General features: G+C 38.8%; 1 protein-coding gene, 1 non-coding gene and 1 pseudogene across 2 annotated transcripts; all 3 read left to right on the forward strand.

Moving 5' to 3' along the window:
• Positions 1-28,514: 28,514 nt before the first annotated feature.
• TRNAG-GCC (transfer RNA glycine (anticodon GCC)) lies at positions 28,515-28,587 on the forward strand. The gene has a single exon. It is a non-coding gene; the product is annotated as a tRNA-Gly (tRNA).
• Positions 28,588-43,366: 14,779 nt separating this feature from the next.
• On the forward strand, positions 43,367-46,002 carry LOC130857155 (serrate RNA effector molecule homolog). Its single transcript, XM_057742537.1, is given in 2 exon segments — positions 43,367-44,015; positions 44,017-46,002. Coding segments are annotated over 2 exon segments (2,628 nt in total). The 5' UTR covers positions 43,367-43,373.
• A 20,423-nt stretch (positions 46,003-66,425) lies between these two features.
• Positions 66,426-66,549, forward strand: LOC130857955 (U4 spliceosomal RNA; annotated as a pseudogene).
• The last annotated feature ends 5,540 nt before the right edge of the window (positions 66,550-72,089 follow it).

Genomic DNA, 72,089 nt, shown 5'->3' on the forward strand with positions numbered 1-72,089 from the left:
TTGGGTTTCACAGCTAGTGCTCAGCAAAGATAGAATTAGAACCCAGATCTGACAAATCTCCAATATCCATGTCCCCAGCACCTGCTACACGTCTCCTTGATTGAGTCTCCTTAAAGAGAGAATTAAACACACATTTCCAGAATTGTATGGTAAGCAAGGAACTTTTAATGAACCAATCATCAGTCTTCCAATTAACAAGTATGTGCTTAAAGCTTCATAAGTGCTGAGCTTCAGGCTAGTCACTACAGGAGAGACACAGAAGCAGGTGATGGGCTCTCTGACCTCCAGTAGATTACAGCCTAGGAGAGGAGAAAAGGATCTTGCATCCGGAAAACGGATAAATGCTCATATGTGTAGTACAGCTCAGAGATAGGACAGGCCAGTGTGGGTGAATAAGGAATGGATCAGTCAGGGTTCTACTTGCAAGAAACTAGATTTAAGCAAAAGAATGTAGTTAACAGCTAATAGGCAAAACCACAGTGAGATATTTTATACTCACTGGAATGGCTATGATCAAAAAGACATAATAACAAAGATTATTTGGCAAAGATGTGGAGAAATTGGAACTTTCACACATTGCAAAATGGGGCATCCACTCTAGAAAACAGTTTAGCAATTCCTCGAAAGGTTAATCATAGTTACCATAGTTACCATACCAGCAATTCCATTCCTAGGAGCATACCCAAGAGAAATGAAGATATAACATCTACACAAAAACTTTCACATGAATGTTCATAAAAGCATTATTCATAATAGCCAAAAAGTAGAAACAATTCAAACATCCATCAACAGATCAGTGAATAAATAAAATGTGGGATATCCATACAACGGAATCTTATTCAACAACAAAAAGGAACGAGTTACCTATACCTGGATTCATCCATTATTACAACATGGATGAATCTTGAAAATGTAATACCAAGTGAAAAAAACCAACCCTCAAAATCACATGTTAGCTACATGTAAAAGAATGAAATTAGAACACTCCCTAATACCATATACAAAAATAAACTCAAAATGGATTAAAGACCTAAATGTAAGGCCAGACACTGTAAACCTCTTAGAGGAAAACATAGGAAGAACACTCTTCGACATAAATCATAGCAAGATCTTTTTGATCCACCTCCTAGAGTAATGGAAATAAAAATAAACAAATGGGACCTAATGAAACTTAAAAGCTTTTGCACAGCAAAGGAAACTATAAGCAAGACGAAAAGACAACCCTCAGAATGGGAGAAAATATTTGCAAATGAATCAACAAAGGATTAATCTCCAAAATATATAAGCAGTTCATGCACCTCAATATCAAAAAAACCAAACAACCCAATCAAAAAATGGGCAGAAGACCTAAATAGGCATTTCTCCAAAGACATACAGATGGCCAAGAAGCACATGAAAAGCTGCTCAACATCACTAATTATTAGAGAAATGCAAATCAAAACTACAATGAGGTATCCCCTCACACTGGTTAGACTGGGCATCATCAGAAAATCTACAAACAGTAAATGCTGGAGAGGGTGTGGAGAAAAGGGAACACTCTTGCACTGTTGGTGGGAATGTAAATTGATACAGCCACTATGGAGAACAGTATGGAGGTTCCTTGAAAAACAAAAAATAGAATTACCATATGACCCAGCAATCCCACTACTGGGCATATCCCCAGAGAACACCATAATTCAAAAAGACACATGCACTCCAGTGTTCACTGCAGCACTATTTACAATAGCCAGGACATGGAAGCAATCTAAATGTCCATCAACAGATGAATGGATAAAGAAGATGTAGTACATATATACAATGGAATATTACTCAGCTGTAAAAAGGAACAAAATGGGGACATTTGTAGAGACATGGATGGACCTACAGACTGTCATACAGAGTGAAGTGAGTCAGAAAGAGAAAAACAAATATCGTATATTAACACATTTATGCAGAATATAGAAAAATGATACAAATCAGCCGGTTTGCAAGGCAGAAACAGAGACACAAATGTAGAGAACCAACATATGAGCACCAAGTGGGGAAAACAGGGTGGCGGCGGGGGGGCGGGGGGGGGGCGGGGATGAACTGGGAGACTGGGATTGCAATATATACATTACTAATAAGAAAAAAAAATCAAATTGTACACTTTAAATATATGCAGCTTATTGTATGTCAATTGTATCTCAATAAAAGTTCTTAAAGAAAAAAAAAATCATGTTGTATGATTCCATTTATATGAAATGCCCAGAATAGGGAAATCTATAAACATATAAATACATTAGTAGTTGCTTACATCTCAAAGTAGGGAGCGGAATGGAAAGTGACTGATAATGGGTATGAGGTTTATTTTGGGGGGACAAAAATGTTCTAAAATTAGATTGTGGTGATCATTGCAGAGTCCTGCAAATTTACTTTAAAACATTTAATTGTACACTTTAAATGGGTGAATTGTATGGTATGTGAATTATATCTCAATGAAACTGTTAAAAAAAAAAAAAAGAAACTAGTGGGGGGAGTTCCCTAGTGGCCTAGTGGTTAGGATTCTGGGCTTTCATTGCTGTGGCCCAGGTTCAACCCATGATTGGGGAACTGAGATGCTGCAAGCTGTGCAACTCAGCAAAAACAAACAAATAAACAAAAAACAGCAACAAAAAAACCTAGTGGGTAGCTTACAGAATCTCTGGGAGACTGTAGGAATAGGTTTAGAGGCTGTGGAGGCAGAAAAAAAAATGCTTCAAATTATTCACGTAACTGTAACGGCAAATGCATCATGGCCATTGCTGCTGGGCACAGACTGTGTTGTTTGCCCAGGGGACAAGACCAGCTTCAGCTACAGGGAGCACAGCCATTACTGCCTCTGGAAGCCAGATTATCTGCCACTGATGCAGCCCCCAGTGGCCACCAGAATGTATTCTACATGGTCCCTGCTTCTTCTCATCGCTAGTTTGTGGTGGGGACATTTCACTGGGACAGCCTAGGTCACATGGCCACACCTCAGTTACAAAGGAGGCTGGGAAAGTGAGCACCCAGCATTGTCAGGGTTGTAGTGGACAGTGAACAGTGCCTTATAAGGGTGATTCTCCAAACATATGTAGAAGGTGGCCACAAAGAATGTCTAATGCTGCTACAGAAAGTTTCTCAAATTGGAAATAGCTCTAGCTGGTCTTTGAGGGATGGACAGGATTTGGACCCAGAAAAATAAGAAAAACATTGCAGCTGAGGAAATTGCATTAGGTAGGTAGGAATGAAAACCTAGGTTTTTCAGGAATTCACAAGGTCTTCCAACTTGATGGAAAGGTAAGACATGCAGGCATCTAAAAGATGATATAGCAGGCAGAGTGACATCAAGCTCTGGGCTGTGCAGTTGTAGGAACTTTAAAAGAAATGTCACTCAAAGGGGTTATTAGAGGAAACCCTCAAGGTGCAAATCACTGGTCAGAATTTCTTTGTAGTCTGGCCACCAGCGGTTTCAGTGACAACTTAAAAGTTAGAACCAACCAATCCCCTGAGTATCAGGGAGGAGGCACCCAAGTGGTTTCTTCACTTCCTTTGTTTTGTCCCCTTGCAAGCCTGGGCAGGAAGCTGAGCAGTGGAAACAAGGGCTGCTTTTGAGGTGTATTCAAATGGGGACCATGGTGGCAGTTTGGAGGTGGGACATGTTATTTCTGGTTTAAGCTGTTGAGACTTTTTTGCCAAATGATTTCTTTTTCTCCCTGTGTCTCCTGTGAACACAGGATAGATTGATTCCTTTCACAGACCATCCCACATCATTTCTTTCTATTCTTGAGTTCTGTTTAGAACTCTAAATCTTTGTTCCATCTGGGTAGCTGAGATGATGTAGAGCGGTCTGGAAGAGGGTCTGGCCCTTTCACCATAGTTCATTTTATTTTTATGCTCCCTTTCTATCTGGCTTTTCTTAATAGCTTTGAGATGAATTTCCTTTCAGCCTTGCTCTGGCCTTGTGAAAGCAAAGATTTGAGTTATTAGGCACAATAGGAGCATTTATTTATCTGGCTTTCATCAAGATAAATAACAAATTTATATACAATCTTAGCACATCAAAAAAAATCCCAATATATAAGAAATGTGTGGTTTACTTAATGGTTTTGCAAAACTTTGCTGTAAAATCTCAACATGGTAAATTAATTTGCTAAATAGTATCTTAACCTGAAGTCCCTTATAGCTTTATGGGGCAAATGGAAGAGGTGAATTTTAAGAAAGTCTCACCATGGAGCTTTAAAAAAAAAATCACCACATCAGCGATATCATGCATAAAAAGCAGGGATGATGGATTCACCATCAATAAATTTAATAGCAGCCAGAGCACCATTTGCTAGAAATTCACTTTGAGTCTGAATTATTTTAAATAAGGCATCACACACAACAGTAAGAAAGAAAAAATTCCCAGCTCAGTTTCCATTAATTTCCCAGCCAGTAACTTTGAAATACTGTAGAATTTACAGGTCAGCAGCACAAACTCACTCAACCAGGGAGAAAATGGACCATTTCTCTTTGGTATCCAACTGAAGACCCCACTCAGGAGCTATTTCCTGATTCTTGAAAAGTCTTTTAACTGTATCATTTTCTTGATTTCAACTGGCCTGAAGCAGCTCCCCATGATACAGGGAAATGTGAGTGAATTGAGTTTTCCCTGCGTTACAAGGGTATTATCCAGGCCTCCAAATGGCAGCCTGCCCAGATTAGTGTTAAAGACTGTCACGCCAGCTGAGATGAAGACACAAGACACAAATGCTGGCTTTTGTCATTGGCAAGTTAGAAGTGCTGAGCAATTGGAAGAGAGAAATGTGTCTGTCTTTTGCAGCCCATTAGAGGGGCTTGCCTGCCTATTCTGCCTATTCCTTAGAACAGGGCCTTTCACTGGAGCTGGGGCTTCAGGACAGCCATTTGGCTGCTTCTCACATTCATGAAGAGCTTTAACTACAGACATTTGATGTTCTCATCAAAGAAGGTCATCCATCCAGTCCCAGAGATGCGCAGTGACTAAAAGAGGAAGACATTCATCATAAAACTTTCATCTACCACATCTCCTGCCTGTGGTACACCATACATTAATGTTTCAAATAGTATTATAATGTGAATAACACAAACACACTTCAGTACATTTAACATAAACAGCATTTAAAACAATTTTGAAACTCAGTTTTGGAATTTTTAATTTATTTTATATACTAAGAGCCTCAAAAAATAAGTAAATAAATGAACAAAAGAGAGAGAAAGTGGTCTGGAGCCTCTCTCAGCTTCTGAGAGACCCTGCCTAGAAGGCTATGTTTATCCTGTTAATGACAATATGCTATACATTTGACTCAATTTTATTTCTTTCAATTGTTAGTCAATCTTTAAGAACTTAGGTTGTAGAGATTATAAAAACAGGTAAATAAAAATAATACTTACCATTCAGTGAGCACGGACTACATACCTACTGGCCACTGAACTGGACTTTTTCTGTTATTTTCTTTAATCCACAGCAGCGTTCAGGTAAAAATTATTATCTCCATTTTACCTGTACGTAGACCGAGGCTCAAAGAATTGGCATTTACCTAAAATCACCCAGATGATAAAAATAACTGTATTCAAACCCAGGTCTGTTTGCTTCCAAAGGCCATGTTCTTAGCCACTACTCAAAGATCATTTAAATGGCAGTTACTAGTTTTACAGGAAAACTAAAAGACCCAACAATACACTCCAGAGGATATCTTTTCCCTTAATCAGTACTAGATGAATACTGTCAAATTCTACTTTTTGGCCTCCCTTTTCTAGACCTCATACCAACAAGGTCCCATCTATCAGCTCAATCTTCCTTTGAACAATACAGCTAAGTAGGCTTCAACTTTAGATTTTTGTGTTCTTCTGAGGTTAGACCCTGACTGGGATTTGGATAGTTCAGAAACTTTTCAGCAACCATTCATAGATCACTGTTAGGGTGTAATCTTATTCCCAGAGGATAACCTTATATTTAAGCCTTGGACTACCTTGCTTTTTCTCCATGTACCCAATAATGTGCATTTAGGGAAAGAACAACCAGTGCTCAGATATTCACTAGCCTAGTTATAGGATGTCTCATATTTTTAATAAATAATTGTAGCATTTTAATATGTAAGATGTACATGGGAGAACGTTCGGAAAGGACAAAAGGATTTGTAATGAAGGTCTCCCCACCCACCTACCCCTACACACCCTAGTTCTTTACTTAGAAGCAACCACTATCTTTAAGAGATATTCCATGAAAACATAAGCATTGATTATATCCACTTAAATGTCAGTGTCCTCCCTGAACCTTACATTTTTAATGATGTGACTTTAAGATGGTTTCATATCTGCATAGAGCTGCTTTCTTGTTTTTTATGGTTGCATAGTATTTAACCATTCCCTTTTGATAGGCAGTTAGGTTGCTTCCAACATTTTGCTATTAGAAAAAAGTGCTACAGTGAATGCTTTTCTACTTGTAACAATTTACAAATGTAGGCATATATGTATGATTAATTTCTAGAAATGAAGTTGCTGTGTCTAATTTAATCGGCCCTTTCTAGAAGTTGTACCAATTTACACTTGCACCAACAATTTCCTGTTTCCTAATATCTTCACCTACACAATGTGTTTAAAAACTTTTGGACCTTTGCCAATCTGATTGTCAGTTTTAATTTGTGTTTCTCTTATTTTAAAGGTGATTGAACAACTTTTCATATGTTCACAAGTGACTCTTTTTCTATAAACTCTCTCTTAATTCCCTTTGCCTATTTTTCTATTAGGCTGTTGATCCTTTTTCTTATTAATGTGTAGGACCTCTTTTTATATTAAGGAAATAAACTCTATGGGATATGTGTTTTTTGTTTTGTTTTGTTTTGTTTTTAATAAATTTATTTATTTATTTTATTGGCTGTGTTGGGTCTTTTTTGCTGTGCACAGGCTTTCTTTTTAGTTGCGGTGAGTGGGGGCTACTATTCATTGTGGTGTGCGGGCTCCTCATTGCCGTGGCTTCTCTTGTTGCAGAGCACAGGCTCTGGGCACGTGGGCTTCAGTAGTTGCAGCACATAGTTGTGGCTCATGGGCTCTAAAGCACAGACTCAGTAGTTGTGGCACACGGGCTTAGTTGCTCTGCGGCATGTGGGATCTTCCTGGAGCAGGGATCAAACCCGTGTCCCCTGCATTGGCAGGCGGATTCTCAACCACTGCGCCACCTAGGAAGCCCGGATATGTGTTTTTTTAGAAACTCTCTCTCCTTTACTATTATTATTATTATTTTTATTATTATTTTGGCTGCATTGTCTTCGTTGCTGCGCACGGGCTTTCTCTATTTGCAGCAAGCAGGGGCTACTCTTCATTGCAGTGCATGGGCTTCTCATTGTGGTTGCTTCTCTTTTTTGCGAAGCACAGGCTCTCAGCATACAGCCTTCAGTAACTGCAGCATGTAGGCTCAGTAGTTGTGGCGCACAGGCTTAGTTGCCCCGTGGCACTAGGGGTCTTCCCAAACCAGGATCAAACCCGTGTCCCCTGCGTTGGCAGGTGGATTCTTAACCACTGAGCAACCAGGGAAGTCCTGGGATATGTGTTACAAACACTCCTTTTTTCTCAATTTGTCGCTTGTCTTTTGACTTTATTATTTCTTGGCAAGCAGAAATTGTTTTTCATTTTTATTTATTAAAATGTAGCAATTCTTTCTTCTATGGCCTCTGGGATTTGGATCAAACTTAAAAAGCCTTTTCCAACATTGATATTGTATAGGAATTCTCCTATGTATTTTATGACTTCATTTTTTATGTTTCAATCTTTACTCCATCTGGAATATATTGCATGTAAGGAGCAACGTAGTGATTCAGTTTGATTTCAGTGTTCCAAAGGGCTGCCAAGTGGCCCCAAACCATTTTGCATTTCATCTTTTCTAGATAATGCTTGGGAGCACACTAAGAAACCTGGAAATTGATGTTACCTTCAGCCTTAGATCCCTTGAAATACCCATCCTACATAGTACATGGACAGCACAGTCACTACTGCCCTTCAGAAATAAGCTGACATAAGCAGAATGTATCTGAATGAGAAGCAGGACAACTGAAATTAGTCCAATTCTGGGCAAATAAGTTTTGTGAGGCCTAAGCCATATAAATTTGTGGAGGGGCGGGGAAAGGGCATTCTTTAACTGTACATGTATATATAATTATAAATATAAAATTAGTTAACATCAATATTTATTTAGAATAAAAGGATAAATGTTTAAAAGTGAATATATTCTGCAAAAGTTAGAAAATACAGAAAAATAACTCAATAATATGTTTATTAACTGCCTGACAGTCCTCTATAATATTTTGGCTGCCTATTCTTTGATTGCCTCTTCATGTGACAATAATTTTATAATATTATTTTCCATAGAGAAAATAGAAAATTCAGTCCTTCCTCTAACATGGTTGATCAAAATTTGTTTTTATTAATGATAGTTAGAAAATTTCCTTCAGCATTAAATGCAATAGTGGTGTTATCGTGTAACTGTGTAGGATTGTTGTCAAATTTGGGGAAGTCTCTACAGAGATTTCAGGTCATTTCAATTTTTCTTGTTCAGTGACTAACCTTAAATTCTCTTTGAATTAATGATGATCATTAACCAGTTTGTCATCAATGCTCTCATTGTAAAGCTTACAAGAATTTATGTAATTATTTTTTTGTACAGTATTTTCTAAGTCACAAAGTAATATAAATCCTTTCTCAGTATGTTTGTATGATGTTATCATTTCATTAATTAGATTGTCAGGCAATCCAAAAGTTTATTCATCACTTCTTGTCAGAATTTATCTCTTCCTTTTAGTGAATTATTGCTTCAGATATGATCTGAAATTTGGGGCCTCAAATTCACTTATTGTTGTTTTTGCTTATCTCCATTGCTTTTATTTCATATTCCCTTAATTTTTATATGAAATTTTATTGATCAAAGAGGAAATTAAATCTGAAATTACAAATTACATAGAAAACAAAGAGATTACTTTATAAGAAAACCAATGGGTCACAGCTAAAACTGTACTCTGAGGAAAATATATAGCCTGAGTACCAAAAATAAATGAATTTACTTTTAAGAAAGTAGTAAAAGTCTAACAAGGAAACCAAAAGAAAATAATAAAAGATAATTAATAAATAAAAGGTTGAGATTATTGAAATTTAAAAAAAGTTATGAAATATAAATAAACCCTCAAAATTTACTATTTGAAAAGAACCAATAAAATGAGTAAATCTCTGTCAAACCTAATGTAGGGAAAAATATAGAAAAGAGAACCACAAGGTTGGGAATAAGAAAGGAGACATTATGAGAAAATATTGTGAGTGAATATTAAATTGAGCTGTATAGCTATAACTTGAGAATATAAGAAATGAATGTTTTCCTATTAAAATGTAACACTACATTAAAATTGAAGTTTTAACTCAAGCTGCAAGATGATCAGACTCTACATTCTGTATTCCAAAAGAAGGACTAAAGTATGTGCAGAATTTACAAAGCGAAAAGCAATAAATTATTAATAACTTTTTAAGCTTTCACCCACTTTGAGGGCACAAAATTTGGAAAACTAAAGAGAGAAATTTGTCAGGAGGCTTTTATTGGAAATAGCTGAACTGTCGTTTCTACTCTTCTTCTCCACCAAAGGAGAGAGGAATGTTACTTCCTAATCCCAAATCTAGTCCTAGAGATTTCAATCAGATGACCCAAAGAGCTCGACTTGTGTTTCCTGCTATTGCTGGGAGGGATTGGGAATGAGGCAGAAGAGCACAACTGTCTGGGGTCTTTGTCCATCTAAGAAATCTCATGGGCAAGAGATTAGCTGCACCAGTGGCATAACATAGGCAGTTGTATTGAGATTGATCTACCCTCCAGTGTTTGATGGGACAGAGGGTGAGAGTTTCTTCCCTTGCACGAGACGTAAGCCTTGAGGGAGAGAGAATCAGCTTTTTTTGATTATTGCCAAGAGCACAGTTTGAGAGGGTTAGAAGAAACCAACAGAGAGAGTGTAATGGAAAACTAGAGACCAAGGATACAGAAGCTGCATAGACTTCATTGTTCATATCACTAGAAGGACCCAGCTGGAAAATTCTTAAAAACTTACACAAGTGACCATGAGAGGAAAAACAAAGCTTAGGGAATGTGAAGCCAGCTAATAACAGTAACTGACAAAATTGAACTTTCAACTCATCTTTTCTCTCCTTCCTTTGGGCACACTCTAGCTCCAAAGGGATTGGAAACAGCAACAAATAATTGAGTGGAGGTGAACAAAAGAGAGATAAGATTTCTCCCATGTGGTGATAGTGGTTGCAGTGTAATTCTTTAATCTCTCTGAACACCAAGGTAAAAACAGACAGATCAATAGATAGCAAAATTAAAAACCCATGCATGGATGAAACATAGTATCAGTACAATGAAACTTGTTGACAAGTCCCAAAATACAAGCAGGTGAGGACAAACCATTAAGAAGCACATAACCTGCACAATATCATAGACCTTGCATAGGAGAAAGCAGAGAGAAGCAATGGAGCATCTGATCAATCTGAAAACAGATGACCTCAAAATGGCCTAGAGATGTTTACTGGAAAGCATGAAAGGACAATTAAAGAAGAGCAGGTGAAACTGAGAGGAGTTTTACCTAATCGAAAAGCAGGGGGAGTCAACTTCCCTGGTGGCGCAGTGGTTAAGAATCCTCCTGCCAACGCAGGGGACATGGGTTCAAGCCCTGGTCCAGGAAAATCCCACATACCACAGAGCAACTAAGCCCATGTTCCACAACTGCTGAGCCTGCACTCTAGAGCCCGTGAGCCACAACTATTGAGCCTGCATGCCACAATTACTGAAGCTCGAGCACCTAGAGCCCGTGCTCCACAACAAGAGAAGCCACTGCAATTAGAAGCCCATGCACTGCAACAAAGAGTAGCCCCTGCTTGCTGCAACTAAAGAAAGCCCATGCGCAGCAATGAAGACCCAACGCAGCCAATAAATAAATAAATTTATTTAAAAAAAAAAAGTAGGGGAATACCATGGGCTCATGGAGGGAACTTTAGAAGCTGGGGCAATCTGGCCCATGGGAACCTATTAGGTCTCTCTTCCAGGACAATCCGCACATTGAGGAAAAACTGCTGAAACTAAAATCAAAACTGAGCAAGATCAAGGAAGGGAGGGAATACGGGGATATGTGTATAAAAACAGATGATTGAACCTCGTGTACCCCCCCAAAAAAAAATAAAAATAAAAAAAAGCGTTTCTTAAAAAAAAAAAAAAACTGAGCAAGATAAGGTCAACAGAGGAGGAGGAAAAAGAAGGTCTAGAGCAAGTGCAGGTAAGGCTACAGAGCCAGAAAATCTCGGAAAACAGCTACCACATTTTTTAAAGCTACATGAAAACACAAGAGAGAGCTGTGAAGTTACCCTGAACCATTCCTCCTTCCAAAACTTCAGGAAAACTGATTTCATATTAAAAAATGAACAAAAGAAAAGGTTTGAGGTCAAAACCCACACAAAGTTATTATACAATAAAAGAGAATAAGACACAGAATAATATCTCCATGGTCCAGTGCTTCTCAAACATTTTTTCTCAGCATCCCTTTATACTCTTAAAAAATGGTGAGGACTCCCCAAAAGCTTTTGCTTATGTAGGTTATATCATTTGATATTTACCCTATTCAAAATTAAAACTAATAAGATGTACAAACTACTATGTATAAAACAGATAGGGAATATGAAATGAATATGAATACAGAATATGAAAATAGTCATTATTTTGTAATAAATTTAAATGGAGTATCATCTATAAAAGTATTGAATCACTATGCTGTGCCGCTGAAACTAATACAATGTTAGAAATCAACTATACCTCAATTAAAAAAAAAGTACTGAGAACAGGTATCCTGGTCTTGTTTCAGATCTAAGTGGAAAGAATCTTCTTCCACAAATGGAGTATTAATTGTAGGTTTTTTAAAGGTCTGTTTTATTAGGTTGAGGAAGTTTCATTCTTTTCCTAATTTGTTGAAAGTTTTTATCATACATGGGTGTTTGATTTTGTCAGCTTTTTTGCGTATGTGTGCCTATTAAGATGGTCACATGGACTTTGTCCTTTATTCCACTAATACAGTGTATTACATTCATTGATTTTTGGATGTTAAACCACTATGCATTCTGAGATAAGTCTGATTATGTCATGGTGTATAATTCTTTTCTTATATTGCAGGATTTGGTTTGCTAATATTTTGTTAAAAGTATTTAAATTCTAAAAAAAAAAATTAAAACTAAGCAATATTTAAAATATTTATTAATTCATTTAAAAATAATAATACACCCATTATATGTTAACATTAATAACATATTTTATGAAAAATCACAACATTTTTCCAAACCAAAAAAAGTAATTTAACGAGAAGAATAGCATTGTTTTACATGTATACAGATCTCTTTACTATTAGGCTTAATAGAAGACAGCTAAATTCTCATATCTGCTTCTGCATTCCATCTGTTGTGACGTGCTATTTTAATTGAAATATATGAGAAAAAAAAAACCAACCTGGTCTTAAACAGATATGTAGTTGGAAAAGAAAGAAGTATATTAATAACTTTTCAGATAATTGTGGATATTCTTCTTTGATATTACACCAAACCTTCACAAGTGATAATTGCTGGAAGGTTAGCTGCAACATGGAACATGAAACCCTGTCAATGAACTTTTCAAATTCTGTTCTAGTAAATCTAATAGTTTATCTTTGGTTTTGGTTTTTGTTTTTTAATTTTTTTTATTAGAGTTAATTTACTATATTATATTCAGAAAAATTGACTTTCAAGTATAAAGGGCACAGATATATGATTATCAATATGCCATAATTCAGGGAATATTGTACCCATGAGCCCTTCCTCGGGAATCTACTAGAGAATGAACTTCAAACAATCAAAAGGACTAGAGAGACGTTGACATAAGGACTATTAGTAAACATTAAATGTAGAATATATAATTTTAATAGATCTAAGATTAAATGAAGGTTAAAAGGAAGAGAGTCCAGTATATAATGCTTACATTCTTAGGCAATATGGATATAGCACAATAATAAAAATAGATGAGGGAGAATAGGGAGAGCATAATGCAAAAAAAAAAATGATAGTTATTTTCAGTACATAGTGTTGTTGAACTGTGGCTATGGTATGTGTGATATATATGATAAAACAAATGAGTGGTAAAGAGATGTTCTAATTCTATCATCCCCTGTTCCCTTGAGAACCAAGATTCATAGTATGGAAGAAAGGAGATACAATTGTAATAAAGAAGAAGCTAAGTGAAAACTTGTAGACCTGAATTTGAATTGGAAACATCACTGTAAACTCATGAGGTATTTTGCCTTAGAAAATACAAATATAGATTTGGACATATATACTACCTAGTTTTGTCCACTGAAAAGGCCTAGAAACAATAACAAACCCAATAGCAGTGACCTAATCTAGTACTCAAAAATGTGGTCTTGAAATACCATTTCTCACTGAAAGAAACCTGTATTTCTTAGAGAAATGGATGATTCCAGGTCTGCAACAAGAAAGGCCTAGGGGCTTCCCTGGTGGCGCAGCAGTTGAGAATCCGCCTGCTAATGCAGGGGACACTGGTTCAAGCCCTCCTTTGGGAAGACCCCACATGCCGCGGAACAACTAAGCCTGTGCATGCCACAACTACTGAGCCTATGCTCTAGAGCCCGTGAGCCACAACTATTGAGCCCACGTGCCATAACTACTGAAGCCCACGCACCTAGAGCCTGTGCCCTGCAACAAGAAAAGCTACCTCAATGAGAAGCCCGCGCACTGCATTGAAGAGTAGTCCCCAGTCTCCACAGCTAGAGAAAGCCCGCGTGCAGCAACAAAGACACAATGCAGCCAATAAATGAATGAATAAATAAATAAATAAATGTATTTAAAAAAGAAAAGAAAAACCTAGAGTATCCCGTAATGCTAAGGAAGGAATACAGTCATCCCTGGGTATCCTCAGGAGATTGGTTCCAGGACCCCCTTCAGATACCAAAATCCAAGAATGCTCAAGTCCTTTATATAAAATGGTGTGGTATTTGCATATAACTAATGCACATCCTCCCTCCTCTTGTAAACTTTAACTCATCTCTTGATTACTTATAATACCTAATACAATGTAAATTCTGTGTAAATAGTTGTAAATACAATGTAAATGGTATCTAAATAGTTGCCAGTGTGTGGCAAATTCAAGTTTTGCTTTTTGGAAACTTCTGGAATATTTTTTCCTGAATATTTTTGATCCAAGTTTGGTTGAATCCACAAATGTGGAACCTGTGGATACAGAGGTCTGACAGTAGTATGATTGTGTCAAAAGAACCCAGAAACTAACTTGAAGAGGCTCATACTGACCAAAGATAGGAAGATTTGAGCTTCAAAAAAATAATAATTATAATGATTGGAACCTATCAAATATGTTAAAATCCATGAATTCATAATTTTTTTAACTAATTGATCAAGCCATACACAAAAGGCCACACATTGTGTGATTTCACTTATGTGAAATAGCCAGAATAGGTAAATTCTTAGAGATAGCAGATTAGTAGCTGCCAGGGAATGGGGGATGGGAAAAAAGGTGAGTCATTGCTTAATGAATAGGCGGTTTCCTTTTGGGGTAAGGAAAGTGTTCTGGAACTAGATACTGATGATGGTTGCACAACACTGTAAATGTACTAATGTCACTAAGAGTAAATTTTATATTGTGTATATTTTGCCACAGCTTGAAAAAAAAGCTGTAATTGATCACCTTCAGAGAATTATAGGAAATTAATTCATTATCTTGAAAGCTAGTAAATAAAAGAGAAACAATCATGATTTTTAAATTAATTAATTAATTTATTTATTTATTGGCTGTGTTGGGTGTTCATTGCTGCATACAGGCTTTCTCTTGTTGCAGAAAGGAAGGGCTACTCTTCATCGCGGTGCACAGTCTTCTCAGTGTGGTGCCTTCTCTAGTGGAGCACAAGCTCTAGATGCTCGGGCTTCAGTAGTTGCGGCACGTGGGCTCAGTAGTTGTGGCTGGGGGTTCTAGAGCTGAGGCTCAGTTGTTGTGGCGAACAGGCTTAGTTGTTCCGCAGCATGTGGGATCTTCCCCCGCCAGGCTTGAACCCATGTCCCCTGCATTGGCAGGCAGATTCTTAACCACTGCACCACCAGGGAAGTCCAACAATCAAGATTTTATCCTTCCTTTCTTATATGAATTTACCCCTGAGTAACCCACAAGTAGATTAGGGGAAGGAAGGAAGGAAGGAAGGCAGTAAGGAAGGAAGGAAGGAGGAAAGAAGGAAAAAGAAAGGAAGGAAGTAAAAGAGCAATATTATCAGATCGCAAGTGATGTAATTGTGCTCCTAGAAAACTCGTGACAAAAAAAAAAACCCCTAGCATTAATAAAAGAATTTGATAAGGTGACTGAAATATACATATGTACATACGCGCGCGCGCGCACACACACACACACACACACACACAAACACACACCAAAAAATCAATAGGTTTTTCTCTATACTTTTAACAGTGGAAGAAAAGAATTCATTCACAACAATGACAAAACAAAATACTTGGGATAAATTTTACAACGTACAGAACCTATTTAAGGAAAACTATAAAATCTTAATGGAGAATACATGAAACGAGACCCAAACAAAAAGAGAAATTTATCGTGTTCCTAAACGGGAAGACAATTCATAAAAACATATACCTCCCAGAATTAATATATAAAGTTAATGTAATTTTAATTAGAATCCAAATAAAGAGGTCCTGATTTTTGTTTGGGAACTGACTAAAATTATTTTAAGAAGACTATAGAAGAATAATACCAAAAATAGCTAAGAAAGTTATTTTTAAAAAGAATAGTAAAGGGTTACAAGCTGTGGAGATGGGCAGTTTGGCCTAATGTTTAAGAACATAGGCTCTGGAGCTATACTTCCTGGGTTCAAACCCAGGCTCTGCTACTTACTGGAGATGAGACACAGCTTGTTTGAAATAAGGATGTTACTAGTACCTCCCTGACAGGGGTTTTGTGAGGATTAAATCTAAATTGCTTAGAACAGTATATAGTGAATACTACAACCGTGCTCTGCTATTATATTCTAATTACTATAAAGTCAGTGTATCAAAGAATGTGATAAATGTCTAGAAATATGCATGATGAAACAAATTAGAGTATCGGAAAGAGAGTCCAGCGTATGTGGGAACTTAATGTACCACAAAGGTAGAATTTCAGTTTAGTAAAGAAAAATAATTTATTTACAGAAGTGGCACAACAGGCTGGCCATCTGGAAGCAATGCATGTCATATACAAAAATACATTCCAGATGGATTCCAGATTTAAATATAACCGAAAAAATAAAACCTTTAGAAGAACTTAGGAGAATAATCAACGTTGGGATGAGAGAGACATTCTTAAATAGGTGAGAAAACTCAGACTCAGCAAATGAAAAGGCAGAAAATAATAAGCATAAATAAAATAAAAAGAAAAATTGTAGTCTAGGGAAATATTTACAACACATTCATTCATTTAACAAACATTTGTTTGAACACCTTTTATGCAGTAGGTGCTACTGGATGCCATGCTCAATAAAACATTTAGCAAATGCTACAAGCCAACATTTGATTTATTATTTGCTATTTGTCTATACAATATTCCTGTATTCATGAAGCTTACCTTCTAGTGTTAGATGATAGATATGACAGATAACATACAGAGTTCTTACAAGTAAGAAGCAGAGAGAGAGAAAACCCAATGGTAGGAATTGTAAGAAAATATAAAGAGACAATTCAAAGAATTCCAAATAACCATAACATATGAAATTATATCTATCATATTTACATGGTGAAAACGCTGCATATTTCTTCCCAACTCTGTGTTCAGTGATCTCATGCTAGTAGTTTGAACTCAGCCATGATGAGAATATTTACCTCATGGAAATCAGCAAATGCTACAAGTCAGAGTTTGATTTATTATTTTGTTACTTGTCTAAACTTAAGAAAGTAATAGAGAAAATGTAAAAAACGCAGATTAAACTAAAAGCGTGGTGTGTCTGTGGCCATCACATTATGAATAACACAGAACACTGAGGAAATATTCTTTCAGTATTTGAAAACTATTATCCAATTCAGCACAATAGTCACTCACCTCATTGACAGATGACGTGGTTCCAAAATATGCAGTGCTGAAATTGAAAGAAATTTCAGTTTAATGAGTATAGTTTATATGAGGATAAAAATAGTTTAATAGTAGATCACATTTCAGATTTAATGACAATAAGTTTATTAAGAAAAGAATGAATTGGAATGGAACTCCATTTGTCAAATCATGCTTGAGCAACAATCATAGATTGCACACAGATATGAGAGTTCAGCAACAATCAACCAAAGCACCCTGTAATATTCAACTGGCTATAAAGAACTTATGATACAGTACTGAATATTATTATTTGTAAGTTATGTGTCTTTAATATCATTAAAATTAATAATAAACATATGTGCTTATATGTAACACTTTGTGTGTGTGTGTGTGTGCGCGTGCGTGCACGTGCCCATGTGGGTGAGTGTAGAGCTACTTAAACACTTATTAGCACATTGCCAGCACCAACATCCCTTTAACCAGAATTTATCCACATGGCCAAGGAAGACTTGTTCTCTACACTACCTCATGACCAGCTAAAAATTCTATCGCTATGATAAAAGATAGACTGGGTTTGGGGAAAAAAACAGTCTCTGACACAGCACCATTATTTTCATTTTATAAGAGGAAATTGAGACTCAGAGAGCTTACATTAACTTGCCCAAGAGTCACTCATCTAACAGGAAGATGAGATTTGAACTCATGTTTGTCTAGTTTCAACGTTTTTTCCTCCACTCTATTCTCTACCTCCAGAAATATAACACACTGAGTTTGAGGTAATGGTGGAATTTGCAAGTAAAAGATGTTTGCAGATTCCCCCTAGGTATGTACTTTTAAGATGACTAATGTAGTGAAGGGTTTCGATCACAGAGAGAAGACAATGAATGGCTAAGGTTGGAACGTCGGTGGGAACAATGTGTTTCTCTGGAAAGCTCATTTGCCTTCAGGGAGATTAAATCCATGGGTTTATCCGGGCGGTTAGGGGGCTATGTACCTATCTCTGTTTTTTTTTTTCAGACACAGTCCACATGAATTTTTTTATTATTGCCTTGGAAATAAACATTGCCACAGACACATGAGAGATGGATGGTAACCAGGGAGGGGAGAGAGGACTTGGGCATGGGAATGAGGCAACTTGAAAATTGCCTTGTCCAGTTGGTCAGTAATACCCTCACTCTAATGTATTAAGCTCTGCGTACAAATCTTATCTACTAAGCTTTAACCCCCTTGAAGCAGGAACTGTATCTTGTTAAATGTCCTAATATAATTTCTTCATATAGCCAATGAGTAACAAATATCGGTTGAGTGAATTATCATATGAGTGGATACTCAGTACTTATTTAATATGTATCTTATTTCTCTTTATCTGAGTATCTCCTGAGAGGAGAAACCATGTATTCCACCAGGAACAAAGGTTATTCAGGTATTTATCCAACAACTCTCCATGAAACTCTTGCCATACATGAAGCGCCACAAAGTGAAAATACTGGCCATTCTTTAGACCAGGAACTCTGCAAGCGTGAGAACCACATTCCTTCTTTCCTCTGAAATTTCCCATAGAGGACAGTATATATTCAGAATGCAAGGTTCACTATAAAAATAGCTAACATTTATTGGATGCTTACTGTGTGTTGGCACCAAGTGCTTTATGTGTATTATCACATTTAACCCCCTATAACAACCCTATGAGGGGGACACTATTATCACCCCTGCCTTGTAGATGAGGAAGCTGAAGCTTAAGAAATGAAGTACTAAAAGACCACACAGCTATAAAGTGTCAGAATCCCTGGGTCCCAAATTTTTACCCACTGTGCTATCCTGCCTTCCCCTGGGTTACTGGCAGTGCCAATTCTCTGGGACAGCACTGAAAAAAGATGAACCATTAAAAAGCCTACCCCTGTAGCTTTGCCAAGGACACTGAGTCTTCCTTCAGTCCCTCCCCTTCTCAGCTAGGACTGACAGCTATGAAGTAGAAGTCAAGATTTTAGACTAGGTGCCTTGTAACAGAGTCAGTGATGAACACCATTTCTGACAGATTTTAGGGTTTGGTTTTTTGATTTAGGTAATAGACTACTCTCACCTGTCTCTGGCTAATTAGAAAACTAAGAGTTGCCTAGTTTGCTGAAACTGGCACCCATATGATGAAAATGCCTTCAAAGAAACAGTGGACTTTGAAGGAAACTTTTTTTTTTAATTTTATTTATTTATTTATTCTTTTTTGGGGGGTACACCAAGTTCAATCATCTGTTTTTATACACATATCCCCGTATTCCCTCCCTCCCTTGACTCCCCCCCCACCCTCCCCCGAGTCCCCCCCACCCTCCCCGTCCCAGTCCTCTAAGGCATCTTCCATCCTCAAGTCTTTATTGCTGCACACGGGCTTTCTCTAGGTGCGGAGAGCAGGGGCTACTCTTTGTTCGGTGCACAGGCCTCTCATTGCAGTGGCTTCTCTTGTCACAGAGCACGGGCTCTAGGTACGTGGGCTTCAGTAGTTGTAGCACACGGGCTCAATAGTTGTGGCTCGTGGGCTCTAGAGCGAAAGCTCAGTAGTTTTGGTGCACAGGCTTAGTTGCTCCACGGCATGTGGGATCTTCCCGGACCAAGGTTCAAACCCGTGTCGCCCGCATTGGCAGGCGGATTCTTAACCACTGCACCACCAGGGAAGCCCAAGAATATTATTTAAAGAGTCATAATATTAAGACATTGTCAAAAGGTTTCCAATTTTTAGAATGAGTCCACAGAGAAACCTTGGAAGATTGTATAGCTGCAGAATAGAATGTAAACCTGGACAAGGTAAAAGTAATACTGTAGCTGACAGAAGTTGGGAGGAGACAAGAGGAGGATGAAGTAGAAGTGCTAATATGTTCACAATAGAGAATCAAAAGATATTCTCTAAAGTTGTTTTGAAAAGAACTAGACATTGAAGTGTGTTATATAAAGTTGTAAAAGTAATTAATAGAGTGATAAAAATATAACTAACAAAACTTGGGAGTCAAAAGGAGGTGAAAGATCATATAAGTGAGCTAAGTTCTCCATTTTTCTTTCATAATAAGGAGTCAGTTGATAAGATTTAAACTTGGTAAATCAAGAAATAAATGATTAGCATGTAATTTTTTATAAATTTATTTATTTCTTGGGCTTCCTAGGTGGAACAGTGGTTGGGAATCCGCCTGCCAATGCAGGGGACATGGGTTTGATCCCTGCTCCAGGAAGATCCCACATGCTGCAGAGCAACTAAGCCTGTGCACCACAACTATTGAGCCTGCGCTTTAGAGCCCGTGAGCCACAACTTTTGAGCCCATGTGCTGCAACTACTGAAGTCCACACGCTTAGAGCCTGAGGTCTTCAACAAGAGAAGCCATGGCAATGAGGAGCCTGCGCACCACAACGAAGAGTAGCCCCCACTCACTGCAACTAAAGAAAGCCCGTGCACAGCAAAAAAGACCCAACACAGCCAATAAAGTAAAGTAAGAAAGAAAGAAAGAAAGAAAGAAAGAAAGAAAGAAATTTTTTTTTAAATTTATTTATTTATTTATTTACTTATTTGTTTATTTATTTGCTGCATTGGGTCTTCATTGCTGTGCCCGGACTTTCTCTAGTTGTGGGGAGCAGGGGCTACTCTTCGTTGCAGTGCGCAGGCTCCTCAGGGCAGTGGCTTCTTTTGTTGTGGAGCACCAGCTCTAGGTATGTGGGCTTCAGTAGTTATGGCACGTGGGCTCAATAGTTGTGGCTCACGGGCTCTAGAGCACAGGCTCAGTAGTTGTGGTGCACGGGCTCATTTGCTCCTCGGCATGTGGGATCTTCCCGGACCAGGGATCGAACTTGTGTCCCCTGCATTGGCAGGCAGATTCTTTTTTTTTTTTTTTCAGCAAGGTTATTTTTAATACAGCTGTGGTACAGAATGTTTAATTACAGCAGCGCAGAGATTCTAGTTAAATAAAATTTAAAACCTTTATTTTTCCCAAATATAAAATTACTAAATTAATGTCTGAAAAGACAATATAACATGGTGAAAGCTTTACATTACACCACTATTCACCACAGGATTTATGATTTACCAACGACATACTCCACCATTTTGGCAAAAGGATGAAATCTTTAAAACAGTCTATAAACCTAACATAGCAAAGACTGTATGCATCTCCATATTGCACTTTTTTTATGTACAAGAATAAAACAGTAAAGTCAAGTGTATTGCATATGCTAAGAACAGCACAATTCTGTCACAATTAAACTTTATGCAGAAGCTGATGTGAGTATTAAAAATGTAGAAATGTCATACGTGTATGTACACAATGCCAAGACTGTATTAACAAACTCTATGTACATAACAGTATACTGTACTATTTTAAATGTTTAGCATAGTTGTGTTTATTAATACAGGCCTTTGGTTCTAAACTGCTTGACTAGTTTTAAGCTCACATAGTTTCTTAAACTTTCATATTTTTTAAATGCAAGTAAATGAGTATAAAAGCACTAAACCTCCTGGTTCACTGGTACAAAAATTACACTGGTCAGTTCCCTTAGGTCATCAAAAACTAGTCACAAAAATAGTTCTTGTATTCAACCTGAATGTGCCACAGGAAAAAAAAAAATTTTTCAAGATTTTCCAGCTTAGCCTAGAGGCAAAAGATTACCCCAACCTCAATTTCAGTGCTATGTACATTCCAGAACACTTGTTTTCTCCAGGCCGTTTATTTTGAATACTACTCTGTAAGGAAGAATAAAATTTAATTCCAGCTTAAGAGTGTCCACCACATACCTCTGTTAAGACATAATGAACATGTTGAATATTGCCAGCAAGGTTTAAAAAAATACATGTACTCTCATATATGACTCTTCCAGAAAATCTGCCACGAAATAACACGGTTCTTTACTTCCCTTCTCGCCCATCCCCCTCAACTTCTCCTTGTTCTCAGTCTCCCCGTGTCTCACACGTGCCCAGTGATTAGCTTTGGAGATCATCCTGAGTTTGCAAGTGACAAAGCAAGTACCCACACGCGGCCCATGAGGGGCAGGCGGACTCTTAACCACTGTGCCACCAGGAAAGTCCCTAACATGTGATTTTGAATGATCATGGTGAACAACAGAACTTAAAATGCAAATGGCTGAAAATGGATACTTCCCATCTGTTCTAGAGAAACACTTCCACATGTGTACCAGGAAGTACGGACAATGAAGCTCAGTGCAGCTCTGTGTTGTGATAGTGAAAAATTGGAAATTTCTGTGTCCACTGTACACAAATAAATTATGTCAGGGTGATATTACACAACAGTTTAAAGAGTGAAATAGATATACATGCACTGACATAGAATAATGTCAAAAATATGTTATTAAGTCAAAAAAGCAAGTTGTTGGATAATAAATGCAGTATACCACTTGTGCAAAATCAAAATCAAAATAAGCATACCAATAAAGATTATAGCGATCTGACAGCAAACCCACCACTGTTAACAATGGTGGTGACTTCTGAGGAGGCGAATGTAATTGGGGTGATGGTCAAGGAGGACTCTAGTGTTATCTGTGTGGTTTTAAATTTTTACAAGAACATGTTCATGCATGATTTGTGTAGCCTAAACCTGATATTTTTTAAGTGGTTACCACTGTGGCAGACATAGAGCTTTTAAATTTAATACCACTCTGTAATATATCAATTTTTCTTTACTATATGTATGTATGTATTATTTTAAAATAATAATGGTAAACAATGACAACAAAAAAACAATGTTCTTGCTTCTTTAGTTACAGAAAACTTCATCGAACAGTATGCAGGCAGTTCTGTAAGCCCAAAGGTTGCCCTCCCACCAGCCCTATAAATGATTGTTATTTACGACCACTTCGTGACATAGATGTGTACAGCTATTTACCATTTCTGCTGGGAGGATGGATGTTCACATTCATATGAGATAAAACAAATCAAGATTCAACTAGACGGGCTGTTGTGGGCTTGGGGATTAGAAGAGCAAAAATAAAATAAAAAATAAACCCAGCAACATGCTCCAGTAAATCACTTCTCCTTTCTCTCTTGTTGTTAAGAAAGAATTTAACAGCCTCATCTGGGTTGTAGACATTTTTATGTACTAGCCACTGAGTTTTAAAAAGCATGAACAAGAGGGTGGGGGGGGAGTCAAGGGAGGGAGGGAATACGGGGATATGTGTATAAAAACAGATGATTGAACTTGGTGTACCCCCAAAAAAAATAATAAATAAAAAATAAATAAATAAATAAATAAAAAGAAAAAAAAATATTTGGCTGAACTGGCCTCTGGACTAGAAGCTAGATTGTAATCATGGTGGATCTTCTTGTCCAAGATTCAATAGTGAGTGTACATGTACCTCACTTCCTCTGTCCAACAATGGCTGCTCCTTTTTTCTTATCTTTTTGAGCAACCTTTCAGAAAGCTTCAAAATTTTACCAGACCCTGTAGGTTTCACTTCTTAAGACCAAGTGAGATCATGTGATCACTAGGGGGATGAGAGACTATTTCTTGAGATTCTTATTCAAATTCTGACCTTCAACAGCATCCTTCCTTCAGCATCCCACTATTATGTTCTTTCTGAACCTCAAGGAGTAGGTGAGTTTACCTTCCTCTTCCATGGCTTGTCTTTTAGGTATGATTCACTTGGGAAGAACCCAGACTCCTTCCAAAGCACGTATCACAAATTTTGATTCAGATGTTAATTTTGAGCATTTTTGTTTTACCTATAAAGGAATTAACATTATTTAATTCCAATAATATTGGATCAATAACATTGAACAATAATATTGTTCACAAACAATATTATTTAATCCTCTCAATGTCCCTGTAAGCTTGGGTATTATTATTACCATTTTAAAGAAGAGGAAACAGATGAAAAGAGTTAGGGACTTTGCCCCAGGAGATGCATCACAAGAAACTGCTCTCCATTCCAGACCTTTAAAACAGCTCTCCTGGTCCAGTTACCTAATCAGAGGTCTTTATTAAAATGTCTCCTGGTCCTATCTTTATAAAAGAACCTTTATGCATTTAAACTACCAGGAGCTTTAATGGGGAAATCTCCTAATGATTCTCTTTGAAGTTGCCAGCACTTTTCAGATATATTTGCAGTAACATCACAAGTTGCTTTTTAACCTGCAGAAACAAAGCACCCTATTTTTGATGTGAGCTTCTGAATCTTAACCTGTGTTTCTACCTGGGGCAATGCATTTAGGGCGGTGAGCTGCCACTTGAAAAGAAGATCCATATGTTTGGTGTCCCCATTATCACCTTCTCTTTCTATATGAACCCATTTCTTTCCATCTAACTGATGTTTAAAACCTCACTCCTGGAATATGCAGAAGACTGTCAAGTCTCCTCACCCAGAACCATGCAGGTAAAGAAAGGAGATTAAAAGGCTAAAATAACAACAACAAAACCAGAAACTTTACAGGATCACTCTTATCCCACCTTATGTCCAGGCTGGGCCCTGACATTATTCTACTCACCTTCATGGTGGTACTTAGACCAAACTATAAATAGCTCAAAGCTTGGAGCCTGGTGCATCAATCAAGCCTTCATTTACTCCACTCCCTGGTCCATCTGCCATCTATCCCACTTTCCCAGGCAGTACTCAAGATGCCCCAGTGTCACCTAGGGCTGTCCTTCCTCTCTTCTTTCCAAGTTGAAACATTTTCACTCTCCGCCTTATTCCCATTGGTCCAAAATGTCCGTGCCTTCCACAGGGAGCTAATCCGATAAGCCAATCCATGCAAATATACAAAAAAGCTTAGAATAGAACCTCCCTTCTCCTCCCAAGTAAAGCACACATAGTTCCTTCAAGACTAAAAATATCCAAAACTAAAAAGAAAAATTATAAATATGTAAAATTTCCCCCACCTTTATTTTTCAACTAATTTATCATGAACATCTTCCCACATCAATCAATTTTATGCAGCATCTTTTTTAATGTTTCAAAATGCACTTATGCTTTCCTGACTTCCCACTGTTGTGCATTTAGATTCTCTCCAGTTGTTCACCATAATGAACATTTTTATATCTAAACCCATACGTACAGAGTATGGTTTCTATACCAAAAGGGATGCAGCCTGGTGAACAGGGAGGAGGCCCTCTAGAAGGCCTCTTATGCAACTTCATTTTCTATGTGTGATTGGGTTTAACCTTCCTTCCAACAGTATCTCTGTCCTTGGCTTGCAATCGTCACCCTGAAACCTATTAGTTGGGGACAGACTTGGGGAGATGATAAACCTTGACATTTGTGTCTAAAAAGTCACTGTTACTATGTATATTATTTTATCAGTGTGAATAAAGGCTGGTAAAATTTAACCAAAGTCTTCATGGACAATTCATGAGAATTCTGTCAGGGAAATCAGAAAGGTGATTGAGTTTCTACAGTAAACTTGGAGTTTGTGGGGCGAGCAGCTGATCTGAGCCTTGGATTGGCTGCTTTTCTTCCCTTGTTTCTGTAGCCCTTTTAAAATCAGCTTCAGAAGGTCAAGAGGGTCCGTAATTGTCCCTCTTTTCCAACATTATGTTGCAATATGGGCATGATGATGATGATGGTGATGATAACATAAGTTCTGGCTGAAGCATTTGTTCTACTGGCAAGAGCTTCTATTCCAGAAACAATGCTACAGAGCAGAGGAACAGGATAATCAAACCTGGAGTCTTCTCATCTCAGAGGAAATATGGGAGCTCAGTGCTCTCCCTCATCTGCCTGCAATGGGATCCAGCTGTGTGTCCATCCTGCTGTTCCTAGTTCTGTGAAGGGCAGACTTTACAATTCTTTGAAGATTAAAAAGCAAGACACTTGAGGATTAAACTAGAATTGATGCAAAGATTCATAAATCTCCTTTTAGCCACAAGAAGACTAAAGACTTTGCCTCCAAAATCCTGGGGATAAGGGTCTGATGTGCTATCCTTCACCTTGATGTGTTCAACATTCAGTTATAGAGAAGAGCTCAATTTTATTGGAATACGAGGAAAAGTGTCCGGTGGACAATCAGATATTGATTTAAGGTATCAAGAGAATGTGTATATTCTGTGTCAGAAAGATGGAGGATTTTTTCTTGTGACCAGAATTAGAGATATTTCCTGCAAAAGACACCAGAAGTGCATCTATATACCACACCAGGGGCAATTGCCAGATTCTCAGCCATTACCATCTCACACACCTTCCATTTTGGACCATAGTCCTTTCATAAAGCTTTAGGCTAGACTTTAAAATGTGAGTTTCTGTTATTCAAATCCACTTTCATTTAATGAGGCAAAAACACTTACAAATGGGTGGCATCCTTAGATTTGGGGACATTACAACAGTCTCTGTGATGTATAATTCAAGGATCACCAGGAAGACTCTGCTCTGTCTCCCACCAGATGCACCCGTTACTTGCATTAAGGAACTTTTTTTTTCCCCACTGAGTCTTAAGGCCTTTCTGGCTTCCAGCGTCCCCAGTTATGACATAAATACCTCTGGTAAGGTCACAAAATCAGCTAACATTTTAGAAGGGATTCATTTTATTATCATGTTCATTTTATTCCATATTTTTAAAAATTAATGTAACAGTTTTTCTAATTAAATCTTGCCTAGAACTCCAATATATAAAATTAGAGTGACTCTAGCTGAAGCTGGGTAGAGGGCTAGGGCTTACCTACTTGGCTTCCTCTTCAATCTGAAGAAATCCAGAAAAACAGTAGTCAATTGTATATTTTCAATGAAATTTGAATTAAACATGTTCAAGGCCCCATAAGTAACACTGCAGAACCTTAGAGTTCCTCAATATACAGTTTGGATAATTAAAACCTGGAAAACTAGGCATTATGAGCTCCTCCATGTAATGCAGAAGGAAGAACATAGGATCATGTATGAAGTATCACCACAAAGAAACAACAACAACAACAACAAAATTAATCAAGCCTCTAGTTATAAAATATCTGTTTAAGGGAAATAAGGGAATAAAGAAACAAGTTAAATTACACCATGTGGAAATAGCCAAATACAGAATGAGGGAAATTCTACAAGACAAATGATTTGGTTTGTTCAACAAATACATAGCATGGAAAGGAGGTCGGGGGCAGGGAGACTACTAGATTTTTTAAAAAATTTACACCAGGGCTTCCCTGGTGGCACAGTGGTTAAGAATCCGCCTGCCAATGCAGGAGACACGGGTTCGAGCCCTGGTCCGGGAGGATCCCACATGCCACGGAGCAATTAAGCCCCTGCACCACAACTACTGAGCCTGTACTCTAGAGCCCATGAGCCACAACTATTGAGGCCACGTGCCACAACCACTGAAGCCCATGCACCTAAAGCCCGTGCTCCACAACAAGAGAAGCCACCGCAATGAGAAGCCTGCGCACTGCAATGAGAAGTAATCCCCACTCACCACAACTAGAGAAAGCCCACACAGCAGCAATGAAGACCCAACACAGCCAATAAATAAATAAATGAATAAATGAATAAATAAATAAATAAATAAATAAATAAAGACCCACCAAAAAAAACCACCCAAAAACAAAACAAAACAAATTTACAACAATAACAAAAAAAAAACCAATTTAAAAAAGGACAAAGGACATGAATAGACATTTCTCCAAGTAAGATGTACAAATGGGCTAGAAGCACATGAAATGATGTTCAAAGTCATTAGTCATTAGGGAAATGCAAATCAAACCCACAATGGGATACCACTTCACATCCACTGGGAAGACTATAATAAAAAAGGTAGAAAATAGCAAGACATGAAGAAATTGGTACTCTCATACATTGCTGGTGGGAATGTAAAATGGTGCAGTCTCTGTGAAACCAGTTTGGCAGTCCCTCAAAAAGTTAAGCATAAATTTGCTATACCACCCAGCAATCACACTTCCGGGTATATATTCAAGAGAACTGAAAACTGGTACTCAAACAAATACATGCACAAGCATGTTCATAGCAGCATTGTTCAAAGTAGCCAAAGATGAAAACAGCCCAAATGCTCATCAACAAATGAATGGATAAACAAATCATGGTATATTCACACAATGAAATAGTATTCGACCGTAAAAAGGAATGAAGTACTGATACATGCCACAACATGGGTGAACCTGGAAAACATTATGCTCAGGGGCGGTGGGGGGGGGGGAGGGGGGAAGAAGGTCAGACACAAAGGGTCACCTGTTGTGTGATTCCATCTTATGAAATATTCAGGACAAGTGGATCCATAGCAATGGAACACAGATTGATGGTTGCAGGTGCTGGTGGGAGCTGGAAAAGGAGAGCAATGCTTAAAGGGGTTCTGGGTTTCCTTTTGGGACGATGAAAATGTTTTAGAACTAGATAGAGATGGTGGTTGCACAAGATTGTGGCTGCACTAAATACCACTGATTTGTTTGCTTTAAAATGATTAATTTTAGGGACTTCCCTGGTGGTCCAGTGGTTAAGACTCTGCACTGCCAATGCAGGGGGCATGGGTTCAATCCCTGGTTAGGGAACTAAGACACAGTTAAAAATTTAAAAAATAAAATAAACTTACATGTCCTTGGTCTCGTGACCCCAAGACCCTGTTTAAAAAAAAAAAAACTAATTTTATGTTAGGTGAGTTTCACCTCAATAAAGATAGATATAGATAGATAGATAGATAGATGATAGATAGATAATAGATTTTTTAAACACTTGGGAAATATACCAACCAAATGCAATGTATGGACCTTGTTTTGATCCTGAGTCAATCAAATTAATTATAAAAATACATTTTTAAGGGCTTCCTAGGTGGCACAGTGGTTAAGAATCCGCCTGCCAATGCAGAGGTCACGGGTTCGATCCTAGCTCCAGGAAGATCCCACATGCCACGGAACAACTAAGCCCGTGTGCCAAAAAAAAAAAAAAATACATTTTTGAGACAAATGGTGAACTTTGAATATGAATTGAGTGTTAGATGACATTAAGGAATTGTTATTAATTTGTGAACTAATAGCATAGTGATTGTGTTTTTAGAAATTCCTTCTCAGTTAGAGATTCATTCTAAAGGTGAAATAATATGATGTCTGGGATGTGCTTTAAAATATTCCCCCAAAAAAATGTTGAGAGAGGGAATAATTGAAATAAGACTGGCAAAATGTTGACAATTGACGAGACCAAGTAATGGGGACATAGGCATTATTGCTAGTTTTGTGTATGTTTGAGATTTTCTATAATGAAACATTGTTTAATGTGGTATAGAAACCATAGATTTATTTAGTGCCATTTATGGTCCTTTGAGATGAACATAGGATACGTAGCTGGGAGGTTTTTGGCAAACATAGGAAGAGAAGGATGTAGGAAAAGCAACAGGTGGAGAAGAGGAATACTGAAAAAGAACACTAATGGAGTCTAAAACCATATACCCCACAACTTTGTGGGGGCTAGGCCCTTTAGGAGGAAAGAGAAAACTGTGCTTTCTAAGCTACAAACCACAGCCTCACCCTGACTGTACTTTCAGTGACTACAGTCACAGGGGGCCTGGACATGGGATCAAGGAAGCTCAGTGCGTTCCTTCCCAGGGCAGAAGAAACAGCATCCTCATCCTGACTTTATTATCACTACCCATGCATAAAGTACTGTGGGTATCAGTAGCTCCAAGTTACACCACAGCCTTAAAAAGCGTCTTGCCAATAGTTAGTCATCACACCCAAGTAGCCCTTACAGAACTTGGCGACCTGGAGGTGGAGAGGACCTGAGAAATCACAGATCTCTCTTGATCCTGTGAAGTCACATTGGACCCTGGCAGTGTCGGGTGTAACAATTGCCAGCTATGTGCATCTATTTCTAGCTATGTAAGTTTCTAGTTGCCAGCTTCAAGCACCCCATTTGCAGAATGAGAATTTGGATGGTTTCTCTTGTCTCTTTTATCTCTACAAAGCATTCACTTCATTCATTCATTCATTGCACAAACATTTATTCTATGAATAAACACAGAATCTTTAGAAAGTTTTCCCTCATCAAAACTCTCTATTGTCCTCTAAACGTCACTGGTTTAGAGTTAATTACACAAGGCTTCTCCTCTAAATAGGAAAAGTGCAGCAAATATCTTTCTTTATCCATAGTCATAGGGGCCTCATAGGTGGGGTCCTAATATTGAAGACGGAAACAGCTTTATTTTGCAGTTATTGACAAGCAAGTAGTTCTTCCTAAATTTGTTTCCTTTCCCTTTATTAAAAAAAAAAATCAGAAATTTTACCACCCAGAGAAACCTCTTAACATTTTTCTGGATGTCTTTTCAGGCATCATTTGTAATGGTTACATACTACACTTTTGTATGGATGCATTATGATGTACTTGACAATTCTCTAGGTAGTTTCCTATTATAAAAACATTGAGAGGAACATCCTTATACAGACATCTTTGTTTAGTTGCTCAAGAGAATCCTAGAGTGGAATTTCTGGGTCAAAGGAAATGCACATTTAAAGTTTTTATAAAGCTTCTTAAATGCCCTCCAGAAAGACATATTCCCACTAGCATTATATGAAAATGTCTGTGTAACTACATCCTTCCTGATGTGAGTGTTAGCATTCATTTCAGTCTTTGCCAATCAATCCTTCCTGACATTTTACAGGGTCTCCTATAATGCTGTGTTTGCATTTCTATACCTGAGAGGTGCTATAATGCTGTGGTAAGTTTATCCAGAGGTGGCAGCTTCTTTCCTCTGCTTCTAGGGGAACAGGAATCACGAGTCACCTGAACCTCCTAGCTCTCAGAGCAACAGTCAGGATTGTGCAGGTTGCCACAGCTTCTCCTGTGCTTTGTCCTACTGCTATAGTAAACTGCTTTCCACTTCAACACCATGCTCCCAGCTCCAGGAAGTACTCATCTAGATTCCCTATTTAATCACAAGCAACTAAAAGTTAATTCATCACAGCTCCTGTTTAGACTATATAAAATAAAGCCGTCCTGCACCCTGATTCTGCAACAAACACTTGATTTTTGGTATAATGTGAGCTTTACTGAAGTAGTCATAAGTGATAGAGGAGATTTGGTTTGATTTGGATTCCTTTCAATTATGATTTTCTGCTAGCTGCCAGATTTACAGTTAGCCAAACACAGAGGAAACAACATACCATAGGTAACTCTGTTTTTCTTTCCTGAAAGATTCAGTTTAATAGCTGTTGTCAAGGACCTATAAAATTGCTAGGGATTCTTTTTTCCAGAAAATTTAATGTGTAACTGATTTATTCTTCTGGCAATCTTCCCCCCCGTACCCCCACCCTCATGACATAACAGTCATGAGGTTATGAAAACATATGGAGAGAAGTTATGAGAACCAGTAAGGTTTAGAACATGCTATCTGCCGGCCTATGCTGAACTTTATGAATGCGTACAAATTCCTATTCCCATTTTCACTGCAGAGAATAGGCTGTTACATATTGGTCTCGCTGCATTGTGAGATCAGCTCTCTATCTTCCTGGCCTCTTCCCCTAAACACAAGCCTCTCTCAAATAAACCACTGGTCCAGGTAGTGTTTCTAGCCAATGCACTGACAGAAGAAATAAGGGTGTTTTATTCCTTCTGAAGAGGATATGATGTGAAAGGCAGCCTTTTTACAAGGGTCACAGAGGGCTATGGATTTTTGCTGGTTGTAAATCAAGCTGTTGATAAGAAGCAATGTGCTTTCCGGGAAGGTGTGATTTGAAGTAGCCCTGACCCAGGACATGGTGAATATACAGTACATTAAATAAGATGCGATGGTCACCTGGGCTACAGCCAGGTGGCTCTGGTAATTTTTTTAAATTATTAATTTATTTATTGGCTGTGTTGGGTCTTCACAGCTGCACGTGGGCTTTCTCCAGTTGCGGAGAGCGGGGGCTACTCTTCATTGCTGCGTTTGTGCCGTGGCTTCTCTTGTTGCAGAGCTCAGGCTCTAGGCGCACAGGCTTCAAGAGTTGCACCATGTGAGCTCAGTGGTTGCGGCTCACGGGCTCTAGAGCACAGCCTCAGTAGTTGTGGTGCAAGGGCATAGTTGCTCCACAGCATATGGGATCTTCCTGGACCAGGAAGGCTCGAACCCGTGTCCCCTGCATTGGCTAGGCGAATTCTTAACCACTGCACTACCAGAGAAGTCCCTGCCTCTGATAGTTTTTAAAAGTTGTACATTGAAGACTCTAGGGAATACTTTAAAATTATAATCTTTTAGAAGAAGCATTTCATTTGCTGGGTGCAAGGGGCAGCTGTTGAAGTATGTGGCCATCAGAGGGCTCCCCTCCCTCTTTGCTTTGAATTCACTCACACCCTCTTCCTCCAAAAGGAAAGACCAGATGGTTTAGGGTAGTGTTACCCAAATTTTTGAACACATGCTTTATTTCAGATAAATATAAAAATCACATACACATACTCCCACTTAGAAATTACTACCTTCTACATACCCCCACCAGCCTGGGAGATTTTACCTAGCTTTCCTTGCAGTTGTTTTCATTATGCAAATAATAAGGGATTGTTTTTATTTGCCTTCAAATATTGAAAATGACCTTTCAAACTATACAGTTCTCCCAAAGGCAGATAGTGGTCATCCTAGAGAATCAGGAAATACCATATTCCTAATACTTACCAGTCTAGACCCCTTTACTCACACCATTGCTGTGATTAAGATCCTAGCCAAAGACTCTACTTGGTCTTTGACACTTTATTGTGAGCCTGCATCACTCTGTTGCTTCTCTGGAGACGTACAGATTAAGCCTTATTTCTAAATTGGAAGTGAAAGGCTTCTGATCTGAAGGCAAACATTCAAAGTGGAGGTTGGACTCTCAAAAGTCCCAAACCTGGCAGAATCTGGAACTCACACAAACCTACTGAATCAGCTTCTCCAGGGGTGTGGCCTGGGAATCTTTATTATTGCAAAGTTCCCCCAGGTGTCTCTGACTCATGTCCAGATTTGTAATCAATCAATGACCCTGTAGTAGACATTTGTCTTTCTTGGTTACTCCAAAACTTTTTTTTTTTTAACATTTGCATCATATTTGAATAGTTCTATACATTTGTGAATCCCATCTTCCCACTGAAGTCTAAATAAACCTTTTCCTAGATTCCTTTGCTGCTAGATGTGAGCGTGTGACAGGTTCTAACATTCAACATTCTTTGATTCAGAAAGGGCTACTTAAGGAAACAGCCTGGTCACTGAGAGGCCATTTTTGCTAGCACAGGTGACCTCCTGGGATTGTCAGTGGTGCTGCAGCTTGCAGATTATGGAAGAAGCTATGTTGTTCTGAGGTCTGTGATGGCATCGGCTCCTCCACCAGGCAAATTCAGCAATGTGGTTCTAGATGTTATTTCTAGGAGCTCAGTCTAGAGTACTAAGTCTCAATCTTGGCTATGTATTGGAATCACTTGAGGTTTTTTTTTTTACTTGTTGCCTGGATTCTACTCCAAACAGCGTGGTACATGGTACAGGGTATAATATTGGCATTAGCTCCCCGATAATTAAGTGTGCAGCCAAGTTTAAGAACCTCTGACCTTGAGCCTCTTGCTCTTTTACTCCCAAAAATGATTTAATAAAATAAAATCTTCCCAATTAAAATAGCTAAAATGCATTCTATGGTCTACAACTAAGAAGCCTGACCAGTACAAATTCCTAAGATCCTTTCCAATTTTGAAAATATAGAATTTTATGGTGTTCTGCCTTTTTAAATTGTTGAAAGGGTACCAAGACAATTCAGTGGAGAAGAATAATCTCTTCAACAAATGATGCTGAGACAACTGAATTGCCACATGCAAAAAATGAAGTTGAAACCCTGCTTCACACCATATACAAAAATTAACTCAAAGTGAATCAAAGACCTAAATGTAAGAACTGAGTCTAAAACTCTTAGAGGAAAAAATAGATGTAAGTCTTTTTTTAATTGGAGTATAGATGATTTACAATATTGTGTTAGCTTCAGATGTGCAGCAAAGTGATTCAGTTATACATTTTTTCAGATGATTTGCCATTATAGGTTATTACAAGATATTGAATATTGTTCCCTATGTTATACAGTAAATCTTTGTTTCTTACCTATTTTATTTATAGTAGTGTGTATCTTTTAATTCCATACTCCTAATTTATCCCTCCACACCACCCTTTCGCCTTTGGTAACCCTAAGTTTGTTTTCTATGATTGTGAGTCTATTTTTGTTTTGTAGATAACTTCATTTGTATCATTTTTTAGGTTTCATATGTAAGTGATATAATGTAATATTTGTCTTTCTCTGTCTGACCTACTTCACTTAGTATGATATTCTCTAGGTCCATACATGTTGCTGCAAATGGCAATACTTTACTCTTTTTTATGCCTGAGTAATATTCCTGTGCGCGCACACGTGCACCATATCTTCTTTATCCATTCCTCTGTTGATGGACACTTAGGTCGCTTCCATGTCTTGTCTATTGTAAATAGTGCTGCTATGAATATTGGGGTACATGTATCTTTTCAAATTAGAGTTTTTGTCTTTTCCAGTTATATGCCTAGGAGTGGCATTGCTGAATCATGTGGTAGCTCTATTTTTAGTTTATAAAGGAGCCTCCATAACCTTCCATGGAAGCTGCACCAATTTACATTCCCATCACCACATCCTCTCTAGAATTTATTATTTGTAGACTTTTTGATGATAGCCATCCTGACCAGTGTGAGGTGATACCTCATTGTGGTTTTGATTTGCATTTCTCTAATAATTAGTGGTATTGAGCATCTTTTCATGTGCCTGTTGGCCATCTGTATGTCTTCTTTGGAGAATTGTCTGTTTAGGTCTTCTGCCCATTTTTTGATTGGTTTGTTTGGTTTTTTTGATACTGAGTCATATGAACTGTTTGTATATTTTAGAAATTAACCCCATGTCTTTCACATTGTTTGCAAATATTTTCTCCCATTCTGTAGGTTGGCTTTGTTTTGTTGGTGGTTTCTTTTGCTATACAAAAATTTTAAGTTTGATTAGGTCTCATTTGTTTATTTTTGATTTTATTTCTTTTGCCTTGGGAGACTGATCCAAGAAAACATTTCTATGATTTATATTAAAGAATGGTTTGCCTATCTTCTCTTCTAGGAGTTTTATGGTGTCGTGTCTTATATTTAGGTCTTTAAACCACTTTGAGGTTTAGTTTTGTATACGGTGTGAGGAAGTGTTCTAACTTCATTAATTTACGTGAGGCTGTCCAGCTTTCTGAACACCACTTGCTGAGGAGACTGTCTTTTCTCCATTGTATATTCTTGTCCCTTTTGTCAAAGATTAATTTACCATAGGTGTATGGGTTTATTTCTTGACGCTCTAAAATAGATGTAAATCTTCATTACCTTGGATTTGTCCCTGATTTCTTTCATATGACACCAAAAGCAAAAACAACAAGAGAAAAAACAGATCAATGGGACATCATCAAAATTTAAAACGTGTGTCCCTTAATAAAGGACATCATCAAGGAAGTAAAAAGACAACTGACAGAATGGAAGAAAACTTTGCAAATCAGATATCTTAAAGTAATTTGTATCTAGATATATAATCTTGCAAAAAATAAACAAAAACAAGACAAAGCAAAACGAACAAAAAAGAACTCCTGCAACTCAATAATAATAATAAAAAAACCTAATAAAAAATGTATAAAGAATCTGAATAGACATTTTTCCAAAGAATATATAAAAATGGCCAATAGCATATAAAAAGATGTTTAACATCATCAGTCATTAGGGAAATGCAAATTAAAATTACAGTGAGATACCACTTCATACCCACTGAGATGACTACTTAAAAAATGGAAAATAGCAAGTGTTGGTAAGAATGTGGAGAAATTGGAACCTTTATACACTACTGGTGGGACTACGGTCCAGTTCCTCAAAATGTTAAACATAGTGTTACCAATGACCCAGCAATTCCACTCCTAAGTACATACCCAAGAGAAATGAAAACATATGTGCATACAAAAACTTGTACATGAATGGTCATAGCAGCATTATTCATAGTAGGCAAAAAGTGGAAACAACCCAAATGTCCATCAACTGATGAGTAGATAAATACAAAGTGATTTATTCATACAATAGAATATTATTCAACAATAAAAAGAAATGAAGTGTCAATACTAATACATGTTACAGCATGGATGAATGCTGAAAACATTATGGTAACTGAAAAAAGCCAGTCTCCAAAAAACCACATATCCAGAACAGGCAAGTCTATAAAGAGAGAAAGTTGATCAGTGGTTCCCTAGGACTGGAAGGGTTGAGGGAAAATGGGGTGTGGCTGCTAATGAGTATGGGGTTTCTTTTTAGGATAACAAAGGTGTTCTAAAATGTATTGTAGTCATAGTTGCACAAGTTTTTGAAAATACTAAAAACCATTGAACCGTACACTAAAGATATGCTATGGGAATTGTATCTCAATAAGGCTATTATAAAAAATTTTTGGAGGGATTTTGAAACTTGGCCTCTGGCAGAGGAAATATTTGGGAAGAAGAATGATGGAGAAGCTGTCTAAGACTCAGAAAATCATCTCAGCAGTCAGCTACCTTCCCTGCCTGTTGTTAAAGTGCACTGCAGAAAGGCATGGTCCCCAAAACAACAGGGGACCCCAAAATAGGTGATAGAAAGAAGAGTTTTAACAGCAATTAAAATACTTTTTGAGAGGAAGTTGGGAAACTAATAGTGCATGACTAGTCAACCTCTTTCTTGTAGTCAGAAAGAAGGTAAAGGGAGAGGAGCAATTGTCCTGGATATCTTCAGGTGGATTGGAAGACATGGTTGGATGCTGAAGCCTGGGAGAAAACCTGATCTGAGCCAACACAGAGACAGATGAGGTTGGGAGGGTAGGACCAAGGCAGAGAGCAGATACAAAATCCCTACAGAAAATGGGAATATAAGAAATGTTTGCGAGCTTTGCATCACTGAACTGTTAATAGAGTCTGAAGAGTTGCTCAGAGTGGAAAGAGGGCACTTTCACTTTTTATTGTATTTTTCTTCCTCGTAATTAAAATTTTTTTACAACGAACATGTATTTGTTCATTGTAAATACATGTAAATACTTTGTGATTAACAATGTAAGAATGAACTAGTTTGCTTTAGCAAGTGTGAGCATGACTATTTAAATGAGAAAAAGATCTGGAAGAGAACCACAGTGGCACAGAAGGAAGGGAAAACAGGAGAGAAAAGGAACAAAGGATGCGGAACAAAACTCACCACCAAAACGGTGTTTGGAAAGGGAAGTAAATACATTATTACTTCAATTTTTTAAGAAACTAATTGCAGAAGAGTTTTTGTAGCACAGGATAACTAAAAAAGACTGTGCCCTTGATTTTTTTCTTGCCTGTTTTAGTGATTTTCTCAAGGTCACATAATTAAAGGTAGACTAGAATTGTAGTATAAGAAAATTGGAATAGATAGGTTGGAATGTTGAATGCCAGGCTAATATTTTAGTTTATTCTGCAGACGAAGAGGATTTCCTGAAGAATTCTGAGCAAGTGGAATTGTGTTTGGTGATATATAACAGTGATATATAACAATGGTTCCCAAACCTGGCTGTGCGTCAAAATCAATGAGTTAGCTTTAAAAAATATAGATATTCTTGGGACCTACCGCCTTTCTTATTCAGTAGGTTTGGGCTAAGGTCCAGGAATCTATATTTATAAACCTCATGTGTTTCTGATGGTCTATCATATTTAGGAATTAGTGGAATATAGGATAGATTAGCATGCAGAAAATAATGCAAACAGGGAGAAAGACAGAAGGTTTCCAAAAAAGTTCTGGTACAGGGTGCTGGAGCAGTGAACTGGAATGGTGGTAGAAAGAAAAAAATCAATATGACCATCATTATGAAGGTGGAATCAATTTGATTTAGTGAGTGCTTGACTGTACATCCCATTAGGCAAATATCAGCCTGTTTTACTGACTACTGTGTATCCCAGAGTCTTGCACAGTATACCTGATACAGTAAGGGCTCAATATTAATTGAATGAATGAATGAATGAATGAAAAAGAGAAAGTCAAAGCTGACCCCAGGGGTTTCAGTAGAGTAATTTAACACTGGTGGTACAGACATTTAGGTAAGCTGGTTTCAGGGGAGAAAATGGGACAGATTTTTCACGGTTGAGTCAGAAAGAATGGTGAGATGTTCGGTGCTTCAGGGATTATGGGGGACCTTGTGCCTACACAGTTCTAGGGCTTTGTGGCTAAGACAGTACTGGGAAGAAGTCTGAGAATGTTTTCACTGTTTAAAGCTTCTATATAACTGTCTACAGTATTGGGCTCTTTTGAAACATTCAATTGGGTCATCAGGTCTTGCTGTGTTCTCTGACTGCAAGTGGGAGGTTCACAACTAGGTGGTTTTCTACATCTCCCCCTTTGTAGCTTTTAATTAGGTCAACTCCCTCCACACCTTCAGTCAGCATCCATGAAGGAGTTTGTACTCCAGCCTCATTCATCCATTCATCCAAGTACACCCTAACTCCTCTCACCTCAGTTCCCCTTTTACATCTGTCATAGCCCTCTTCTCCACAACCCCCAACCCCAACAACCACAGTCTGTTCCTATGTTTACTTGGCCCTTTACCTTTGGGTTCTGCCTCCCTTTCACAAAGAGATGGAGCTTCTGCTAGCTGGATGCTGAGCATTCTCTCAGAAATGTTTTTGTGCTTTCATTCTGCCTCTCTCTGCTCCTGGCCACCCTGGACATCGGCTTCCAGGCTGGGACCCCCTGGACCCGCCTGCTTCATTCTCCCCAAAAGGAGAGTCAAAAAAGCATGTAACCACTTTGAAAAAGAAATGGGACATTTCCATCCTCCTTATAAGAGGAACAAAGACCTGAACTAGACCTGTGGTCCATTTCCATTTAGGGTGAATCATACCTGGATGTACTTATAGATCAAATAGAGTGTCATCTTTCCTATGGAATCTTAGGAATTGGTTTAAAATTTTTTAATAAATTAAAATTAAAAGGATCACCCTGGCACCCAGGTACCATATTACATTAGAATTAGCTATGTGACCGTGAGCAAGTCATTTCACTTTAAATAAGGTTGATTTCACTAAATGATGAACACCATCCCTTCTAAGTCTAACATTATTTGACCTATTAAATGCATCCCTTTGTTTCTGATCCTGCTATCCTGAGGTGGAAGAGAGGTTGGGATGGGGTACACAGGTCCACAAACACTGGGGAGAAACATGGGAGTGGCACATTCCAGTTTCCCTGGTAAATGCTGGAGAGGGAATGCCAGGAAGCCAAGTCGTTGGTTTTCATAGCCATGGGCACCTGATGTGAGACCTAGGAGCCAAAGTCTGCAGATAAAAGGCCAGAGAATTTGGAAATGTGACAGCCATGAGTAATGGAGTCAGTACAAAATGAGAAGTGATATGGAAAATTCCAGGCAGGTGGGCTTTGCCCTGAATTTCTAATCCTTGTTTTTGTAGGTAGTCAGTTCCACTAAAGGGGGCCAGGATGGAACTGGGTATGCTGAAGTCTAATCCTGGCTGCCTTGGCTGCATCCAAGGATTTATTGAGTACATACTCTACTCTCTGATTTCCCTTCCCCAATTCCCATCCCCAGAGAAGCAACATTCTGCTATTATCAATTTTCCCGGTCAGACTGATGCACCTCACGACATCCTCCCACTGTCTCAACTAGATGTTTTTGAATGAAGGAGCTACATTTCCAGTCATCAAAGGGAACAATGGGTAATGCTGTTTTAAAAAAAGAGAAAGGGTGATGTGTGTTTGTGGAACCAAAGAGCTAGGGCCCATTTTGTTAGAAGTACAAACTTTTGGGTCTTCAGAGAGGTAACGGTGTCATATGTACAGGATGCCACATTGCACTCTGCCCCTTCCATTCTCTATCTGTGAAGGGTGCTGCCACTTAGGAAGACAGGTCTTTATTATAAGGATTGTTTTCCTATTTCAACCTTTTTTCCCCTTCTTATCTCTGATTTCTCATTCTTTTATTTTTTTTAATTTATTTTATTTTAGTTTTAGTTTTAGTTTTATTTGGCTATGTTGGGTCTTCGTTGCTGCACATGGGCTTTCTCTAGTTGTGGCTAGCGGGGGCCACTCTTTGTTACGGTGTGTGAGCTTCTCAGTATGGTAGCTTCTCTTGTTGTAGAGCATGGGCTCTAGGTGCACAGGCTTCAGTAGTTGTGGTGTGTGGCCTCAGTAGTTGTGGCATGCAGGCTCAGTAGTTGTGGGGCACAGGCTTAGTGGCTCTGCGGCATGTGAGCTCTTCCTGGACCAGGGCTTGAACCCATGTCCCCTACGTTGGCAGGTGGATTCTTAACCACTGTGCCACCAGGGAAGTCCCTATTCTTTTATTTTTAAAATCAACTTTAAAAAACACTTTTTAAACAGTCAGGCTGTTGCCAATTTTTTACTATTACAAACGCTAACATGATAAACAGCTTTATACATACATCTTTGTATATTTGTTCAATTATTTCCTGAGGATAAATTCCTATAAGTGAAATTGCTGAATTAAAAGAAGTTGTTGTTTTGAAAGAACTTAATAAAATTTGCTAAATTACCCTCCAGAAATATACAATATACATGCCATCAACCAATTATGACAGTACCCTTTCTCCATATGCAACAAACCTTTTCAAATCTTTGCTAATCTCAAAGGTTAAAAATATGTCTCCTTCTTGAATTAATTTCATTTCAGTTACCAAAGATTTTTTTGTTACATATGTTTATTTTGCCATTTTAATTTCTTCTTTTTGTGAGTTTCCTTTTCATGTTCTTTGCCTATTTTTCTTTCACAGCATTTAGCTTTATCTTATTTATTAGTAACAGCTCTTTATCTATTAAGACTATTAACCATTTGTCCACCATTGCAAGTATTTTTCCAGTTTGTCCTTTGTCTCCCCCACCCCCAACCAGGTCTCTGATTAATAACTTTCTCCCTTGTTCTATCCAGGTGATCAGATCTGGCTTAGAAAAAACACAATCAAAAGAATCAAGGGTCTCATAATGGATCTTCATTACTTGCTTATACATTTCCTTCTGCCACTTCTCCAGGATCTCCCACTCTTGGTTCTGAAAAATATAAGGCCACATCATCAAATGTCATGCCTAGGCCATAGTGCTCCGTGGTCCCTCCCAGTCCCAACCCAGCAATGCCCAGTGTCCCTGAAGCTCCCTGGCAGCTTCCCTGTGGTCTCCCATTCTGCCAGACACCTGTCCTTTGTCTTTATCATTGCTTTTGGCATTCACTTTGCTTTGTCTTTCTTGGTCATACTGAGAGGGTATATAAAAGCCATGTTATCTGTAAGAAGCCCATTTTAAATGTAAAGGCACATACAGGTTGAAAGTAAAGGGGTAGAGAAAGATATACCATGGTGACACTAATCTAGACAAAGCTGACTTCAGAAAGAGGAAAATTATCATGGCACTATCAGCAATATTAACAATAATATTCTGGATATAAATAATAGTATTAAGGAGAATTATTAATGATAAAGGGGTCTATTCTCCCAAGAAATTTAACAGTCCTGAATGTGTGTGTGCCTAACAACAGAGCATCAAAACATGTGAGGTGAAAACTGATAGAATGCAAGGAGAAGTTGAGGAAGCCACTATTATAGTTGGAGATAGGAACACCCCTCTATTAGTAACTGACAGATCCAATAGCCAGAAAATCAGTAAGGATTCAGTTGAAGTGAACAGCATCATTAATCAACTGGATTTAACTGACATTTGCAGAATACTTTATCCAGAAACAGCAGAATACACATTCTTCTCAAGCTTACATGGGACATTCACCAAGATAGCTCACATTCAATGCCATAAAACACATTAACAAATTTAAAACAATAGAGATCATACAAATTATTCTCTCACACCACAATGGAATTAAGCTAGAAATCAATAACAGAAAGATAAATGGAAATCCAAAAATACTTGGAGATTAAACAACACTTCTAAATAACACATCAGTCAAAGACTAAGTCTCAAAAATATTATAAATATTTTGAACTAAATGAAAATACAACTAATCAAAATTTGGGGGATGCAGTGAAAGCAATGCTAAGAGGGAAATTTATAGCACTGAATTCATATATTAGAGATGGAGAAAGATTTAAGCAGACATATATATATTTATAAATATATATAAAATATATGTATTTTATATATATAACATATATATATTTCTGCTCTAGTATATAAGATATACTAGAGCAGAAATCAATGAAATTTAAGACAGGGAAACAGAGAAAATCAGTGAAACCAAAAGCTGATTTTTTGAAAAGATCAACATTTGCTTTTGGATCTCCAAAGAAGATGGCCAACAGGCACATGAAAAGATGCTCAATATTGCTAATTATTAGAGAAATGTGAATCAAAACTACAATGAGGTATCACTTCACACCAGTCAGAATGGCCATCATTAAAAAGTCTACAAAGAATAAATGCTGGAGAGGATGTGGAGAAAAAGGAACACTCTTACATGGTTGGTGGGAATTTAAATTGGTGCAGCCACTATGGAAAACAGTATGGAGGTTCCTTAAAAAACTAAAAATAGAGTTACCATTTGATCCTGCAATCCCACTCCTAGGCCTATATCTGGAGAACACTCTTAACTTGAAAAGATACACACACCCCAATGTTCATAGCAGCACTATTTACAATAGCCAAGACATGGAAGCAACCTAAATGTCCATCAACAGAGGAATGGATAAAGAAGATGTGGTATATATATACAATGGAATACTACTTAGCCATAAAAAGGAATGAAATTGTGCCATTTACAGAGAGGTGGATGGACCTAAAGACTGTCATACAGAGTGAAATAAGTCAGAAAGAGAAAAACAAATATCATATGTTAACACATATGTGTGGAATTTTAAAAATGGTACAGATGAACCTATTTGCAAAGCAGAATTAGAGAACAGACATAGAGAACAAACATAGGGACGCCAAGAGGGGAGGGAGGTTGGGATGAACTGGGAGATTGGGATTGACGTATGTACACTACCATGTATGAAGTAGATGGCTGGTGAGGGCCTACTATACAGTACAGGGAAATAAAAAAGAGGGTACAGTCTGTTTGCAGGACATATATCAAGTTAACCTTAAAAATGCATTCCACCCCTCTTTGATTTAGTTCCAGATCAGGCCCCGCGGGGTGTAGCTTGTGGTTCGAGGCGCCGTTCTGCAGGTGACGCAGGCATAGCTCAGGCGGCGCACGCCGACCGCCCATCCACGGCTGTCCCACTTTCTTTGCGTCTACTCGGCCCCGTAGCTGAGAGCCCCGCGTCTCCCTCTCACCCTCCCCGCCATCCCCGACGCGCGCCCGAGGTCGCCTGAGTCCGCGCCATGGGTGACCGTGGTGACGAGGATGACCGAAGGCGCAGGGACAAGTTTAGACGAGAGCGCAGCGACTGTGACCGTTCCCGGGAAAGAGGTGAAAGACGTCGAGGGGATGATTGGAATGACAGAGAATGGGACCGTGGCCGGGAGCGCCGAAGTCGGGGTGAATATTGTGACTATGACAGGAATCGGCGAGAGCGCTTCTCTCGTCCCCGGCAGGAGCTCAGCCCCCCGCAGAAGCGCATGAGGCGAGAGTGGGATGAGCACAGCTCTGACCCATACCACGGTGGCTATGAGATGCCCTATGCCGGGGGTGGGGGTGGGGGCCGGACCTATGGCCCCCCGCAGCCCTAGGGCCATCCAGACGTCCACACCATGCAGCATCACGTTCTGCCTATCCAGGCCAGGCTGGGCAGCATAGCAGAGATCGACTTGGGTGTGCCACCACCTGTGATGAAGACCTTCAAGGAGTTTCTTCTGTCTTTGGATGACTCTGTGGATGAGACAGAGGCAGTTAAGCACTATGACTACAAGCTGGATTTCCGAAGGCAGCAGATGCAGGATTTTTTCCTGGCTCATAAAGGTGAGGAGTGGTTTCGGTCTAAGTACCACCCAGTTGAGGTGGGGAAGCGTCGGCAGGAGGCCCGGGGGGGCCCTGCAAAACCGACTAAGGGTATTCCTGTCACTCATGGAGAGTGGCTGGTTTGACAATCTTCTGCTGGACATAGACAAAGCTGATGCCATTGTCAAGATGCTGGATGCAGCTGTGATCAAGATGGAAGGAGGTACAGAGAATGATCTAGGCATCCTGGAGCAGGAGGAGGAGAAGGAACAGGGAGGAAAGCCTGGGGAGCCCAGCAAGAAAGAGGAAGGCCAGGTTGGACCAGGCCTGGGGGATGGAGAGCGCAAGGCCAGTGAGAAAGACGACAAGAAAAAAGACGGCAAACAAGCTGAAAACGACAGTTCTAGTGATGGCAAAACTAAGAAATCCGAGGGTGATGGGGACAAAGAAGAAAAGAAAGAAGACTCCGAGAAAGAAGCCAGAAAGAGCAGCAAGAAGCGGAATAGGAAGCACAGTGGAGATGACAGCTCTGATGAAGGCAGTGTGTCGGAGTCAGAGTCGGAGTCTGAGAGTGGCCAGGCAGAGGAGGAGAAGGAGGAGGCTGAAGAAGCACTCAAGGAAAAGGAGAAGCCCAAGGAAGAAGAGTGGGAGAAGCCTAAGGACACTCCTGGGCTGGAATGTAAACCACGACCCCTGCATAAGACGTGCTCTCTCTTCATGCGCAACATCGCGCCCAACACCTCCCGGGCTGAAATCATTTCTCTTTGTAAAAGATATCCAGGCTTTATGCGTGTGGCATTATCGGAGCCCCAGCCCGAGAAGAGGTTTTTCCGCCGTGGCTGGGTAACCTTTGACCGCAGCGTTAACATTAAAGAGATCTGTTGGAACCTGTAGAATATCCGACTCCGGGAGTGTGAGCTGAGCCCTGGTATGAACAGAGACCTGACCCATCGCTTCCGCAACATCAACGGCATCACCCAGCACAAGCAGATAGTGCTCAACAACATCAAGCTGGCAGCCAAGCTGATCCATACGCTGGACGACAGGACCCAGCTCTGGGCCTCTGAGCCTGGGACGCCTCCTCTGCCAATGAGTCTGCCCTCGCAGAACCCGATCTTGAAGAATATCACTGACTACCTGATTGAGGAAGTGAGCGCTGAGGAAGAAGAGCTGCTGGGGAGCAGTAGGGGGGCCCCTCCGGAGGAGCCGCCTAAGGAAGGGAACCCAGCAGAGATCAACGTGGAGCGGGATGAGAAGCTGATCAAGGTTTTGGACAGACTCCTCCTTTATTTGCGCATCGTGCGTTCCCTGGATTATTATAACACGTGCGAGTACCCCAATAAGGATGAGATGCCCAACCGCTGTGGCATCATCCATGTCCAGGGCCCCTTGCCGCCCAACCGCATCAGTCATGGAGAAGTGCTAGAAAGGCAGAAGACATTTGCGGAGAAGCTGACTCCGCTGCTGAGTGTATGGGAATCTCTTTCAGAGGAAGAGGCCCAGAAGATGGGTCGCAAAGCCCCTGAGCAGAAAGTGGAAAAGTTTGTGACCTCTAACACCCAGGAACTGGGCAAGGATAAGTGGCTATGCCCTCTCAGTGGCAAGAAATTCAAGGGTCCTAAGTTTGTACTCAAACATATCTTCAATAAGCATGCAGAGAAAATTGAGGAAGTGAAGGAGGTGGCATTTTTTAACAACTTTCTCACTGATGCCAAGCGCCTAGCTCTGCCTGAGATAAAACCAGCTCAGCCACCTGGCCCTGCCCAGATACTACCCCCAGGTCTGACCCCGGGACTCCGCTACCCACACGAGACTCCCCAGGGCCTGATGCCCTATGGTCAGCCCCGGCGCCCCATCTTGGGCTATGGAGCTGGTGCTCTTTGCTCTGCAGTTCCCACAGGAGGGCCTCCGTACCCCCATGCTCCCTATGGTGCTGGCCGAGGGAACTATGATGCCTTCCGAGGCCAGGGAGGTTATCCTGGGAAGCCTCAAAACAGGATGGTCCATGGAGACCCTCGGGCCATTGTGGAATACCATGACCTGGATGCTCCAGATGATGTGGATTTCTTTTGAGTCACCTACTTTTCCTCACTCCTAGTATCTGTACTTGTGACTGCCTTGTTCCATCCAGCTCTGACAAGTTTTTGTACTGTTCAGCCCTACTGCCAATAAAAGCACTTCCGTGGTGAAAAAAAATGCATTCCAATATACATTAGGTGCAGACAAATACAGTTTGATTTCACTTATACAAGTTACCTAGAATAGTCAAATTCATAGAGTCAGAAAGAACATTGCCAGGGGCTGGGGGGTTGGGGGGTAGAGAGGGGAAATGGGGAGTTAATGTTTAATGGGGACAGAGTTTTAGTTTAGGAAGGTGAAAAATTTGGGAGATGGATGATGGTGAAAGTTGCACAACAACGTGAATATACTTAGTGCCACTGAACTGTACAGCTAAATATGGTTAAAACAGTATGTTTTATATTATGTGACTTTCATGACAATAAAAAAAATTTAAAACACCAAAAAACTAAAAATAAGAGTCACCATATGATCCTGTAATCTCACTCCTAGGCCTATATCTGGAGAACACTCTAAGAAACAGGCACTCCAATGTTCATAGAAGAACTATTTACAATAGCCAACCTAAGTGTCCATCAACAGAGGAATGGATAAAGAAGATGTCACACATATGCATGCACGCGCACACACACACACACTGGAGTATTACTCAACCATAAAAAAGAATGAAATCTTGCCATTTGCAACAACAAGGATGGACCTAGAGATTATCATATTAAGTGAAGTAAGTCAGACAAAGACAAACATCATATGATATCACTTATATTTGGAATCTAAAAAAGTAATACAAATGAACTTATTTACAAAACAGACATAGACTCGCAGACATAGAAAACAAACTTATGGTTACCAAAGGGGTTAGCAGGGGACAAGGGTGCAGGGGAGAGATAAATTAGGAGTTTGAGATTAGGGAACTATATTCAATATCTTGTGATAACCTATAATGGAAAATAATCTGAAAAGGAATGTATATATGTTCAGTTATATATATAACTGAATCACTTTCCTGAACACCTGAAACTAATGCAACATTGTATATTAACTATACTTCAATTTTAAAAAATGGTTTAAAATATATTTGCCTTTGGAATGTTTCTTTTTTAAACTATCCTGTTTCTTTTTTAAACTCTCCTGTCTCTTTACCAAAGGACAATTTACATACCATAAACTTACCCATTGTAAGTATACAGTTATATCAGTACTTTCAATAGAATTTGTACATGGTAGAAATGTTCTGTGATATGCAAAGTCTAATCAGTAGCACTAGCCATACTTTGGGTAACCTAGAAAATATATTTTTTAATTTTTTAAATTTTTTTCTTGAAGTAACATTCATGTTATATAAAATCTGCCATTTTAACCATTCTAAAGTGTACAATTCACTGGCATTTATTACATTCACAGTGTTACATAACCATCTCTATCTAGTTCCAAGACATTTCATCACCCCAAAAGGAAACTCCACACCCATCAAGCAGTATCTCCCCATTATCCCCTTCCCCCACCTCTTGGTAACCTGTAATCTGCTTTCTGTCTCTTTGGATTTGCCTGTTCTGAGTATTTCATATAAATGGAATCACACAATGCTTTTTGTATCTGACTTCTTTCACTTAGCATAATGTTTTCAAGGTTTATCCATGTTGTAGCATGTGCCAGTATTCCATTCCTTTTTATAGATATACCACAGTTGATGGACATTTGGGTTATTTCCATCTTTTGGTTATTGTAAATAGTGTGGGTATGAAAATTCATACCAACTTTTTTTTGAATATCTGTTTTCAGTTCTTTTGGGTATATATCTAGGATTGGAATTGCTTAGACATGTGATAATTCTACATTTAACTTTTTAAGAAACTGCCAACATGTTTTCCACAGCAGCTCTATTACTTTACATTCCCATGAGCAATGTACGACTCCAGTTTTCCTACATCCTCATCAACACTTGTTCTTTTCTTTTCTTTTTTTAAATTATAGCCATCCTAGTGAATGTGAAGTAACATCTCATTGTTCTGATTTGCATTTCTCTGATGACTAATGATGTTGAACACCTTTCATGTGCTTATTGGCTAGTTGTATGTCACCTTTGGAGAAATATCAGTTTGGTTCTTTGCCCATTTTAGAATTAGGTTGTTTGTCTTTTTGTCATTGAGTTGCAAGAATTCTTTATGTGTTCTGGATATTCCTTATCAAGTATATGATTTGCAAATATTTTCTCCCATTCTGTTGGACGTTTTTTCACTTTTGATGATGTCCTTTGATTCACAGACATTTTAAGGTTTTATGCCAAATTTACCTATTTTTTGTTTTGTTACTTGTACTTTTGATGTTATAGCTCAAACTCCATTGCCAAATCAAAGGTTGTAGAGATTTACTCATATGTTTTCTTCTAAGAGTTTTACAATTTTAGCCCTTACATTTAGGTCTTTGGTTTATTTTCAGTTGATATTTTTATATAGTGTAAGTTAGGGATCCAACTTCACTCTTTTGCATGTGGCTATCCAGTTGTCCCAAAATGATTTGTTGAAGAGATTATTCTTTCCTTATTGAAAGGTCTTGGCATCATTTAATTGACCATAGACTTATGAATTTATTCCTGGACACTCAATCCTATTCCTCTGAATAATACAATTTTAATAAATTTAAATTTAAATAGCTACATGTGCCTAGTGGCTACCATATTAGAAAGCACAAAATTAGATGTTTTAGTTAATTCATACAGTTGTGCAACCATCATCATAATCCAGATTTATAACACTTCCATCATGGGATTCTTTTTAATTTTTAATTTCTGTTACTTTTTTCTTTATGAGTTTTAGTTTTGCCCCAATTAAGTTTTGATTATGATCCAGGCTTTAGGTATGTGTATAATTTTTATGTTAGTAGAATTCATAAAATTTTGGATTAACTTGTTGACTACTTTTCTTTTTGACTGTTAATTGATATCAGGGCAAAAAGAAAATGAGAATTTTGCTTAAGAATGGAGGTCAGGTGGAAAAAGAGGGCATTTGGGAGTACAGTGCATATCCTGGGAAAGGTGATGCAGGTGACATCAGGAGCACAGTGGACACAACCAGGCCCACTTTTCCAGGGTCAGATCAAGAAGGGGGAAGGTCCTTGGGGGAAATCTCCTAGCCAGGGTTCTTTTGGTAATTGTTCAGCCTTTAGGGTATAAAATGTCCGATATTTCATATTTTTTTCCCTCCCTCTGTTCTGTTCTGAGATGATGAACTGGCTTACAGAGGAGGAATATCACTTACATGACCACATGGCAGTGGAGGCATTACTGGGACCCTCATGATGTCCTCTGGCTCCTTACTGGCCTTGGTTGTAAAGTGATTCAATCAGACAGTTTCCTGAACTGGAGACAACTGAGGAAAAGCTAGTCCTGTCTGACTATCGTGGTTGATAGGCTGGCAACCATCACTGGAGCCCCATCACCACAACTATGCGTTCTTGGTCCTAATGTTTCCCACCTCTGAACCTCTCTTTATTCTATCCCCCATTCTTCCCCAGTCTGCTGAAGCTCCCCGCCCCTAGCCTTCTCCTTCACCTCCCAACATGCTGGCATTGATGGTCTCTGGGCTTCTTCCCCTAAGGCAGCAAGTTTTGGGTAGAAGTGTACTTCATACTATGGAAGAAATAGTATGGTCTGCGTCCTTCAGATTAGTCATTGATGTGTAAAGTAATTTAGAAAGTCTTTTTTCTTTTCATGACACCAGGCTTTCACCACAATTTTTTTTAACTGGGAAAAAAATAGCTGAGTAATGATTTTTTTAAACAGGTATCCATCCTTCTCCTGAAGCTCTGAAACCTACTGCTACAGTGGATGGTAAGTCCCATGACAGCAAGATTTAGAGAATATAGAAATACATATGACAATGTATCTCCGCTGGGTTATACTCTCTCTTCCCCATACGCTCCATGAAAGAAAGACTTTGTGCACCTTTTTTACTCTTGCATCCTAGCCCCGAGAATCGTCCATGACACATTAGAAGGGCACACAAGTTTCCTGGGTGGATGGGTGAATGAATGGAGTACAACTGCATTCTGCATTGGTTCGGAGTGACTAAATTTAGGAAAAAAATTATGCTGCTAGTAAAAACTAAGCAGAAATGAGTTTCAAACCACCTAAGTGTTTTGTTTGCTCATGCCATTGTTTTCTCTGAGTCCAGAATTAACTGTTTCATCTAATTATTGATCAATCTTATGTTAAGGCTAATACTAACACAAATAATTCTTCAATCTCTGCCCTCACCAAGGTAACTGCTACACATATAATTCAAATGATCAGATAAATTTGTACCTGATGTGCATATATTTTTAGGTTAAGGAATTTCTGTCTGTAAGGTTAATTTTAACCAATCAGACTTGGTCTTCCACATTACATGTTCTCATTAACACTGTTGCTGCCTAGAGAAAAATTTCCTTCTACTGAGCTGCTATGAGTAATTCAGAATTTTTTGATTCTGAAAGTAGCATGAACTTACTGTAGAAAATTTGAAAATTGACAAGAACTTTTGTTTGTGTGGTTTTGCCAAGTGGGTAGTGGGTGTATGCATATTTGGAGAAGCATTTTTTTCTGCATATGAAAGGGAAAGAGATTTGGAGGCCTGAGATGGGGAAGATCTGGAACTGAGGAAGCCAGAAACCAGCCTATCTGGGTACCAGCTTGTCTAAGTGCTACCCAGGGAAGGACAACAAAAAAGAAACCTTGTTTGACTTGTAGCTGGAGAGAAGGGAGAGATGGAGCATATATTAGTCAGGATCTCCAGAAAATCAGAACCAAAGGGAGACATATAAGGAGACTTATTAGGAGGAATTGCCTCACGCAATTACAGAGGCTGAGAAGTCCTATTTGCCATCTGTAAGCTGGAGACCCAGGAAAGCTGGTGACATAGTCCAAGTCAAAAGGCCTGAGAACCAGGAGAACTGATGGTATACGTTTTAGTATAGTCCAAAGGCCTGAACCAGGGAGCCAATGGAGTAAGCTCCAATGCCAGGGCAGGAGACTACTGAGGTCCAGCTCAAGCAGACAGGCAGAGAGAGCAAATTCTCCCTTCCTTCACCTTTTTGTTCTATTCAGACCCTCAACAGAGTATATAATTGGGGAGGGCAATCTGCTTTATTCAGTCTAGGGATTCAAATGCTAATCTCTTCTAGAAACACCCTCACAGATACACCTAGATATAACGTTAACTGGATATCTGGACATCCCATGGCCCAATCAAGTTGAGACATAAAATTAGCCATCACGAGGCATAGCTGAAGGAAATATGTAAAGGGCTATGAACTTTACAGTGTAAAACTCTCCTCTTTGTTACAAAATCTTGAGTAAAAATCAACACTTGGTCCTAATGGAATCCTCCTGGAGAACAAAAGAGATATTGAGTCCTATTTAGCAATAGGTTCAAGGCTATGACAGAACTATGTTAGCCATACAGACTAACATGAAAAAATCTAGAAAGTAGAAAATTTAATGCTCTGTAATTCCACTTCATAGCAATGACCTTTATGGACCTTTATGTTTCCTTCCTTCTTTTGCATAAGTATGTATGTATGTATATATGTGAGTATACATACGCAGTAAAATTGAGACTGCATTGCATAGTTTTCTGTTCTACATTTTTTACCTTACATTAAATCATGACTATTGAGTATTATTAAATATTCTTCAAAAACATGATATTTAGTGGCTACATAATAGTTCATCAAAACAGATACACCAAAGTTATTTAATTACTTTATTATATATATGTTTCCAACTTTTTATTATTATAAGAACTCTAGCATGAATATGAACTCTAGCATTATATTTTTAATGTAAATCTACATAGGTATCTACAATTCTTTCCTTAGAATAGAGTTTAGGCTGTCAAAGGGCATGAAACTTTTTGACTCCTGATCTATTCTGCCATTTTGCCAAAACACCTTTCAAAGTGGGTGATTTATACCTTCACTAGCACAACAACAAAAATTATTTTCACCTGTTTTTGTACTTTATAGAAATGAAATCACAAGGTATGTACTCTTTTGTGTCTGGCTTCTTTTCCACAATACCTGTTTGCGAGATTCATTCATGTTGTTGCCTATAGTTTCAGATTGTTTCTTCTTATTGCTGTTAGCGTTCCATTGTGTGAATATATCACAATTTATTTATCCATTGATGAGCACTTGGGCATTTTCCCATTTGGTATTATTATGAATAGTGCTGCTATGACATGTCTTTTGGAGAATACATGTCCACTTTTCTGTGGATAGTTACCTAGGAGCAGAATTGCTGAATACACACATATTTAACTTTAATAAATAATGTCAAAATTGTTTCGAAAGTAGTCATAACCTGTTTACATCCTATTAGCAAGGTGTGAGAGTTATAGTTACTTCCCATCCTTACCAGTGTTTAGTATCGTTAGTCTTTTTAATTGTAGCCATTTTGGTGGGTATGTAACACTATCTTGTGGTTTTAATTTGAGTTTTCCTGATGACTAACATTGAGTGCCTTTTCATGTGTTTATTAGCCGTTTAGATATACTCTTTTGTGAAGTATCCAAATTTTTGCTCTTTTTTTCTATCCAGTCAGTTGGATGTATGCATGCAAATATCTTTTCGCACTCTGTAAGTTCCCTTTTTACTCTCTGAATGGTATCTTTTCATGAACAGAAGTTTTTAATTTTAATTTATCAATTTTTCCTTTAATGGTTAGTGTTTTGTGACCGTTTAATCTTTGCCCATTCCAAGATCATGAAGATGTTCTTCTGTGCTTCCCTCTGAAAGTATTATTTTTTTTCTCTTTCACATTTAGATTTGAAACCCATTTGGAGTTGTTTTATGTATATAGTGTGAAGTAAAGATTCAAATATATTTTATTCCATATAAATTGTCAATTCACCCACCACCATTTAATTGAAAGACCATCTTTTACCCTCTCCCTTACATTATTTATTGCTTTGTTATAAATCAGGTGAACATGCATATGTGGTTCTGTTTCTCCATTCTGTTCCAATGGTTGATCGATTTGTGTATTCTTGAGCCAATATAACAATATCTTAATTACTAGAGTATCTGATAGTTTAAGTTCTTCATCTTGTTTTCAAGATTGCCTTGTTTGCCCCCTCTTATAATGGGATACTAGGGAATTATTTCTTATTGCTATGTAAAAATTCCTACTTATAAAGCATATTAATCCTTCTCTGTTATATATAATATAAATATCTTCCCATTTGTCATTTGACTTTTGATTTTATTTATAGTTTCTCTTGCCATAGAGTACAATTAAATTCTTACAAACTGAAGTCTATTAATATTTTGTGATTTTCACTCTTCCATCTATTTTTACACTTACAAAATTTTTCCCCAATCCCCATGAAATTTAAATGTAACATTTATATTCAAAGTATGGAGCATGTGTGACTATACGAAAACAAATATCTTCTATACAATAGTCAGTTGTCCTCTTTACTTTCTAGAGCAGGAAGATGAGGTTCAAGGAGGGCAGGAGGGGAGTCAGTCCTGCTTAAAATTAGAAAATGAGAATTCTGAGAAAGTATTGGCTTTCTTTTCTGAATCCCATCCCCATGCGTCAGTTACACTTGGTAGAAAAAATTGTTGCCCCTGTTTCAGATGATTTCTCTGGGCAGGTTATTGACCCAATCAGCAGAGTGGATTGCCATGTTAGTGTTATGAGGAGTTGGTGGGTCTGGGTTCCCAGGGCTGGAACTGACAGCCAGCCAGGATCACCCTGCTCCCAAAGTGATCCGCTCTCATAATCAAGAGCCTGCTGGACACGGCACTGTCCCTGCTTTCAGAAGAACTGTCTCAACCCCGCAGCTCACAGGAGGTTGCCTGGGAGCTACTGGCCAGATCAGTGAGGTTTGTAAATATGCCTGACCAAAACAGCAATGGCAGCTCAGCTCACAGAATTCCCCGTGTTTACTGTCTCTTCTGGAAGCACAAGGAGAAAGAAAGTAGTTTGGTTATTTGATTCTTTTTGACAAAACCAAACCATTGAAATGATTATTAAGAGGCAGAGTAGAAGCTCAACTAAGGAGGCGGAAATATGGTTTTCATTCCAGCTTTATTTTGATCCTGTGCTCATTTTTTTCTCTGCAGGGGAAAAAGGGAGAAGCCATAAAACCCCTCTTGGCACTATGTGTGTTGTACTTAGTCTGTGGCCAAAGAGAGTTTTATGGGAAAGTTTGCTGTGTGCCAGTGAAGCATTTTCTCTTTCATCATTTTAAAAACAAAAACAAAAACATTAACTAAAATAAAATCTCTCCTCTCCTCCCAGGGGGAAAAAAAAAGAAGAAGAGAAAGAAGAAAAAAAGAAAATGAAAAACCCATAGAGCCATAGAGCTGCTTGCCTTACTATGAAAATTTTATAATTTGTCCTTCCCCAAAATTAATGCATAGGACTGACTGCAGTTATGAAACATAGAAAACTTTGGCTTTTCAGCTACTTTTAATGTCCTGTTCAGATATCCTTGGAGGAAAGCCAAAAGAGATTAAAATCTTCTGAAAGACTAAAAGATGATTATCTTCTTTGGCTCTACTGTTTGACTTTAAATCTCTAGCTTTCGAAAAAGCTAGAATAAACCAGTTTAGATGGTGAGAGCTTTTTTCCTTCTTCTTAAGATGATATTAAATTATGTTCCTATATTCACCTACAATCTCATATTTGAGATTAACTGCAATAAACTGAAGTCTCTTGTAGACTGTTGTTTTAACCGCATAGGGGGAGCTCTACTGCCCTTAGGTGAGTTCCCAATCTACTGTCTAAAGCCTCAAAGTTCATACTGGAGTTTCAGCTTTTAATGAGATTTTCCTGGGATAAAATGCAATTACTCTTAATGGTTGATACTAATTAATACCTCAGCACGAATGACTTTACCAGGCTTTCTCTCCAGAGCTAGCTTTGACAGGAAGAAGTTACATGCTCTGCTGGGAGCCAGTCTCCACTGAGGAGGGCTAAGGAGAGAGATGGAAGGAGCAGGGAGAAGGTACAGAAAGAACTTTTGATGCAACCAGAAAACAGGCACAAAGCAGCCTAGTGCACACCCCTCCAAAAACACACCTTTGTTTTATGCTTCCTTTCTTTCTCCAACAAGATGAGTGAATTTTTTCTTGGTAAGGATAAAATTGGGTTAAGGATTGGAAAACAATATTTTGCAAAAGGAAAGACTAGGGAAATGGGAGACAAGGAGGCATCTCCTGGCAGGAGACACACACTCAAGGTCCCTCAAGACTGAGAAGTCATCTTGCGCTGGCTCTGCAGAGGGAGCCAAACGCTTTCATAGATTATGTTAAAACCTCACCCTGACCCAGCTGCTCAGCCACTCAGCTCTTCAAGTGTTTGGACCTAGTTTGTCTTTGGATATAGGCAAAGGCAGAAATCATATCACTTCTGCCAATGGGAGAGAAGTTTTCATACATCTAAATCACTCTCAACTTCTAAGAAACAATTGGTTTTCTATAAGAAACTGATTTCTAATCAGATCTTTCCTAGAAAACCAAGGTTACAAGAATATTTATAAACTAGGATAAAGGTGTTTAGTCAGTAATATCCTAAATAAGAGGAAAATGCATTTGTTCTTCTCCCGAAACCAAATAAATATTAATGAACTGAGAAACATTTTGAGATTCTCTTTTCAAAACACTGAAGTCATGGTTTTTTAAAAGCTGAATTATGGACACAGAGTCAATACAGCTTTGAATGTAGGTTCAGAAACTCTTTGAGATCATATAAAATACCTAGATGAACACAATGCTTTGTATGTAGTAGGTATTCACTCAGCATTAACCACATCTATTTCTCCATTCCCTCTTTTTTTTTTAAGCTCTTTATTGGAATATAATTGCTTTACACTCTTCTACCAGTTTTTGAGGTACACCAATCAGCTGTATTTATACACATATCCCCATATTCCTTCCCTCCTGTGACTCCCCCCCACCCTCCCTGTCCCAGCCCTCTAAGGCATCACCCATCATTGAGTTGATCTCCCTTTGTTGTACAGCAACTTCCCACTAGCGATCAGTTTTACATTTGGTAGTGTAAATATGTCTATGCTACTCTCTCACTTCGTCCCAGCTTCCCCTTCACCCCCTGCCCCCCCCCAACCTCATGTCCTCCAGTCCATTCTCTGCATCTGCATCCTTATTCTTGTCTTGTCACTGGGTTTATCAGTACCATTTTTTTTTTAGATTCCGTATATATGAGTTAGCATATGGTATTTGTTTTTCTCTTTCTGGCTTACTTCACTCTGTATGACAGACTCTAGGTATACCCACCTCATTACATATAGCTCCGTCTCATTCCTTTTTATAGCTGAGTAATATTGCATTGTATATATGTGCCACATCTTCTTTATCCATTCATTTGTTGATGGGCATTTAGGTTGCTTCCATGTCCTGGCTATTGTAAATAGTGCTGCAATAAACATTATGGTACATGTTTCTTTTGGGATTATGGTTTTCTTTGGGTATATGCCCAGGAGTGGGATTACTGGATCATATGGTAGTTCTATTTGTAGTTTTTTAAGGAACCTCCAAACTGTTTTCCATAGTGGCTATACCAACTTACATTCCCACCAACAGTGCAGGAGAGTTCCCTTTTCTCCACACCCTCTCCAACATTTATTGTTTCTAGATTTTGTGATGATGGCCATTCTGACCAGTGTGAGGTGATACCTCATTGTGGCTTTGACTTGCATTTCTCTAATGATCAGTGATGTTGAGCAACTTTTCATGTGCCTCTTGACCATCTGTATGTCTTCTTTGGAGAAATGTCTATTCAGGTCTTCCACCCATTTGTGGATTGGATTATTTGCTTTTTTGGTATTAAGCTGCATGAGCTGCTTGTATATTTTGGAGGTTAATCCTTTGTCCGTTGCTTCGTTGGCAAGTATTTTCTCCCATTCTGAGGGTTGTCTTCTTGTCTTGTTTATGGTTTCTTTCGCTGTGCAAAAGCTTTTAAGTTTCATGAGGTCCCATTTGTTTATTCTTGATTTTATTTCCATGATTCTAGGAGGTGGGTCAAAAAGGATCTTGCTTTGATGGATGTCATAGAGTGTTCTGCCTATGTTTCCCTCTAGGAGTTTTATAGTGTCTGGCCTTACATATAGGTCTTTAATCCATTTGGAGTTTATTTTTGTGTATGGTGTTAGGAAGTGTTCTAATTTCATTCTTTTACATGTTGCTGTCCAATTTTCCCAGCACCACTTATTGAAGAGGCTGTCTTTTTTCCATTGTATATTCTTGCCTCCTTTGTCAAAGATAAGCTGCCCATATGCACGTGGGTTTACCTCTGAGTTCTCTATTCTGTTCCATTGATCTAGCTTTCTATTTTTGTGCCAGTACCATACTGTCTTGATCACTATGGCCTTGTAGTATAGTTTGAAGTCAGGAAACCTAATTCCACCAACTCCATCTTTCCTTCTCAAGATTGCTTTGGCTATTCGGGGTCTTTTGCGTTTCCATACAAATAGTAAGATTTCTTGATCTAGTTCTGTGAAAAATACCATTCGTAATTTGATAGGGATTGCGTTGAATCTGTAGATTACTTTGGGTAGTACAGTCATTTTCACAATGTTGATTCTTCCAATCCAAGCACATGGTATATCCCTCCATCTGTTTGTGTTGTCTTTGATTTCTTTCATCAGTGTTTTATAGTTTTCTGCAGACAGGTCTTTTGCCTCCTTAGGCAGGTTTATTCCTAGGTATTTTATTCTTTTTGTTGCAATGGTGAATGGGAGAGTTTCCTTAATTTCTCTTTCTGCTCTTTCGTTGTTCGTGTATAGGAATGCAAGAGATTTCTGTGCATTAATTTTGTATCCTGCTACTTTACTAAATTCATCAATTAGTGCTAGCAGTTTTCTGGTAGAGTCTGTAGGGTTTTCTATGTATAATATCATGTCATCTGCAAAGAGTGACAATTTTACTTCTTCTTTTCCAATTTGGATTCCTTTTGTTTCATTCTCTTCTCTGATTGCTGTGGCTAAAACTTCCCAAACTATGTTGAATAGTAATGGTGAGAGTGGGCACCCTTGTCTTGTTCCTGTTCTTAGAGGGAATGCTTTCAGTTTTTCACCATTTAGAACGATGTTGGCTTTTGGTTTCTCATATATGGCTTTTATTATGTTGAGGTAATTTCCTTCTATGCCCATTTTCTGGAGAGTTTTTATCATAAATGGATGTTGAATTTTGTCAAAAGCTTTTTCTGCATCTATTGAGATGATCATATGGTTTTTATCCTTCAATTTGTTGATATGATGTATCACATTGATTGATTTTCATATATTGAAGAATCCTTGCATTCCAGGGATAAACCCCACTTGATCATGGTGTATGATCTTTTTAATGTGCTGTTGGATTCTGTTAGCTAGTATTTTGTTGAGGATTTTTGCATCTATATTCATCAGTGATATTGGTCTGTAGTTTTCTTTTTTTGTGACATCTTTGCCTGGTTTTGGCATCAGGGTGATGGTGGCCTCATAGAATGAGTTTGGGAGTGTTCCTCCTTCTGCTATATTTTGGCAGCATTTGAGAAGCATAGGTGTTCGCTCTTCTCTAAATGTTTGATAGAATTCACCTGTGAAGCCATCTGGCCCTGGGCTTTTGTTTGTTGGGAGATTTTTAATCACAGTCTCAATTTCTGTATTTGTGATTGGTCTGTTCATATTTTCTATTTCTTCCTAGTTCAGTCTTGGAAGATTGTATTTTTCTAAGAATTTATCCATTTCTTCTAGGTTATCCAATTTATTGGGATACAGTTGCTTGTAGTAGTCTCTCATGATCTTTTGTATTTTTGTGGTGTCTGTTGTTACTTCTCCTTTTTCATTTCTAATTCTGTTGATTTGCATCTTCTCCCTTTTTTTCCTGATGAGTCTGGCTAATGCTTTATCACTTTTGTTTAACTTCTCAAAGAACCAGCTTTTAGTTTTATTAATCTTTGCTATTGTTTTCTTCCTTTTTTTTTCATTTATTTCTGATCTGATCTTCAAGATTTCTTTCCTTCTGCTCACTTTGGGGTTTCTTTGTTCTTCTTTCTCTACTTGTTTTAGGTGTAAGGTTAGGTTGTTTATTCAATATTTTTCTTGTTTCTTGAGGTAGGACTGTATTGCTATAAACTTCCCTCTTAGAACTGCTTTTGCTGCATCCCATAGGTTTTGGGTTGTTGTGTTTTCATTGTCATTTGTTTCTAGGTAGTTTCTGATATCCTCTTTGATTTCTTTAGTGATTTCTTGGTTGTTTAAGAGTGAATTGTTTAGCCTCCATGTGTTTGTATTTTTTAGTTTTTTTCCTGTAATTGATATCTAGCCTCATGGCGTTGTGTCAGAGATGTTTGATACGATTTCAATTTTCTTGAATTTGCCAAGGCTTGATTTGTGTCCCAAGATGTGATCTATCCTGGAAAATATTCTGTGTGCACTTGAGAAGAAAGTATATTCTGTAGTTTTTGGATGGAATGTCCTATAAATATCAATTAAGTTGAGATGGTCTAATGTGTCATTTAAAGCTTGTGTGTCCTTATTTATTTTCTGTTTGGATGATCGGTCCACTGATGTAAGTGGGGTGTTAAAGTCTCCTACTATTATTGTGTTCCTGCCGATTTCCCCTTTTATGGCTGTTAGCATTTGCCTTATGTATTGAGGTGCTCCTATGTTGGGTGCATAGATATTTACAATTGTTATATCTTCTTCTTGGCTGGATCCCTTGATCATTATGTAGTGTCCTTCCTTGTCTCTTGTAATAGTCTTTACTTGAAAGTCTAATTTGTCTGATATGAGTATTGCTACTCCAGCTTTCTTTTGACTTCCATTTGCATGGAATATCTTTTTCCATCCCCTTACTTTCAGTCTATATGTATCCCTTGGTCTGAAGTGGGTTTCCTCTAGGCAGCATATATAAGGGTCTTGTGTTTGTATCCATTCAGCCAGTCTGTGTCTTTTGGTTGGAGCATTTAATCCATTTACATTTAAGGTGATTATTGACATGTATGTTCCTATTACCATTTTCTTGATTGTTTTGGGTTTGTTTTTGTAGGTCTGTTCCTTCTCTTGTGTTTCCTGCTTAGAAAAGTTCCTTTAGCAATTGTTGTAAGACTGGTTTGGTGGTGCTGAATTCTCTTAACTTTTGCTTGTCTGGAAAGCTTTTGATTTCTCCCTCAAATCTGAATGAGATTCTTGCTGGGTAGAGTATTCTTGGCTGTAGGTTGTTCTCTTTCAGGACTTTCAGTATGTCCTGCCATTCCCTTCTGGCCTGCAGAGTTTCTGCAGAAAGGTCAGCTGTTATCCTTATGGGTTTTTCCTTATATGTTATTTGTTGCTTTTCTCTTGCTGCTTTTAATATTTTTTCTTTGTGTTTAATTGTCGTTAGTTTGATTAATATGTGCCTTGATGTATTTCTCCTTGGGTTTATTCTGTATGGGACTCTCTGCACTTCTTGGATGTGATTAATTATTTCCTTTCCCATGTTGGGGAAGTTTTCCACTATAACCTCTTCAATTATTTTCTCAGACCCTCTCTTTTTTTCTTCTTCTTCTGGGATGCCTATGATTTGAATGTTGGTGTGCTTAATGTTTATCACCAAGGTCTCTGAGACTGTCTTCCATTCTTTTTATTCTTTTTTCTTTTTCCTACTCTGTGGCAGTTATTTCCCCCATTCTATCTTCCAACTCACTTATTCGTTCTTCTGCCTCAGTTATTCTGCTGTTTATGCCATCTAGAGTATTTTTAATTTCAGTTATTTGTTGTCCATTACTGTTTGTTTGTTCTCTAGTTCTTCTGAGTCTTTATTAACTGTTTCTTGTATTTTCTGTATTTTGTTATTGAGATTTTGGATCATCTTTACTATCATTACTCTGAATTCTTTTCCAGGCAATTTTCCTATTTCCTCTTCATTTATTTGGTCTTGTGGGTATTTTTCCTGCTCCTTTGCCTGCATGGTATTTTTTTGTTTTCTCATGGTAGTCCAAACTTCAGAGGTTGCTTGTCCTGGCAATAAAGGGGTTTAAAGAAGACTGTCCAAGCCCCAGACTAATGGCAGAGTGTTGAGTCAAACAAATACTAAGTCAAGGAAACACATACATGTATAAGACACACAAATACTGCATCCAATAGAACATAAGGCACTAGAAAAGACCTGACAGAATAACCCCAGTATGCTATCAGACATTCAAAGAGAAAGCCAACAGAAATCCAAAACCAAAAGAGAACAAAACCACAACAAAATCAAAAACAAACAAACAAACAAAAAAATAACACCACACACACACAAACCCAACTCCAGGGAGATATTGAAAGCTAGGATCAAATATTATAAAGAGCTAGAGTACGACCAGACAGACTGAAGATTCTCAGAATGAAATCAGACAATTATACTAAGATCTAAGATAAAGACAAAAACCTAATAATAAACAGCTAAGCAGTGTGTCATCTGGAGAATAATGCAAGGAGACAGGGCAGACTGATAATATTGCTTATAAGTATATTGAGATAAAATAAACTAAAAAGGGATATAAGACATGGCAACAGAAGAGCGTAGTGTGACTGGAAATATGAAAATGAAAAGAAAGAAATAGAAATGTGTAAAAGATAGAGATGAAAAGAAGGTAAGAGAGATACAGTCAGTACTACAAAGAACTTAGCTAGAAGTAGAAATTTATAAAAAGGCTAAAAATAAAAATAGAATAAAAAATAGAATTTAAAATGTTATAAAATGTGTAAATCTCTTAGGACTAAGATTGTAATTAATTATAAAAAACAAAAACAAAAAAAAACCTATAACTGACCCCAGAATGGGCCAGTTCAATAGAATTAATACTAATATTTCTGTTTCCTTGGGGTCTCAGCTGTAAGTGTCCTTCTACCCACCTTGGGCTTTTTGTATTATTCTGCAAGCAGCAGAGCTTCCTTTATTGTTTGTCTGTAAGCGCTGGTGTGTGAGGAGAGAGAGGGTACAATAGTGGCTCCTTCCCCTGGGAGTGAGTGAGCAGTGGCTCCCTGCCTGGGACACAGTGGCTTGGGCAGCTCAGGCTGAGAGCGCAACTCCAACTGTGACTCCTGACCCCTGCTACTACTCTGCTGGGCGTACTGCCTGGGTCATGGCAGTTCAGTCGGCCGTGGCAGTGCCTGTTGCAGAGGGATGCTGGCAGCTCAGGTGTAAACAGAATGTCTCAGAGTTGGGCCACTCTGCGGGCTTTTGGTTCTTGGCTGCAGGCACTCGAGGGCAGCCCAGCCCAAGGCCTTTGTTATCCCTGAGGGCATTAGCTGGGCCCACGGGGTCCTTCCTCTGTCTGTCATAGGCGCTGAGGAGAGGCTACACCCACAGCTCCTCCCCCCTGCTGGTGAGTCAGCAGTATCCAGCTGCCACTATGGCCACGCAGCTTTCTGTGGTAGGCACTCTCCACTGAAGATTTCTTCCCTCCTGTCCTCTCGGTCCGTCTCCCCACTGTCAACAATGTTTCTCACCCTGAACCAGTCCTCCGGTTCCCATGCTCCTGCTCCCAGACCCGCTGTTCAGCTGTGAATTGTCATCTCAGTCTAGGCATGCTGAGCTGTGGCGCAGACCCTCCGTGTGTTTCTCACTCTTTCCTGTCTGCCACAGCTCAGGCACTTCACCCTCTTTGAACAGTCATAAATGCCTTCCTACTGACCCAAGGAAATTCCCCATTGGAGAAGGGGTTTCCCCATCAGATAAGGAACATTTCCCCGAATTCGGCAATCTCCCCTCTGTTTCAGATCCCCCACCCTAGGGTGTGGGACCCATCCCTTTTCTTTCTTCTCCTCCTCTTTCTCCTTTTTTTTTTCCCTCTGCCCTACCTGGTTATGTCGGGATCTTTGCAGTCCTTTCTGGTGTCCGATGTCATTTGTTGGTGTTCAGCTGGCTCTCTGTGGGAATTATTGCGTCTTTTGGTGTATTCCTAATGCATCTGTGGAGAGGGATGCATTCCACATCCTTCTGCTTTGCCTCCGTCTTTTCCCTTCCATTCCCTCTTATTCTGCTCTGTGTTTCTGAAGTCAAATGCACCCATTACCAAGAACTGTTATAGTCTCAGCTTTTCCAGGGACACAAATTCCCACAAGAGTCAAATCAAAGTAAAGAAAAATAGAAAGGAATATGTGAACCTCTGGCATTTTTGGTTTTAGATATCTATTGTGACCCCTGCCTGATTTCCTTTGTGACCAAGCCTGATTTATTCAAGGACTTGAAACTATGTCCACTTTTTAAAGAAATGGGGATGAAATAAATTCTTTTTAAAAAGACTAAAATTCCTAAACTTTTACTGGTTCTAAAGACAAAACTAAGGCTCAACTTTTTAAAGAATCAAGATGCTGTGAAGAGTAAATCTGCCATTGAGCCCCACTCAAATTAGCAAAGAAAATGTCTTCTCCCTCTGCCTTCCCTGGAAACCCCCCTCTGTCCCCTTTCTTCATTCAGTATTGCAAGGAAAAGGCTGACACCGGGATAGGAAACTAGAGGGAAAGGAGAAAACAGAAAGTGGACAGACTAGTGCATTACATTGTATACCTGAACATCACGGAGCCATATGTAACTTCATATTTCTGGGAATTTGATCTCAGAACTCGCTGGGGACCCCTATCCTCAACACCCTCATCTTGGGATTGGGAGTGAAGTTCCTTCACTTCCAAGTAAATCCTTAGCAACTTGTCATGATAAGTTTGGCAAAGCACAACTCCTTTCTTGACTATAAAGAACTGGTTGTAAATGTTAATATCTTGGTACAAAGCAGAGCTGTTTAGACCAAGTTTTGATAAAGCTAAAGCAGGATTCCATCTCCATTTAGGCCAGGAGTCACCAAACTTTTTATGGAAAGGACCAGTCCATCTCCATTAATGAACTCTGCCTTTGTAGCATGAAAACAGCCATAGACAACACATAGATAAGTGGGCATGGCCAGGTCCCAGTAAAACTTTATTTACAAAGATCGTAAAGATGGAAGTCCTAGGTTTGGCCTGCAGATCCTATTTTGCTGACCCTGGATTTAGACTGCAGTAATAGCGATAAATACGATAACAATAAATATAATAAGAATGAGAGCTTACCTCATTTCCTATCACAATGACTCCCATGAGGTAAATAATTTTATCTAAGGATGGTATTAAAAATAATTAACAACTGAGATGGCCAACCAGTCAGAACAGAGAGAGCATTGGTGTGTACTGGTTGAAAACCCACCTGCTCTGATCACCCTCATGTTAGAGATTTGGGAACTGGGGCTTAGCACAGGATAGTAAATTGTCCTACATGATACAAACAGTACACGTAGCAGAGCTAGGGTTTTCTTACATGTGATCTGACCCCAGAACCCACACTTGATATATGCTTCTATAGGCCAGAGAGACTTTGTGAAACTGAAAGTTGCAATCTTGTTCCAGTTTTTTAGTCACAAGCGTGTCTGGGCAAGGGCAATCCATTCATACCATTTCCAAAAATATTCAAAACACAGGTGAGCGTAGTTCTTTAGAAATATTTCAGTATGTTAATAGTTACATCAAAAGTAACAAATCAAAAGGAAATGTGAATTCCTTTGGCTTCCCTCTAACTTGAATCTTTCTCTTTTTCTATCCCAATGGCTTATTCCCACACTTCCTCCTCCCCTCAGGTCTCTGCTCAAATGTTGCTTTAAGGTGAGACCTTCCTGACCACCAATAGATTAATAAAATAGCAACACCTGCCCTGCATTTCCTATTTCTCTTGCCTTGCTTTATTTTTCTCCACTGCATTTAACACCATCTTGCATACTATTTTTTTTCATACTATATTTTGAACGTATTTATTTTTTATCTCCCCCAGTTAGAACATGAGCCCCACAAAGTTAGGGGCTTTGTCGTGTTTGCTACTCTATCCTCAGCACCTAGAACAGCACTTGTTGAATGACTAAATGAATACTGTTTACAGTAGAAAAGCCACATGGTACAATAGTAAAAGCATTTAGATTTAGAACCAGAGGTGGGTTGGAATCCCAGCTCGGCCACTTGCTAGTTATGTGACCTTGGACAAGTTAACCACTTGAAGCCTCAGACGCTGCAAGAAGAGCGAAGGCCCTGATATGGGAGCAAGCTAGTCAAAGAGCATGCTGCGTTATACCTGGCAGCGTGGCCAGGCTAATGCAGCACAGAGAGAAGGCAGAACATAGTAAGAAGTGAGACAGATAAAGGTTGAGGGGCAGATTGCGTAGGCTTGGTGAGGTATTTTTAAGGCAGGGGTCCCCAGCCCCCAGTCCGAGGACCGGGTAGAACTGGGCCACACAGCAGGAGGTGAGTGTCGGGCAAGGAAGCAAAGCTTCATCTGCCACTCACCCTCACTCACGTTACCTCCGGAACCATACCCCACCCCCCACCCCCCCATCCATGGAAAAACTGTCTCCCACAAAACTGGTCCTTGGTGCCAAAAAGGTTGGGGATAGTTGTTTTAAGGACTTTGAGTTTTGTTCTGAATGAGAAGTCAATCAGAGGATATATACAAAGGAATAACATCTGTTTTAAGTTTTACGAAGACTGCTTAAGGGCAAAGACAGCGGCAGAGAGACCAATTAGGAGGCTACTGCAGTAATCCAGGTGGGAGATGATTAGGCCAGATTAGTAGTAGTGGAGGTGGTAAAAGATAGTCAGATTCTGAATATATTTTGAAAACATAGCCAGCAAGATTTGCTGATTTTGGGTGGGGAATGTGAGGAAAGGAGAAAAGTCAATGATGACTCCAAGGATTTGGTGGAGGACTGTGGGAGGTGCAGGTATCAGATGAGGGAATCACAAATTTGCTTTTTGTCCAGTTAAGTCTGAGAAGCCTAGTTGACATCCAAAGAGAAATGTCAAGCTGTCAGTGAGATAGACAATTCCAGTATTCATGGGAGAGGTACAGACTAGAAATATAAATTTGAATATTGTCAACAGATAAGTCAGAAGCTTCTGTCCTGGCTGCTGATAATAATCACCTAAGGGACTTCCCTGGTGGCACAGTGGTTAAGAATCCACCTGCCAATGCAGGGGACACGGGTTTGAGCCCTGGTCCAGGAAGATCCCACATGCCTCGGAGCAACTAAGCCTGTGCACCACAACTACTGAGCCTGTGCTCTAGAGCCCAAGAGCCACAACTACTGAGCCTGCATGCTGCAGCTACTGAAGCCCACACACCTAGAGGCTGTGCTCTGCAACAAGAGAAGCCACAGCAATGAGAAGCCCATGCACTGCAATGAAGAGTAGCCCCCACTTGCCACAACTAGAGAAAGCCCACACGCAGCAACGAAGACCCAATGCAGCCAAAAATAAATAAAATAAATAAATAAAATTTGAAAAAAAAGAATCACCTAAGGAGCCTTTTTTTAAAAATTGTTTTTAATTGTGGTAAAATGCACGTAACATAAACTTCATCATCTTAACCATCTTTTTTAAAAAATACCTAGCTTTGTGCTGTGGCAGTATCGTAGCCAATGAGGTTTATCCGAGGCACGATTATTGCTAATTAAAAAAATACCTAGACTCCAAACAGGACCAATGGAATGAGAATTTCTTGGAGTAGGGACTGGGTACCATATTTTTAACACGTATACCAAGTGTTTAGACTCGGAAAATGAGGAGAAACCATAAAGGAAATAGAAAAGGAACAACCTATGAAATAAGAGGAAACCAGGCAAGTGGAATGTCCACAAAGTCAAGTACAAAAAGTATTTCAAGAAGATGGTAATGATAAATGGTGCCAGGCACAACTGATAGGTCAAATAATATGAGGACTGAAGAAAAATCATTAAACTTAGCAGAATGTAGATCACCATTTTCCTTGACAACTCCTCTTGGGGTGAATTAAAGAGAGATTTTATATTGATAGGCACCATTATATCATATTTGTTTATGTCAGAAATAATGTCTGGTAGTTGAAAGTAGCACCTTTTGACTTTAAAGCCATTTAGAAGTTTTCAACCCTGATATGTCTTGCTCACGCTTGACCCATGACTTAATAGTCAAGACAGGGTCAGTTGGTAATTTGGCCCTAGCCTGCATCTCCTGCAGATAGTATGGACCTGCATATTCTTCTCTGAGCTAGAATGAAAAAGGAATCCTTCAACTTGATTACCAAGGAGATGGGATAATAAACTCACCCAACTACTCCTAGGAGCCAAACCAAAGTAAGGCAAAAGAGGACTAAGTATAAATAGGACAAACCAAAGCAGTCACTAAGAAAACAGAGCACTTCCTCTTTTTTTTTCATTTGAGAAAATGCCCTCATCTCTTCCCACAACAACAGCAAACAAATGCTTAACATACAATAAGGCTTTAGAGGTTAACTAATTTGAGCTATGCCAGACTCTGAAACAAAAAGAATTCAAAGACTTGAGCTGCCCATTGAGAAATATCTGCTGCTCAAGTTCAAGTCCATGTCTTCCAGATGTTTCCTCCTGTCCTCCAGAGTCATTTCCTTCTTGCTGACCCTGGATCTGCCCTCAACTTATTCATGAATCTGGTTGGAGATATCTACCCGATTACCAAGAGCCTTTCTTCAACCCATGCTAAGGAGGTAATGGTTTTTGGATTTTCCCACTTTACTTCCATTCCCAAGGGACAGAAGCTCTGATGAGGAGCAAGGATGAAATCAAGGATACATGTAGAACATAATGTGGGGACCATATAAGGAGGTGATGTCAAAATTCTTATCCTCCATGTTACTCACTCACTTCTTCCTCTTTACCTCATCTGAGTGCTGTATCTCAAACAGGCCTTTAGGGGTGCTTCCTGCTCCTGGCATAGGATTCAGGAGATGACATGTAGACTTCTCTATAGGGCCAAGAGGTCTGCAGCAGCTATTCGGTCCCACCCAGAACAGGAGATAAGATTGGGACCTGGGGCTGAAACCCTAGTGGGTAATAGAAAGGGGAATTTTCCTAGAGCAGATATTCTCAATCTAGGGACTATCTCTGTGGTATGGACTAAATGTTTGTGTCCCTCCAAAATTTATCTGTTGTAGCCCTAATCCCTTGTGTGATGGTATTTGGAGGTGGAGCCTTTGGGAGGTACAGTAATTAGAATTAGATTAGGTCATGATAGTGGAGCCCTCATGATTGGATTAGTGACCTTATAAGAAGAGACACAAGAGAGCTTTCTCCTCCCATTATGTGGACACAGAAATTATGGTGGCCATCTGCAAAATAGGAAGAAGGCCTTTATCAAGCACCTTGAACTTGGACTTTCCAGCCTCCAGACCTATGAGAAATAAATGTTTGTTGTTTAAGCCACCCAGTATAAGGTATTTTGTGATAGTAGCCTGATCTGACCAAGACACTGGATACCTTGGATGGTTCATGGGACTCACACACGCTTAGAAAATATAAGTAACACTTTTCGGAAAAGGGTCTTCAACTCTTATCAGAGATTCAAAGGACTAAATCTGTGACCCCCAAAAGATTAAAGTCTACTGACTTAGAGTGTTCCTTGTGTTTTTATCCTGTAGGATTATAGGAAACTTCAGGATTGGAATCTCAGTCTTGGCCTTCATTCCTACTTGAAGACATGACCAATAACCAGGAGTACTAACAAATATGATGAAATGAGAAAGGTTAAGGGAATACACACATTTTCTTTATCCAGTATTGTTAATGTCCACCCGAGAAAGTTTATTATCCACAATAAAACATAGAGTCCAATCTGATTACAATCATTAACATATACTTGGGCTACTTTTTCTATAAGCTTTTAATAATATCAACCTTAGATTCTAAGGAAGACAAGTCATTAAGCCTAACCCCATCCGTGCTTCCCTCTCCTCACCCCTCACTCCACTTCCATATTAAAATGTATTCCAAAGTCAATTTTTTTGGTGGTTAACTGTGATCAGTTTTTCTATTCCACTGAGTCTATTCATAGAGCAAGTAACGCAACTTTGGCACAAAAGGTAGTCTGACTTTTTTGCATTATATGAACTCTACAGCAAGTGTTGAGGGACCAGTATGAGTATCACTGCAGCACTGAGGGAAAAAAATTTCAGAAAAGGAGACCAAGAAAAATATGACTCATCATGGGTGAACCCTAAAAACATTATGCTAAGTGAAAGAAACTAAACACAAAAGGCCACATTTTGTATGGTTCTATTTACATGAAATGTTGAGAATAGGCAAATCCACAGAAACAGAAAGTAGATTAGTTGTTGCCAGGGGCTGAGGGAAAGGAGAATGGGGAGTGACTGCTAATGGGTATGGAGGTTCTTTTGGGGGCGATGAAAATGTTCTTGGAATTAGATAGTGGTGATGGTTGTACAACTTTGAATATACTAAAACCACTGAGTTGCACACTTTAAAAGAGTGGATTTTATGATACATAAATTATATCTCAATTTTAAAAATTAAAATTAAAAAAAGAAAAAATGTGACTCAGCAAAGAGTCATCACAATTATGACTAAATCATTTATTTGACAATTAATTTGGGGGCATAGTCTTGAGATGTTTATTATATGTATAGTTCTATGCTGTTTAACCTCTCCCCCATCCCAGTAGAAATCTTTTTATTGGCTTTTCTGTTTACAGAAACAATACATATGCACTATTTAAAATTCTGAAAATACAAGAGGACACAAAGAATAACTTGAAAAACCATCACCCAAAGAGGGTCACTATTAACATTTTGGTGTATATTTTTTTGGATTATTTTTCTATACATATGTAACAGGAGAAATATTTAGAAGTATATTAATGTGTTTTTCTCTTTTGCACTTCCTTGTGTGTCAGCACCCCTCATTCTGTGCGAAGCGTCCGTTTCTCTAAATCATTAGGATTCTCATAGCAGGAATGCGAAAAGTGAAAAAAAAAGAGTCAATGTTCAGTTTTTTTACCTCTAAAACAAGATTTTTGATCAGACATTAAAAGTTTTGAAAGCTGAACTTTGAGCACAGAGAAGAAGATTTTTTAAATGATTTTATTTCTCATCAACCCAAGAAGAGACAGAGCCAATCAACTAAATCATAGAGTTTTACTAAAAGCCAGGAATAGAGAAATCTCAGAATGAGGGAATTGTACTTATGGGGGCAGGGGGGAAGGTGGAGGGAGGGGAACTTTGGCTCAGAGGATTATGGGGAAAAAAGAAGAAACTAGGGGAAGGGGACGTAGACAGTCAGACAGGTGTATTCTGACTGCTACTTCTGGACTGAATCCCTGGAGGGGAAAGCATATTGGACAGATTGAGTGGTAAGTGAAAGGCAAAGGAGCCTTTGCCCTGCTCCCCACCCCCCATCCCCCCCAAAAAAAAACCCCAGGAGGAGACTGCAGCTCAGGGAGATCCCACACTAGTATGGGTCAGGGGGTGAGCAATAGCAGAACACTAGTGACTAGCTACTAGATGAGGTAGTCTGCTCCAACAGCAAACTCAAACTGATCTTGGCTCCACTGTGATGTAGAAGGGACCTCCCCCAGGGGGAATCCAAAAAATAGCAGAACATTAGCTGAGGAGCAGCTAGTATAAAACGCTGCCCTGCAGTGGAAACCAGGCCCCACCCAATGCCATGAGGATGGGTGGGTATCTGCATGCATAAATACCTCTCAGCCAAGTGGAGGGTAGGAGAGAACCAGCCATGCTGGGGAGTTGAACTTTGAATTAATGAATGTTTGCCTGATAGAGAGCATTTTACATCAAAATAGACTGTTAAACCACAAGAGACTATTTAATCTGGAGGAGGTTGAGATAACTTTAATTGGAAGGGTGGGAGTGTGTGAGATTAGATTTGTTAAGAAAAGTAAAGAAGCCACATGCCTCTGAGTAGAGCAGTGTTCCCACCCTAGATCTTATAAATATGTTTAACAAAATGGGATGATTGAAAATGATTACAAGTCTATAAATATGTTTAGCATACATGCTTTTGTAATCTGATGTTTTTCACTTTACAATATTAGGGTTTTTTGTCATTTGTTTATTACATTTTCTTTCCCCCAGGTAGCTATAAATATCTTGAGGACAGAATGTTGTTTTCTATTTCTTTTTATCTACCTCAGTGCCGAGTACAAAGTAGACACTCCATGTCACTGCCACCTAAAACACTTCTAGTTCTCTCCCTACACACACGCAATTAAAAAAAAAAAATCTTGAAGCAAGCAAATAGTTCAGAAGAAAGAGCCAGTAGGAAGAGCATTGAACAACTATCTGAGTTCCTGTCCTGATCAGTCACTGTTTTTAGGCAAGTCACTTTACCTCTTGCCCTCACTTTCTCCACCTTTAAAGCCTAAATGGGAGGCAATGCCTTCACTACCTTACACGCATGTGTGCGATTCAAAGAAATGCATACTTAATCACTAGGAAGAGAATGCAAAATGATCAAATACAATGTTTAATCCAAACCTGATTTTATTAGTGACCTGGGCCGAGAATACCAAAGTGCCTGAGATAAGGCTTTCTTTGCTGGCGTCTCTCCTCCCACAACCTTCCTCCAAATCCATTGCTACGGCGGTGTCCCCCCCTCTCCAACCCCCACGGTTATTCTCTGACTGCAGGAACCAGACTGGAGTCAATGATCTCCCGGTAAATACCTGTTTTTAAAGAACAACTGAAAGATTTTTACTTAGCTGATTTGTGACTGTTTCCTGGACATAGGTGGAAAAAGGTTATTTAGAGGCAGGAAAGCAATAAGGGCATTTTTTATTCTAACAGTGATTAAAGATCATTAATCCTTTCCACTTCACCAATTAGCAGGTCTTACAGGTCTTGATTGAAAACAAACAAATAAGAGTAAGGATTTTCTCCACACACCAATAGCCTTAACTAATGGCCTAGGTAAGCTGTGTAGCCAGGGCTTCACCAGGCAGGGCGCTGCACTTTGATTCCTGACCTGGAGGCCTCGGGTGTCATGTTCTATGGTGTGTGGCATATGGTTCTGTATTCTCGAGAAGCCCCCAGCTTTACCTCCAGTGGTTTCAGAATCTAAAGTAAGCATGATCCTGAATAATTCTTTATTTTTTTTCTTTTTTCTTTTTTATTGGAGTATAATTGCTTTACAAGGTCTCTTCTATTTTTTTTAATCCAATTCCAATTTTAGTACCATTCACTATTTAAACAGATCTCTGAGACGTATCTTCTTGAAAAGTAAGGAATAT

Source organism: Hippopotamus amphibius, chromosome 7 (genome assembly GCF_030028045.1).
Source record: "Hippopotamus amphibius kiboko isolate mHipAmp2 chromosome 7, mHipAmp2.hap2, whole genome shotgun sequence".
Taxonomy (NCBI): domain Eukaryota; kingdom Metazoa; phylum Chordata; class Mammalia; order Artiodactyla; family Hippopotamidae; genus Hippopotamus; species Hippopotamus amphibius.